General features: G+C 44.8%; 2 protein-coding genes across 3 annotated transcripts; one reads left to right on the top strand and one right to left on the bottom strand.

Annotated features, from left to right (window-relative positions):
- Window positions 1–20598: 20598 nt before the first annotated feature.
- On the bottom strand, window positions 20599–37613 carry CCNE1 (cyclin E1). 2 transcript variants are annotated; one of them, XM_048515863.1, is made up of 12 exons: window positions 37197–37613; window positions 36434–36485; window positions 34771–34861; window positions 34560–34628; window positions 30421–30554; window positions 29859–29994; window positions 28900–29046; window positions 26255–26350; window positions 25169–25303; window positions 24975–25086; window positions 23917–24074; window positions 20599–22249 (listed from the first exon to the last, which is right to left on the bottom strand). In XM_048515863.1, exons 2-12 carry the CDS (start codon window positions 36445–36447, stop codon window positions 22127–22129), a joined length of 1215 nt encoding a protein of 404 aa, XP_048371820.1. In that variant the 5' UTR covers window positions 36448–36485; window positions 37197–37613; the 3' UTR covers window positions 20599–22126. The 2 variants fall into 2 exon arrangements, with proteins under 2 accessions (XP_048371820.1, XP_048371821.1); XM_048515864.1 differs by having other exon boundaries at window positions 37313–37613.
- Window positions 37400–61222, top strand: LOC125443628 (uncharacterized protein F13E9.13, mitochondrial-like). The gene is made up of 7 exons (XM_048515865.1): window positions 37400–37595; window positions 38227–38302; window positions 38505–38587; window positions 48941–49121; window positions 56018–56168; window positions 57557–57684; window positions 60272–61222. Exons 2-7 carry the CDS (start codon window positions 38230–38232, stop codon window positions 60469–60471), a joined length of 816 nt encoding a protein of 271 aa, XP_048371822.1. The 5' UTR covers window positions 37400–37595; window positions 38227–38229; the 3' UTR covers window positions 60472–61222.
- Window positions 61223–71331: the final 10109 nt, after the last annotated feature.

Here is a 71331-nt window from a genome sequence, read left to right as displayed (position 1 = left end):
AGTATTGTGCTCTAATGTTAGTTCATAGTTTATTTGAGTGTAACAGCCCATAGGCCATTCACCCATTTTTAAAAACTTTGACAGCAAACTGCAAAACAAAGTTTCGCTACATCTACTACAAAGTTTTGATTTAAAACATTAAGAAGCAACCTTCATTTCATGACATCAGGAAAGAGGGCAACTTTAGCTATCCATTCAGTCAGAAACTTTCTAATGATAGTTTAAGCATCCCTGCAAAGAAAATGTCTGGAGACTTACAGACTCCACAACTGTGAAAATACACAGCGACAGCAGATGTTCTGAAAAAACAAGCTCAAACTGATTCCAATGCTTGTGGATTGACTCTCGAAAAACATCTAGAGTAAGTTGAGCATGGGGGAAAGGCTGTATTCTCTTCGCAATATTTATTTGCAAATATACATACCACTGCAACAATTTCAAACCGTTGCAAACTGCTTTTCTTTCAAAGGTATTCTGAGTGAACAGTCCATTTTTGTGCCTTATGCTATACTGTGAAACACGGACAGATGTTCCATTCCCATAAAATATCCATCCATCTGATGCTCTCTCTCCTCCGTCCCTTCTTTTGAATTTGCATTTGTCTCACTGTCGAATCAGCATGGAGTAATCAACTGTTACCCACAGGCAGAGAATAATTTTTCCGAAACTCAAATTGGCTCTGGATCAGCTCAACCTAGCTTTGCCCAGAACTGATTTCACATTTAGTAAATTCACAGTAGGGCAGAACTTGGGTGATGGTAGGCATGTATTGCTGATCATTCTGAAAAGATATGGAAAGATCTACCATCTATCCAAACCATTTTACATGTAGCAACAAAACTGTATCCCTGTTAGCACCCTACTTTGAGACACGAGGTGCAAATTTGGATTAAAATCCTTTGGAAAAAAGAGTGAGTTTTTATACCCTGCATAACATGCTGAGTAGCTGGGAGGGAGCGCATTGATGTCAGCTCCTCCATTGACTCTGCCCCTGCTGCACCAGTGGTGGCAGGGGTGCTGGGATGCTGGTGCCGCATTTGGCGCTGCGTCTCAATGCCAGGCAGAGGCGAATCTAGGGAAAATGTAGCCTTGGTGCAAAATCTGAGTTTTCTGCCCACCCCCCCACCCCCGTATGGGCGGCCGCCCTCCCCCACCACGACCAAACAACTTTTTTTGCACCATGTCTTGAAGTCAGTGTATGGATCTGGGGGGAGGAGAAGGGGTGGGGGTGATTTTCTGCTCCCCAGGTGACTAAATGGCCACAGCCCAGGGACATTTGACCCCATATGTCACCCTGGGTGGTACACCTCGGTGTCAGGGACAGCTGGCAATTTCATCCTTTTACTGGAGTAAGTGCTCCAGGGATGGCAAATCTGCCGGTGCTGCCACTCGCCACTTTTACTGGCAGATTCAGCCCCCTTGCGTGGGGCGCTGAGTTTAACACTTTGTTCTTATACCTATAACCTTTATTGTTTGTAGTTACCCAAGTCCTGGGTTTTTATAATCCAAAAGAGTCTTCCATCTTCTTCCATACTCTGTCACTTGTAAAATAAATTTTGCTACTTTTTCCAAGAGCATGGCCTCTGTGTTATTTAACAAAAGCTCCACAACAGAGTTGTCAGAGGGGCTTTCCCCACTCACCTTCTGCTGTGCGCCGCTCTCGCGCCCCCGCAGCTCGTGTCATTCCTGGCGCGCTCTCAGGGTTCCCCACGACCCTGCGCTCCGCGTGGGGTCATCAAAAGGTGCTGTTTCTTCAGCGCCAGGAATGACACGCGCTGAGGTGGTGCAAGAGCGGCAGCATTGGGGCGGCTGCGTGGTTGCCGCCCTTGCAAGTGGGGAGCGCCGGTGGACCCCGCGCTACTTTCCCGGAGTAGCGCGCAGCAGAAGGTAAGTGGGGAAAGCCCCAGAGTCTCTTTCAGATTTGTCTAAGACCTGCCCAGGAGAGAAATTCCTAATACCCACATATCTCGGACAGTCAAGTATAATGTGAGCAAGAGTCTCCACTTGGTTTTTACAGTGTGGACAGAGCTGATCCTGGAGAGGGATAGATAGGTAGCAACCCTTTGTAATGGCCGATGGAAAAGTATTGCATCTGGCCCTTGTAATAATCCATCTCTGTTGGGGTTCAGTTAATAGTTCAAGATATTTGGCTATGTGCCCCTGTTCTGGTACTATTCCGACAGAAAGGGGTGAGCATGATTTATTTGCTTGGCCCAACAAGATATGGTATTCCTGTTCTAGAAGTCTGCTTTTTAAGGTTTTCTGCTTTTTAAGGTTTAAGTCTTCCATTCTCTATGGAGGGTCTGTGTACAAAAAAATGTCAACTTTGCCATTGTTGGATATTCTGTGAGTTTATCCATCCATTCCTTAAGATCTGGTGGTAATTTGATTTCAGGATTCTAGATAAGTGTCAAGCCCCCCCCCCTCCGCCCCCCAGCCTGTTCACAGGTTTATAGGAAGGCACAGAGGGAAGAAAACCCTCTCGTGTACAATTACAGGATATTTAAACGACATAAGATTATTTTGCACATACAACTCAATGATAGATCGGGTAAGATTTCCAGTTGATTTCAATCTTAACTGTGAGTATCCAGCACTTTGAAAAGCCGGGGCCTCTAATGACTTGCGCTAGCTGTGTATACCTGCGACAGATAGCAACTAATTGCTCATGGATAATGATGTAATAGGCTTTCCATCCAACATTAATATGAAGCTATATTAATATATCACAACCTGGTAATGTGGTATGACTAGGATCTATATCAAATGATTATGTCAATGGACCATTAAGCAAATAGTATATTAAACCCCGAGTACAGCATGAGCCTATGAATATAAGTGTACGTTGAGAACTTAAGTGAGACACTAAAAACATAGGAATTAACATGCAGATGGAGAATAGCCACATGATTGGGTTAGCAAGTTTCACAGAGAATTAAATCTGTGTTCTATCTTCATCCCTTCCAGATTTTTGAAACATAGTTGGGGGTGGGGGTTGAAAAGGGCCCTGCTGGAACCTCATTCTACTTGGGGGAGGGGAAGGAGTTTACTTAGCTGGTCTAGGTCTCAAGCCCATAGATTTTGATAAGGAGTTTACCTCTCCAGCTTTATTCACATCTGCCCACAATGCAAATAAATATTCCTCTTTGCTGCTATAGCTCCAGGTTAAAGGTATGGCAACTAACCTGCAATGCTATTTCTGTGTATTGTCAAAGGCTTTCACAGCCAGAATTATCTGGCTATTATGGGTTTCCTAGGCTGCATGGCCATGGCCTGGCAATTTTTGCTTCTAACGTTTCACCTGCATCTATGGCTGGTAGCTGCAGAGACATGCCACCATGACATGCCCCTGGGAGGCTACTCATAGATGCAGGCAAAATGTTAGGAACAAAAACTACCAGACCACGGCCATACAGCCTGGAAAACCCACAACAATAAATCCAATTTCTGCTCCTTAAGAATTAATAAACCACCATGGAGGTAGGGGAAGGCCTGGAAATATCTATGGGTGTTCAAATGCCTGCTAGTTTGATCCATGTTCTGCTTGCAGGTTGTGCCCAAGAAGTTGATTTTTTCATTGAACAGTTCAACTGTTCACTAGCAATTCCACCTGTTCGTTAGTTTACTTCTCACACACGCAAACAGTATGGTACATAGCAAAAGGCCATATTTCACACATGCACATTTTCACACTGTATGAAAGTAATCCGTTCTTCTTCCCTCCTCCATGGACCTGTCGCCACTAAATGCCACTCAGCAACCAATCATGTAAACAAACCAATCAGTCAGCCAATGATCCTAAGCAAACTGCAGATACTCCAATTCTGGAATTCATTTTAAAAAGTCTCCTTGTTAAGAGTCAGGAGACACGGAGCGAAGCAAAGGCCAATGTTGTGGAACAACACAGGAATGCTATGGGGAAGATCTCCTCAATCCTATCTCAAACAGTGTAACTTGTTACCAAGTAAACCCATTTAGGTCCAGGCATCCCTGTGTAATTTCAACGTGATCCACCACTTCTCCATTATCAGTCCGAGGCTCAATTGTCCTGGTCAAATGTGACTGAGATGCCACAAAGGCAGAGGGTTTTGCTTCATCTGGATGTTTTCTAATATATCGCTAGGAGTTATTACTGTAATAAGGACAGTGATACGACTGGAACGGGAATACCTCACTACTCATTCCTGCTCAAAGTAGCTGTCATAATAAGAAGTACTAATTGTTTTGCAAGGCCACATCCCGTACCAGCATAGTTCAAATCTATTGCCTTTCAGGAAGGAAAAAAAAAGATACATGAACGAAGGCTGAAGCAGCAGGTCCAGATGGTTTGACCAACTGTACTTGCTTCATAAACTGGAGGAAAAAATGTGTTAATTAGCAAGCTATTCAGGCCTGGATTTGCAAAACTTTCCTTTAAAAATAGTGGGCTTGAAGTGAGGCTCAGCTTGGAAACTGTTTTCATGTGCGGGTGTCAGGGGGATTGTATCTAGGTGATTGTACCTCATTGTAACTGCTTAATACTGCAAAACTCTGCTGCTGAAAGATATATGTAACCACCCTGCTATATGTTATCACTGCCAACTGGGGCATCCTTTCCTTGATCTTTACTTTATGGCTTCACATGCTTTTTAGATAACTTGGCTTTCCCCTGACACCCTGGTCCCATGGGAAACGGAGCCACGTCCATTATCTTGTGGGGCAGGAAGCCACGTGGCTTTCTCTTACTATCTGCCACCGACCTTGGGGCACCTCAGCTCCGGGGACTGTTTTTCACTCTTTCTTTGGAATTCGGGAGGAAGGATCTGTAGGGAATAAAGGGGATGGCAAAAGCCAGGCTTGTCAGAACTGATTTTGTCAAGCTTTGGTGCTCTGACACTTATCAATAAACACTACCGACTGACAACACAGAGTCCATTTATTGCCTTAAGGTACAGTGGTCCGTATTCTGCCACAAGTGAGTAACATTGAGTAAAAAGAGCCACTAAGCAGGATGCTAAGAGTTGATTCACGCTTTCATATCGCACATGCCAGGATCTCCAGCAGAGTCACTGGCCAGACCTTTTGTGGGAGTTTCGTGCTTGGAACTTAGTTCCCAGATACACGTGGGCCTGGTTTGGATCAGGACTGCAGTGCTGGCGGACAGGATACCAATTTGAAATTGCCCCAGAGATCCACTATTGGTAAGCTTATGTGCGCCGATGGACTGCAGTAATTTTCCCCAATAGGAGAAATAGTGGCCCACTGGGCTCATTTCAAGTTAAGAAACTGAACAGGGGGGGGGGGAATTTATGTCCCCTCCCTGCACATGGTACAGTCCCAATCTGAATCATGCTGTACCTGGGAATTAAGTTTCAAACATAGAACTCTGAGGATGGCTGTCAACAGGACACGAAGACTTTGCAATATGTGAATGGGAGCTCAGGACAGCCCTGTGTCACATATGCACTTATTTAGAGGCTAGACAGACAGACCTTCGCAAGAAACAGAGCCTTTTTAGTAACTGCCCCACAGCTGGTCACGTGTTCTTCTCTTTGCCAGTGTTCCATAGAAAGCTAAACATCTTTGTGCTGCATTTACCTTTTGGCAGTTAGTGCTTCTCTCTCAATAGCTGAATCTTCACTGGATAATTCTTTATTTTTGTTGGCTTTTTATTCCCATGTTAAAAATCACTTTAAGAGTTTTGTTATTTTATTTCTAAAGTGAGCTGCTTTTGTGGTTGATGTACGTTACTTTGGAAAGAAAACAGCATTTTATAAAATCCATAAATAAAGTTGCTACTGAGTGTACACAAGCTTGCGAATGTGCCTCAAGTAGCTGCGTGGATCCCAGCCAGAGTTAATATTCCTAGAAAAAGATTGTCATAAAACTGAAAGAAAAGAGAGAGAGAGAGAGAGAAAGAAAGAGAGAGAGAGAGAGAGAGAGAGAGAGAGAGAGAGAGAGAGAGAGACTATATTACAAAGGGTGCCATTAAAAAAAGAACATAACTTACTCTTTAACAATAGGCAGGTTTTCTCCTATACGCTGATCACAATCACAAATACATGTTATCTAGGAATCTTTTTGAAGCTTAAAAGATGTTGGAGAGAGAGGACTGCAAACTTTGCCTTGCAATTTTCTTGGTGACAACAAAATTTATGGCTGAATTTGGACCGCTTGGGACACACCATCTGGCTCAGTGGCCCACCACAATGCTTCATTTCTAGCATTCCCCCCACCCATGGAATAAAAGCTCAGATCTCAAGCCATGAACTGCAGGGAGTTGCTATGAAGCCTGTATCCACTATATAAAGGTGATAGCCAGTGCAGGAACTGTAAAAGTTAGAGGAGGCCACTCTTTGGCACTGCCACCAGTCAGAGGTCCCACACTGGGTTGTGTCCCACGCTGGGTTGTATCCCCCCTCTCTACCTAGAGCAGTAGATGGAGAACCTTTTCAAGACTGAGTGCCCTAACTGCAACCCAAAACCCACTTATTTATCGCAAAGTGCCAACATGGCAATTTAACCTGAATACTGAGGTTTTAGTTTAGTAAAAATGGTTGGCTTCGAGGTGTGCGATACTCAGGAATAAGTTTGGTGGTAGTTTGGTGGCTTTGCTTTGAAGCAACTGTGCAACTCTTCCAACGGGTGAATCATGACCCTAGGAGGGTTTACTCAGAAGCAAGCCCCATTGCCAGCAACTAAGCTTACTCACAGCTAAAGGATCGCACTTTAGTTCTTCGCATGAAAATCAGTGGGGTTTAACAGCGCTTAACAGGGTTACCTACACGGCTTTCCCAAAACTAGGTCTTAGTTTTAATGCTAATACCCAGCGGCCCAGGCCAGCCTAGATGTGTGTGTGTGAGGGGGGTGCGATTTCCCCCCCACGTGACGAACTCTGTTTGCGTGTGCCCACAGAGAGGGCTCTGAGTGCCACCTCTGGCACCCGTGCCATAGGTTCGCCACCACTGCCCTAGAGGGATACCTGCAAGGGAAGGTCAGAGATCCATGAAACTGGGAAAAGGAGCGAGAAGATCCAAAGGAAGGACAATCTGGCCTCGGGTCCCAGCCACACCCCTCCAGTTATCTATGACTAGGTCCTCAGAGTCATGGAAACCTGGCAGACCAGTGGTAGGGAGAACATCAGCCACGTCTGGATTTCCAATATAGAAGGAAGAAAAATATTATATCAACAATGATGATGAATAGCCAATAAATTGTCTTGTTAAACATGTAAAAATAAATAAAGGCACCAAACTATCGTCAGGAGACTGACAGCCTCTTGGACAACTGAGTGGATAATTAAAAACCCAACGTTAGGAACAGAATACCGAATAACATTTGGGACCGGGAGCTGCAGTTCAGTAGGTTTCAAACTGGGCAGGAAGGGATCCAAGACAGTGAGCAGGGCATGCGTTCCTTATGATGTATTCATGAGGGAAATTCCAGTTTTCAAAATCCAAAAGCAGACTCTTGAAGGTTCAAGCTTACTGAAGTGTTTTGTGCCATTTATGGACCATTTCTGCATGTAATACAGGAAATTAGGCCCATAAAACTGACTTATGTCCCAAATTAGCCTGTTTTCATACTCACAAATTCCCCGAGTAGCTGTATTTAACTTTGACCCAAGCATTCACCTCGGGGTGATTTGCTCAGAGGAGTAGGAGTCAGATGGAAAAGCACTCACCGTTTTAGGGAAAGCATTTTACACAGTCTCCCCAAACCATATTTCTTTTCTTCCAAAAATATAGATCCCCTCTGTGGTGGTCAGTGACCCCTGAAGTCTGCAAGAACAAGCTCGAGTCCCAAATACCCTCCGTTTCATTCTATTACAAAAGCAGATTCTTTCACACTTCTTCAATGCCTCTGGTAAAACCCATGTCATGTATAACATTTTTCCTTTCTCCCTCCAAGCTTTAGCGGCTTCATTGACAGCGGTATTTCTCTCACTTGCTCACATACTTCGTAAGCTCTACACACACGCAGTTCAGATCATAACATTATACTTCCAATTCTGTGACACTACCAAAGAAAACTCTCACCTTTGTGACCGTAGACTCTTTAGGCCAGGAGACTCCAACATGGTGCCCATGGGCTCCATGACACCCAGCAACACTCTTCCTGGTGTTTGTGTTCTTGGGAAGTGAGTGGGGCCAGGTGGGGCTCCTGCTTATTCATCAGTTCTGGTTTTTTTTAATTTTGGGGAGTCAAATCTACGAAGCATCGATTGCACGAGCTATGGCGAATCGCAGCACAAAACATGGAAACACCAAAGCATCAAACCTACGAAGAATGTTTACAAAACCAGATAAATCACAGCATGGCAGCCAGGAACTGTTTTGAGGGAGGTGAGTGCTGATAAATGGTTGGGGGGATTGAACACTCTTGTTTGCATATTTTGCAAACGTTTTCAGGCGCTTGAGTGGAAAAAGCCTTTTTTGTGCCGCAGAGGACCATAAGAACTCTCTTTCGCGGAACTTCATCTCTTAAAAAAATATACAATACCATCTCACAATCTGCACCTCTCTTACATACTAGCTATTCATGTTGCATTACAGGAAGTAGCACAAGACTGTCTGTAGTGCATTGTGGGGCCCAGCTGAGCAATAAAATTTGCAGAGCTAAGTGGGGAGATGTTAATGGCTTAATACAGCCTTCGCTACTTCATCCTCTTCTGTGTTATATTGAGGTCAACGCAGCTCGATACTTTACCGGATGATTTTGTGCACTGGGGGCGGGGGGAGGGATTGGGAAAGATCGGGAGGAGAACGGGATTTTCCTAAAGCAAAGCAAGCAAGGACCTGTTTGCCAATCAATTCACTAAACCCAGCAGAGATCAAATTGCTCCAGTCTGATCTCCGGTCAAGAAGACCTGAACATAATAGCGAGATACCGCCATGGCTAATTCCAGACCAAAGGGGAAAAGGGATAAGAGGAAATTTATGTGTCAGCTCTTGAAGTAATGAGACAAAAGTAATGTTGATTGGCCTCATTTATTGCAGTTCAAAATCTGGTGAAGTAGCAAAGGCTCAACCGGGGGGTCATTTGTATCGCAGGGAAATTGGAGCTGCCTCCGCAAGATGAACCGCAGCGATGAGGAGACCATACAGCAATACTTAACTTACGTTGACTTGAGTCCTACTGAAACTCATGGGTTAGGCTGAAGTGATCCTGCATAGGATTGCTCTGCGTGTCACTTCAGATGTCTAGCAGCGACATTCTGAGCGGTGTTACACCGCTTCTAAATCCATTGACTTCAAAAGATTTCAAAGGTTGTCACTCTTTTTAGGATTCTACAGCGAGGGCTGAATCGCTAGCCCTTGTGGTCTTGAGGACACTAGCCTGGGACAATCAACCCCCCCTCCTGATCACACTCAACAATGAAACAGACATCCTTGAGAAATAAGGATGCCGTTGGTGTAGAGCTCCTAGTTGACTGGAGGAGTGGGAAGAGAAGGCTTAGAAAAGAGGGTGGTTCCTGGGATGCTGGCAGTGGAATAGAAACAGTGGCTTGGATCTAGCAACGTGAAAGCATAAATATAAAAACACTGAGTGTTTTTGCTTCTGCAAGATCTTGGGCAACGCCAAGGGCTTTTCTCCTTATATAATATGGTGGTTGGTAGAAAGTGCCATCATATCTCAACCGGCTTATAGTGACCTCATAGGATTTGCAAGGCAGGAGAAATATGGAGGTGGTTTGCCATTGCCTGGCTCTGTACAGCAACCCTGGACTTGCTTGATGGCCCTGCAAGATCTGATGAGGTCCAGCCTGCCTTGGCCATCCACTTCAGACTGTTTCCCGCAACAGCTTTGGGCAACGTGGCTCTGATCCATCTGACCACTTTCTCCAGTAAAGATCTCTCACTCTCTCTATAATAGTAATTTTCTGCACTGTCAGTTTATGCCAAAGCTGCACTGATCTTGTTCATTATAGCTTCCATACTGTGAAAAACAGAACAATTCATTCTTAGTAACCCCTCTGACCTGTGTTGCAATTCTAAGACTCAGCCCGGGTCTCAGCCCCATTAATTAAAGTGGACATGGTTCAATGTAGACCTGGTCATTACTGCTCCCTGTCTGTCTCCTACATTTCATAGAATCATGGAATCATTGAGTTGGAAGAGACCCCAAGGGCCATCAAGTCCATGCAGGAACACACAATCAAAGCACTCCTGACAGATTGCCATCGAGCCTCTCTTTAAAAACCTCCAAAGAAGGTGACTCCACCACATTCTGAGGTAGTGTATTCCACTGTTGAACAGCCCTTATTGTCAGGAAGTTTTCCCTGCTATTTAGGTGGAATCTCTTTTCCTTCACCTTGAACCCGTTACTGATGGTCCTAGTCTCTGGAGCAGCAGAAAACAAGCTTGATCCCTCACCAACATGACATCCTGTCAAATATCTAAACATGGCTATCATGTCACCTCTTAACCTTCTCTTCACCAAACTAAACATACCCAGCTCTCTAAGTCTCACCTCATAGGGCATGGATTCCAGACCTTTTGCCATTTCGGTTGCCCTCCTCTGGACCAGTTCCAGCTTGTCAATATCCTTCTTGAATTGCGGTGCCCAGAACTGTACACAGTATTCCAGGTGTGATCTAAACCATTTCTACCCATCCACCCACCATCTTTCCTCTAAGCAAGTCAGGACTGCATACATAATTCCCTTCGGCTTCCATTTTATTGACACAACAACTTTGTGAGGAAGATCAGCTTGAGAAAGGGGCTGGTTGCCTAGGGAACTTCCCAGCTGAGCAGGGATTTCAGATCTGGGGATTTGGCTAGACAGAGAGTTAGGCCTCACCAGCCAGATCAACCCTGTAAATTAATGGGGTGACAGATGTTGCAACCAGAGCACCCTCACTGGGGCTGAGAGAGTTCTGAAAGAACTGTGATTAGCCTAACATCACCCAGCAGGACTGTAGGAGTGCGGAAACACATCTGGTTCACCAGATAAACTTCTGCTGCTCAGGTAGAGGAGTGGGGAATCAAACCCGGTTCTCCAGATTAGAATCCACCTGCCCTTAACCACTACACCACTCTGGCTCTCAAACAGAAACATAGGCCGTGAATTTTTTCATATTATTTCTCTGCACTGTGTAGCAGCAGCATTCACAGTCTTACTCTGGGCTGGTGATTAACTTCTTGTATAACCCATCTGTCATATTTTTAAACCTAAATTAAAAACTGGCATATCCAGCCTAATGGCTTGACCTGTTGCCCTCTGACTCACAGCTGAAATCACCAAATTTATATTCTTGACCACAAGATGGCGGTAGAATCTTTGAAATATCCCATTTGAGTGCTAAGTGGGCAACTTGCTGTTAAAAGATGGATGGTCCTACAGTTTTTCATTCTAGAAGAACGTTTTTTTTCTTCAGATTGCAAGAAGGTTTATGCCTGCAAACATATTTGGTTCATTTTCTGTGCTTTTAAAAATACTTAAAACATTCACCAAATAATCCCCTTTTTAAGGAGCTGTGTTTAGTTCTAAGTATTGTAACTCATATGCCTGCTTCCAAAGGATTCCCATGTGATCTAGAAACCATCTGACAAAAGTTTGAGTCCCCTTGACTTTCAGTGGGTTGAGTTTAGCCTCCACTAGCCATTTGACAACGTTCTAATCTTATTACCTTTGTGGGGTAGGGATTAAAATGCTGAATCAGAATCTGGGTAAACCAGGTTGGATTCCCCACTCTGCTGTGTAGAAGCGCCCTCAATGGCCTTGGGCCAGACACTTTCTCTCAGAGCAACCTACCTCACAGGGTTGTGGTTGCGTCCAACATCAGTGCTGCTTTGTTGCTAATTTTATGAGTCGTTAATGTGACTAGATCTTGTAAGTCCTATCTATTGCAACAATGACATTGAGTCTTCAGCTGAAAGACAGTACTGTTTGGTGGTATGGTGGAATGATCAGAGTGCTGGACTAGAGTAGGGAAGGCTTCAGTTCAAATCCCACCACTACCATGGACCTTTGCAGGGGTCGTGTCCCAAGTCTGGCCAACAATCAGACTCAGTTGATAATGAAATCTATTTATTGAAAGACAGGCTTCAGTATGTTATGTGGTGAGAATCTTTTGACAAGACTACATTTGGCACCTACATTCCCCAAGAGATACAGCTCCATTTCCCCCACCCATTGTTAAGCAATCTAGCCCCTTTAGCCAAAGTTTCCCAGATAGGCCATCCCCCTTATCTATCTGTTTGGGAATCTTTGTTCTTTGAAGCTTGCATGCAAGAAAGGCAGTGATTCAGCAGAAAGCAGAAGTAACCAGAGAAGAGCAGTTGAGAGCATCACAGTCTAAAGATATACCTGCCTCATCCCACCTGGGAGACATGGCAAGAACCAACAGGAATGGCTGGATAAGACGTGGTCCTCTGTATGAGGCGGATAAACTGACACATCCAATTAAATAATAAAATGGAGATGAATTTAAGAAGATCTGGTCTCCATTCCTGGAATATATGTTGAAACAACTTCAAATTAAAATCGATTAAAATAGAATAGTAGGAATTAGCATTTAGGATTAAACTAATTACTTGAGCAATAATTTACATCACTGTTCCACTTTCGTTCTTCTCTTCCCTTTATTCCTTTTGTAAGTAATACTGTTTAGTGAAAGATATTCAGCTCAAGTTTAATGGATCTCGTTGGAAAACAATGCCTCGATTTAGAGGATGCTGTAGGATTTCATAGACGAGAAAGAGGGAAGTCGCTGTCTTTCCTTTTGAAAATGCTGTTAAGAAATGATTTATTGTGTTTCTCTTTTAACATTTTTGTCAGATTTTGAAACTGGAAGTTTGTAACCATGATTTTAATGTTGAAACTTAATAAGAATGCATTTAAATGGAGACAGGGCAAGAACTGACCGAGGCTTGACAGTAAATGCCCTTGGGAGCGTCACAGTCTTTTAACCTAATCTACCTTGCAGGGAAGTGCGAAATGAAGAGCTGTGTATACTGCTCTGAGGTCCTTGGCAGAAGGCTGGAATAAAAATATGCTGGATAGGTGATTCATGTTTCTCTCATTTATGTGTCACCCGTCACCCAAGGAGGTCAGAGCCCCATCCGTGGCTCTCCTCTTCATTTTATCCTCACCACAACCCTGTGAAGTAGGCTAGATTTCTTAAGCTAAATTTCTTTCCTCTCTGCTAATGGGTCCCAAAATATGTAGTAGTAGTAGTAGTAGTAGTAAATTTATTATAAGCCATCACAATAAGTCAAAAGAGAAATTCAAAATATAACAAAAATAGTTAAATATACAAAATGTAAATCACATACATTGTATAAAATATCCAAAGAAACCATATAATAAAACACACGAACACATAGTAAATAGTGTTCCGTTAGTGAAAATTTTATACTCTAGTTGGAGTTTTTAGAGGCATAATTGTAACTGTAATTTTCTAGCAACCAGGGCAAAAACTATGAAATGCAATCAAGAAGAGTAGTAGTAGTAGTTAGGATTTAACCCCCTTTCTCTCTGTAGGAAAGAGGCTTACAATCTCCTGTCCTCCCCCCCCCACCCCACCCCCAAACACCCTGTGAGGTGGGTGGGACTGAGAGAGCTCTGTAGAGCTGTGACTAGCCCAAAGTCACCCAGCTGGCGTGTGTTGGAGTGCACAGGCTAATCTAGTTCCCCAGATAAGCCTCCACAGCTCAAGTGGCCGAGCAGGCAGTGGTGCGAACCTGCTGAATCCCACCACCGAGAGCGGAGAATCAAACCCAGTTCTCCAGATTAGAATGCACCTGCTCTTATCCACTATGCCACTGCTGCTCACAAACCTCAATCTCTTGAGATCAGAATGAACATTTAGATTTGTACTATGCCAGTAAGAAATTTGGTTCTGGGTTGTCCCAATATGGGGAAAAAGGAGTGACTTCTTAATCTGCATCAGTATTTGCTGGCTGGGTCTAGAAAACAGGAACTGTTCTTCCCGAGAGATTGCATTGAAGTATAAAGGGGGCGGTCTGCGATACCAGTGAACTGGTAAATTGGCATCAGTGCTTCTGTCTCCAAATGAATATGCAGACAAGCGGGTGCCATCGCGTTCAGCATGGAGTCCAAGATGCTCTGCCGATGTATTGACTTTTAATTATTTAAAAGTAAATGACTGCTACTCAGCGTGGCATGCCCGTCAAGAGTTTACACTAGTTTCCCTTTAAATATTTACTCTGCTATTCAATAAAGAACGAAGTTGCCCAAACAAAAAACCCCGAGAACTTCGCATGTCACATGCCCCTCTGCCGCTGTCGCCTGCATGGGCTGAGCTTCCCAGAAAAATAATGATGAAAACAGAAACAGGGCGTGGACTTTATATAGGGCTGGCTCCCAGGTGACAGTTGTCCCAGGAGGAGGAGAGTTCTGTTGGAAAAGGGAGGAGCGGCCATTTTTGTTGATCTTCCCCTCCTGTTGTTGAACTTCACACTGGGAGATTTGGGGGTGGAGCCTGAGGAGGGCGGGGTTTGGGGAGGGGCATCAGTGTGGTATAATGCCACCAAGTTCACCCTCCAAAGCAGCCATTTTCTCCAAAGGAAATGATCTCTGGGCAGCTTACCTTTCCATGGGCTTTTGTTTTTTATTGTACACTTATTTTAGTGGCTTCCGAAGCCCTAGGAGAGAGCCAGCATGGTGTAGTGGTTAAGAGCAGGTGGATTCTAAATCTGGAGAACCGGGTTTGATTCCCCACTCCTCCACCTGAGTGGCAGAGGCTTGTCTGGTGAACCAGATGTGTTTCCGCACTCTTACATTCCTGCTGGGCGACCTTGGGCTAGTCACAGTTCTCTCTTGAACTCTCTCAGCCCCACCTACCTCACAAGGTGTCTGTTGTGGGGAGAGGAAGGGAAAGGAGCTTGTAAGCCGCCTTGAGTCTCCTTACAGGAGGGAAAGGTGGGGTATAAATCCAAACTCCTCCTCCTGCTCCTCCCCTCCCCCTCCTTCATCACAGAAGCTCCACAGCTCCTGAAACCTGTTAAAAGCATGACTTCTCTGCCCATTCCGCTTCTCCTACAGAGGAACTCGGGAGCATTATTATTGCTTCAGGTTTCCCGGCTCCTCTGCTGCCTTCCCCGGCTCGTGCAAACAGCTTTTCCGGCCAGAATGAAAGAGCTACTTTTGCTATTTTGTCATGAAAACGCCATGGCCTATTGCATTTGTGATAGACAGCACCTGGCGTTCCTTAAAGAAGGTGGCAGGCAGCCTCCTCAGAGGGAGGTTACTCAGAAAGGGGACCGAAGGATGCAGGCAGCCAAAGCAGTGGATCAGATCAGTGTGGCAGGGAAACTGCTCTGCGCAGACTTCCCTTTCCACAAATGAAGATGCGGGGAAACACCAACACGATGTACACAGGTGAGCACGCCAAGGGCCTCCGTCACCTCTATTTGTAATATTTAATTAACTTTATGACTGTGTTAACTATGCATGTGCACCGCTCTGAGCTTGGCCCTGGCTGGGAAAGGGTGGGATACCAAATCTAGAAGAATAAGAAGAAGAGTTTGGATTTATATCCCCCCTTTCTCTCCTGCAGGAGACTCAAAGGGGCTGACAATCTCCTTGCCCTTCCCCCCTCACAACAAACACCCTGTGAGGTGGGTGGGGATGAGAGAGCTCCGAGAAGCTGTGACTAGCCCAAGGTCACCCAGCTGGCGTGTGTGGGAGTGTACAGGCTAATCTGAATTCCCCAGAGAAGCCTCCACATCTCCAGTGGCAGAGCTGGGAATCAAACCCGGTTCCTCCAGATTAGATACATGAGCTCTTAACCTCCTACGCCACTGCTCAGAGAATCCTAATAAAACAAAACTGGGAAACTCCTCCAGTCCCCACCTGGACATTCAATAATGACTACTCCACACCTATAGCTTTAGATCACGAAGTACCAAATGATCTTTACAGTACTCATGGAACACCAGTCGTCAACCAAGATAAACAACAATTCAAGCTCCAATATGTGTGCTTGCGGGCGTGCTTTGCTTTCCCTCGAGGGCAGTTGTGTAGCTTCAGAGTGACCGGCAGAGTCACAGGCCTGGTGTGAGAAGCTACGACTGTGGGATTCTCTGACGACGTACTAAGCCTCCTAATCATGAATGTTATATGACATTTTGGAGTCTAGGTAAACGGTGTGTAAGCTTCAACTAGCCGGGAAGGCATGGAAGCACGGAGAGCACACACGTTGGAGCTTGATTTAGTAAGTTACTCTTGGCTCCTTGTCAGATTGAAGCAAACTAAGCGTGGGATCGTAGCTACGAAGCAAAGTCTCGTTTGGATTCTCCGTTTCATCTTTTGTTTTATATAGACAGATTTGGAAGAAGCGTCAAAGACATTAAAACCTAACTGTAGGTTTAATTGCCCACTAAAGAATAGCTTGGAATGTATGAGGAAAGTATGGAAAAGAATCGTTGACGTACACATTGTGTAGCTGGAGTCACTTATATTTATTTGGACATGCGCTGCGTTCATTCTTTTCTTTTTCCAGAACTCATCTTGCTACAACAATCCCAAACCAACTGGCTAGAGATGAAGCCGCCGTTCCAAAGGAGGGGAAGGAGAAAAGAAAGAACGGCGACCAGCAGATTTTTTTTTTTTGCATTATGCATAGAAGCGGTGTCGGGATGGCTCTGATGGCATTTAATTAAATATTTGGCAGTGTTTAATTAATTAAATATTTAAACATTAAATACTAAATAGGATGTGATGTCTGCTGTGAGGACATTATGTCTCAATCGCCATTAGTCATTTAATAGAAGTCAAATCGGTGCTCGAAGGCTCCCCTCCGCTAAGTGAAGTCTAAAGTGTGGGCACTTTGCAGCTTCATTAATAAGTAACCAAAGCTGGATTCAGACTCTGTAGCGGCACGGAGAGCCCTATTAACTGAAATGTTAATGTTCCTCCGGCCGAGGGAGAGCGCCCCTCCTCGCCAGACGGTGGAGAACATACGCAGCGTGAATTGATGCGCCTTGTCACTTTCGAAAGTTATTTAGGATGAGGCAAACTTTCATTTTCTGTGGAGGCTTAAAGAACGAGTCAGAAAGAAATTCATAAACAGGAACCTGCCAGCTCCTGAATAATAAAAAAGTTGGGATCCTCAGAAGAAGTTGGGATCCTCAGAAGTTGGGATCCTCAGAAGAAGTTGCGTCTGAGCATGTTGTTTTTCTATCACATTTGTGGTTTAGAAAAAGTCCCATCTTTAGTCCAGAGTGTTCTGCTTTTGGGGGGCCTCACAACAGCCCTGTGAGGTAGGTTACGCTGCAAGTGACCGGCTTGAGGTTACCAAGCATGTTTTGTGGTTGTTTCTGATTGGCAACTCTACTACTGACTCGCCATACAGCATCCTCAGGTGGTGCCTAATTCTGCTGAACTTTGATCACTGAAGTAAACCAGGATGCATAAAGCCAGCTGTGAGATTGCCAATTTCTAGGTATCCCCATCAATTATGTCCACGCATGAAGGGATTCACACAAATGTAACAAATTAAATATGGCAGTTGGTGATAATTCCCGTTACTGCCGGAGCTGCAGTAGTTGGTGTAGGAGGAATAACTGTTAGAAGAAGAGTTTGGATTTATACCTCTTTTTCTACTGTAAGGAGACTCAAGGTGGCTTACAAGCTCCTTTCCCTTCCTCTCCCCACAACAGACACCTTGTGAGGTAGGTGGGGTTTGAGAGAGTTCAGAGAGAACTGTTGTCACCCAGCAGGAATATAAGAGTATCTGATTCACCAGGTAAGCATCCACCACTCAGGTGGAGGAGTGGGGAATCAAACCCTGTTCTCCAGATTAGAATCCACCTGCTCTTAACCACCATGTCACGCTGGTTCTCATCTCATCTAGTTAGCCATCTAGTAGGGTGATGTTTCAGATGTGAAGCTTTCTCAAGCAAGTCCACCTTCAAGAAAGTTTGGGATTTCTTCAGCAACCAAATAAACAAAGTTGTATTAAGACTGCTTCATGCCTATACGTTTGTAATTCAGTAGCTACATTAGGAGATGGCTTGCATGTGCGAAAGAGCCAGTGCTGATCCAACCCCACTGATGGACATTTAATAAGAACGGGCAGCGTTGGGTCAGTCTGGAACTCCTTTAGTCTGTACGAGTGTCCAAGGAAGATCTCAAGCTGGAAGATCTCTCAGGCAAAAGCTGGAAGCCCCTTTCCTGCCAGCCAATCCTTTTCAATGGTACTCTAGTTATTCTGCTGCCAGTCTGTTTGCAATTATTACAATGAAAAACATAAACAAGCAGATCTATTAGAGCACCTCCAGTTCTCTTCCACAGGTTCTTGCTCGATGCCAAGCAGGTCCATCTCTTCCCTGAAGGATATTTTTAAGGGAGATTAATTAATAGGGGGGGAAATTTACTTGGTTGAACAAAAAACCCCACTTTGCTGGGATATTTTAAGCTGACAAATTCAAGCATATGGTCTATCAAGAACAGAGAGTGCTGTGCATATGTATTCCTTCACAGAGAGAACATCAAAAGAGGATCGTAAGTATTTTACGAAGGCTGCATAATTGTGCATATGTGGCAGAAATAAGCGGAAGTGAACTTCACACATAAGGAGGGATGGGGTGGGGAATAAAATCACACAGATTTATTTTCATCTCTCAGGCAGTCTGCCTCATAGCAACCGTGAAAGCTTGGGAGATGTAAACTTGAGAAAACAAGAAATATTTTAGTAAAAGCATCTTGAATGTATGGCAAGTAGCTAAAGTTTATGGTAGCTTTCGGATCTGGAGGATGAAGGAAGAGGATCAAGCAGGGGCCACATATGCCACTCAGTTTTTGGAACCTGCTTCTGCCCTTCCGAAGCAAAGAAACAAGTCTGGAAAGGCAGAAGCTGGTGGTAAAAAGTGCAGTCAAGTTGTAGCTTGACTCATAGTGACTTTCATAGGGTGTCCAAAGCAAGAAGAAGAGTTTGGATTTATGCCTCACCTTTCTCTCCTATAAGGAGACTCAAGGTAGCCTACAAGCTCCTTTCCCTTCCCCCACCCCCCAATAACAGACACTTTATGAGGTAGGTGGGGCTGAGAGAGTTCCGAAGAGCTGTGACTAGCCCAAGGTCACCCAGCAGGCATGTAGGGGTATGGAAACACATCTGGTTCACCAGATAAGCCTCAGCCACTCAGCCAGGTGGAGGAGTGGGGAATCAAAACCGGTTCTCCAGATTAGAATCCACCTGCTCTTAACCACTACACCACATTGGTGGTTTGCTTTTGTCTGCCTTGATGTAGCAACTCTGGACTTTTTGGATGGTCTGCCATCCAGGTATTAACCAGAGCCAAGCAGAAAGAGAAGTCAAGTCGCAACTTGAATCACAGTGATCATTACAGGGTTTTCAAGACAAGAAGTTTTATATTTATATGGGACCCAAGGTTTTAAATGTGTAATCTCTGATCAGCTTGTGTACAACATAACCACTTTTACTGGTCTTTAGCTTAGGGGCAAGGAGCTGAAGGACTAAAACTTGGCAGGTTTTAATTGGTTGAAGGATAAAAGGCCAGCGTCAGAGTAGTCAAAGGGAATACAAGAAGACAGAGTTGGCGAGATATTCAGGGAGGTAGTGGATGCTGGCCGAGAAACAGAAAGAGCTGAAGAAAAACGCCACACAAAAAGATGCCTGAAGGATCCCAAGTTACCCAGCTGATGAACAGTCGGAATATTTCAGGCGCTTTGCCTTGGTATCCTAATTCAGCATCGTCAGGGACTAGTCCCGACTCAAGGTAAAATAACCGGTTTCCCACAAATGCCACTTATCTTCATAACCGAGTTTGAAGACAGACTAAAGAGCAACACAAGCAAAGCTGAGAGGATGCTGGCTCAGAGGCCGTTTCTGCACGGCCCATGTATGACGACCTGGGGGCGCCAAAAAAGGCGCCCCCAGGCCGTCGTTCGCACAGACCTGACTTTTCTTCCCTCCCCCCAGGGCGGCGTCAAGCCGCCCTAAACAACAACCTTTAAAGGGTTGTTGTTAGAGGGAGCTGCCTTCGGCGGCGCTGGGCATCCGGCCGAAGACGCTGTCTCTCGTCGCCTACCATTGCCGCTTGCGGTAGCCTGCGAGGGCATCCCAGCCCATACACTGTCCTCCCACCTCCAGGGGTCGGAGGGCAGCTGGGCGTAATAAAGTACCGCAGGCTAATTTGCAGGAGACACCACCGGGTGGTGGGTGTGGGAGCATATGCCCGCGCGAGTCAGCCTGCCACCTGTCGTGTTCGCTGCCGCGGCGCGAGCCCGGCCTCACCACACCGCAGAACTCCTGCCGGGCGCAGCGCCTCTACCGCAGAAACGGCCAGAGTGAAGAATATAGGGGGAAAGTGCCTATTTCCATATACTAAAGTAGTGCAAGAGCAAACAGAAGGTGTGTACCAAATGTTTTCATATGCTTTTAAAACATCTGGTTCTTCAACAAAATACTTATCCCTTGGTAAATAGTATGTGTAGCACAGATAGTAGCAATGGAAAACAAGATAATATCCTGTTGTATTTAAGAGGACAGGATAAGTACCCCCTCCCCACAACCATTTGCCACTTTGGGAGAGGCTGAAACCAAATGTAATGGAAGGGGGTACCGAATGAAAATGAACTGGGGTTCAATAAGGCACACTGAAGCAGAAAAGGACACCAATAAAAATGCAAAAGAAAGGTAGACCTTTATTGACTAACATAACCTTCAGTTGAGTAGACAAGATTCAAGCAGACACTGAAACAGTGATACTCAGTAGCTTAGAGCCAGCTGCAGCTCTTTTGAATACCATTCCCCAGTGACTACCATTCCCTAAGTTCCAGGAGGGTGGGCTGGTTCCCATCCTGAAACTGCTGCCAGAGACTGGAGGAGAGGAATTTTGTGAGCCTCCCTGGGCTGTGGGCTTCGTGTCAGGGATAAAAGTGAAAGGCCCATTCTCTGCAACAATCCTGCACCTTCAACCACAGATTCCATGCTCTCACCCAGCACCTGGTTGGCCGTCAAGAGAGCAAGCTGGCTGTAAAGAAATGGCCATCTCATGGGAAAAGGAAAGCTGGCTAGGGTGGATGGGGACCTTTCGCTCCTCTTTCTTCACAAAAGACTTCCGCTTCTTCGGGCTCCTCAGCCATCTCACCTTCTCCCTTGAGACACAGCTAGCAGCTTCCTCTGTGTGGTCAGGTAAGGCAATTCTGCTGCAGTAGGAATGCGAGCGATCCAATCACACCTGATGCAGGTGATTATCCATCCTCAACAGAAACCAGCTGAAAGATGGTGTGGCCGGAGCGGTGCATAAGGCAGAAATGCAGCAGCAGCAGCACCGCCGCCTCTTTTGTCTGGGTGCTTTTAGGATTGAATTAATCCCATTACAGTTTCCATACAAATTCTGCTTCATGAAGCACAGCAGTAGCAAGGGTGATACGGAGACTGTTCCAGAGTCTATAGAAGCGTCTTTTTTTAAAAAAAAGGTTCCAAAATGGGAAGGATGAAGGAGAGTTTGGATCAAGCACAGCTATGCAAGACAGCCCAGTATATTGCACTACCAGTTTCCATTGCTGGAAGTTAGCTGTTCCAAAGGCAATCTGTAAATCTTGGAAACACGACAACGCGTGTACTTCTTCTCTTAGCTGTTCTCAGAGGAACCTAGCCACTGCTCTTTCTTCTACCTTTGAATTTTTTAAAACACCAAACACTTCATCTTTGCATAAGACCCAGCAGACAGCATTTTATTTAAAAATCAAGACGCATCATATAACTTACACAAAGTGTTCTTTTAAAAAATGTACCAACCTGTAAACTCAAGGTCAGAAGAGATGCTTGCTTTCCCCAGCTAGTTCAAACAAAACGCATCTCACTTTCAGAACCTTGAAAGCAGCAGAGGGCAGAGCCCCTCTTCTCTCAACCCACGACGACATCAAGTATCACCTTCCTTAGCAGCAATTCAAGCAAACGCCTGTTTTTGGGCGGCTGGTGAACTCGATCAGTTCATTTTCAAGACGGGTTCAATAAAAAAACAGTTCACGTAATGCAAATTCCTTCCATCACCCTCCAAAATGAAAGAAATGTTTAAAAGTTTCCTTTTTAGGAATTCTTAACACTTTTCAGTCATTGGACGCCTCCCTTGCAGAGGAGAACCGAGAATTGGCAGAGAAAGAGAGGCGCTTTGGCCAAAAGGATCCTTGTCTGGACAGCTTGCAATGGTCACAGCTGCTGAGATGTAAAAGACAGTTTCTTATTGCTCTGGGGTGGGGTGAGGACACCAATGGGTAGAGGAGATGCCTGGTTTTTCACAGCCAGCGCGGCCCGCTTAGCTTCAGCTTTATCCTAGAAGAGAATTGTCAGATGTTCTTGACAGCACAGATACAGGTTGCTCAATGGCACAGAAGGTTTTGTGTTTTCTTATGTTTCAGGAGAAACCCTGTTATATACAAAATACACAAACACTGCATCAAAGGTGCAATGCTTACATATACATGCATTATAGTATTATAATGTATTATTATAACTGTATTATTTAAAGTTTTATGCTGTTTATGTTTTTTCTCCGATTGCTGCTGTTTGTAATGTTTTATTGTTGTTGCTTGCTGCCCTGAGCCCTGCAGGGAAGGGCGGTTGATAAATCGAAAAATAATAATAATAATAATGCACCATGTATGTGTGCTTTTTTAAACTTGGCACATGCCATTTTAATTACGAGACTCTGAACCCAACCCTGTTCTTTAATGCCTGTGTGCTATGAGGACAGCCAAACACACATTTAAAGAACATGCATTCAAAATACACACGCCTTCCCAGCTTTGGGGTGCTGTGTGGTTTCCGGGCTGTATGGCCGTGTTCTAGCAGCATTCTCTCCTGACGTTTCGCCTGCATCTGTGGCTGGCATCTTCAGAGGATCTGAAGAGGTTCATCTTCAGAGGTTCAGAGGCTCTGAAGATGCCAGCCACAGATGCAGGTGAAATGTCAGGAGAGAATGCTGCTAGAACACGGCCATACAGTCCGGAAACCACACAGCGCCCCAGTGATTCCGGCCGTGAAAGCCTTCGACAATACCTCCCAGCTTTTGTTTCTTGAACATATGAAACTACCTTTTACTGTGCTTGGCCACAGTTCACCGAGTTCTTTACAGCACTGCACACTCTGCTTGGCAACAGCTCTCCAGGATCAACATTATTTCTTAGCATCTACAGAGCTGAGTTTAGATTTGAAAATGGTCATCTGTATTCAAGTCCCAATAAGTCTGTGTGGCTTAGGGAACACAGACCAAATCAGAGATCAATCGTCACTTTATTTACATTCTTTCTCTCCCCCTTCCTCTAGTGCAGGGGTAGGGAACCTGTGGCTCTCCAGATGTTCAGGAACTACAATTCCCATCAGCCCCTACCAGCATGGCCAATTGGCCATGCTGACAGAGGCTGATGGGAATTGTAGTTCCTGAACATCTGGAGAGCCGCAGGTTCCCTACCCCTGCTCTAGTGGAACCAGAGGCGGAGCACTCACGGGGATATGTGGGGGTCATATGTCCCCAGGTACACGCCAACTGGTCATGGGGGGGGGCAGAGAATCACCCCTCCCCTTGGCCCAGCCACGCTAGGCTGCTCCTTTGGCCAGCAGAGGAGCAGCCTAGTGTGGCCAGGCTGAGGGATAGCCCGTGGCAGGCTCCCGCCAATGAAGGGTAAGTGGGGCTCCCCCGGGTCTTGGGTTGATGGCTTTCAAATAACAACGACCTGGTCCTTTTAGCTAGAGATGCTGGGGATTTAACCTGGGACCTTCTATATGCCAAGCAAAGGTTCTTCCACTGAGTTATTACTCTTCCCCACAGTGGCTCTTGGTAGCTTTTACCAGTAGCTCTGGAAGATACCTGCTGTTCTAAACAGCTCACATCTTGCAAGGTTGAACGCATGTACACACAATGCAATTCACCGGTTGGCACATGTTTCTGAACTCCACAAGGTCATTTTTGCTTCTGGCATGCTGCACATTGGGAGACTTACCAACAAATCAAAGGTGTTTATGTGCGTTTGTATGTTGTGCAAATCTTCTTCAGGAATGCCTCTGAAATGTTTGCGCGCTGAGCTCCCCATCTCCCGTATGGCCAATGCAAAAGGAACCATCCATTTCACACACTCTTCTATGTCACACAATTTATAACCTAGGAAGTTAAGAACATAAGAACAAGCCAGCTGGATCAGACCAGAGTCCATCTAGTCCAACTCTCTGCTACTCGCAGTGGCCCACCAGGTGCCTTTGGGAGCTCACATGCAGGATGTGAAAGCAATGGCCTTCTGCGGCTGTTGCTCCCGAGCACCTGGACTGTTAAGGCATTTGCAATCTCAGATCAAAGAGGATCAAGATTGGTAGCCATAAATCGACTTCTCCTCCATAAATCTGTCCAAGCCCCCTTTAAAGCTATCCAGGTGAGTGGCCATAACCACCTCCTGTGGCAGCATATTCCAAACACCAATCACACGTGTTTCCTTTTATTAGTCCTAATTCTTCCCCCCAGCATTTTCAATGTATGCTAGTTCTAGTATTGTGAGAAAGAGAGAAAAATTTCTCTCTGTCAACATTTTCTACCCCATGCATAATTTTTAAGACTTCAATCATATCCCCCCTCAGACGTCTCCTCTCCAAACTAAAGAGTCCCAAACGCTGCAGCCTCTCCTCATAAGGAAGGTGCTCCAGTCCCTCAATCATCCTCGTTGCCCTTCTCTGCACTTTTTCAATCTCTTCAATATCCTTTTTGAGATGTGGTGACCAGAACTGGACACAGTACTCCAAGTGCGGTCGCACCACTGCTTTATATAAGGGCATGACAATCTTTGCAGTTTTATTCTCAATTCCTTTCCTAATTATCCCCAGCATAGAGTTTGCCTTTTTCACAGCTGCCATGCATTGAGTTGACATTCCCAGGGAACTACCAACTAAGACGCCCAAATCCCTTTCCTGGTCTGTGACTGATAGCACTGTTAAGAAAGGAGTTAGGAAAGGAGACCTTCAGATTCAACTCCAGCATGTTAGAGTTGTCAAATTGGGGAAAAGGGCAACTTACCTGAAACCCTCTGCATCAGCTCACAAGAAGAGAAGTGATACAAGGCAGAAGCAGCTAGAATGCCATATGTATATCCCAGACAGCCAATGTCCAGAATACAAAGATCCAACAGCTGCAAAGAAAGGGAAAAGTAGGTAGAAGGCAATTCTTAAGCATTTCCTATAGCCTTAAGAAGAGACCTCACTCTTTCTCACCTCTGCTATTTGCACAAATATTGTTTTGGGATATTGTGGTAGCAGCATTTCAGAAATATCACTTGGGTAGGCGACCTGCATGTATATGTTTAGCCAGGATACAACTGTCATGGGACTCAGATTCCATTTAAGTGCCTGGGAAAAAATGCACAGAAATCAGAGCACTCGTTTTAGAAGATACACGCCGACCCTGAATGAAAGGTTCTCAGGGCTTACAAAATAAAAGCATCAATGGAATTCTTCAGGACCTAAAGCCAGCACGGGTGACCTTTTCTGCAGATGTGATCGAGAACAGCCAATGAGTCTGACAAATGGAACCGAGAGCTTTCATACAAAAACCCTCCTATAGCCTGTGGTGGCAAGCTCTCATCTTGTGCAACTTTTACAGTGGTGTTAAACGAAGAAGAAGAAGAAGAAGAAGAAGAAGAAGAAGAAGAAGAAGAAGAAGGAGGAGGAGTTTGGATTTATATCCCCCCTTTCTCTCCAGCAGGAGACTCAAAGGGGCTTACAATCTCCTTGCCCTTCCCCCCTCACAACAAACACCCTGTGAGGTGGGTGGGGCTGAGAGAGCTCCGAGAAGCTGTGACTAGCCCAAGGTCACCCAGCTGGCGTGTGTGGGAGTGCACAGGCTAATCTGGATTCCCCAGATAAGCCTCCACAGCTCAGGCGGCAGAGCGGGGAATCAAACCCGGTTCCTCCAGATTAGATACACGTGCTCTTAACCTCCTACGCCACTGGTGCTCCTAAAGTCATGCATCCTTTGCATCCTAAAGTCATGTTCATGCATTTATAAACATGTCTCAGACTCACTCTCCTAAGCCCAGCCAACAGCAGAGCCTGGGAAAGTGGAATTGTTTGTAAAAACAAAAATGAACAAAAGAAAACCTTTTTGTTCATCTAGAACCTATTTCCAAGCCCGGAATAGCTTGCTCCCCTTCCTACCTAACTGGTACGCTTTCAGCAACATTTGAACTGAATGGCTCGGGAAAGGCTTTGAATAGGGTCATAGAACAGAAAAAAGACTTTTTTCCCTACAGTTACTTCCTTTCCGTCCTGACTAAAAGCGTTGTGAGGAGCCAAGCCTACCTTCATAACGATGAGTTCCATGCTAAGGATTTCATCTTCTGTACAAGCACCATCTGTAACGTATGCAAACTGATGCAGCTTGGGAGGATAGATTTCCTGAAATGTGGAGAATACATCAATATGTTGTCAGTGGCACTCAGAATCACAGCCATGGCAAAGCCAGATGGTTCTAGACAAATGACAACTATCACAGGCTACATTTTGGGTAACAAGACTATTTTGATTGCTTCGAGCTCTAGAATCCCCCCACTGTACGTCAGTCAGTTGTGAGTATCACACGACAGCAGCTTCACGTGTCAGAGATAGGGATCGGTCACTAAGGATTGTGCCCCGTTGTGTCAAAACTGCCAAAAAGGCAAGCAACAGCAAGTATCGCTGAAAACTGAGTGTAAAAACACATCTTCGTGCCCAGTTTCCAAGCCTGTATTTATTCGCTTCTGCTGCGTTCACAGAACCAACAACCTTTATACTGCTGACTAAGCGTCTCTGTCCCCATCCAGCTGGAACAGGATTCAGCTGACCCTTCTCCTCTCATTGCAGGCAGGACTGTAAGCTTTGCTGTCAGTTTGGTGCTAGAAACGGCTGCAGGAACAACTGGTTTTTGGCTACTTGTGAATGTAATGGAGAGGACAAATGAAACGACAAAAATACAGGGGTGTGTGTGTGTGGGGGGGGGAGACCTTACAGTAATATGATAACATTAGGTAGTAAGAAGAAGAAGAGTTTGGATTTATATCCCCCCTTTCTCTCCTGCAGGAGACTCAAAGGGGCTTACAATCTCCTTGCCCTTCTCCCCTCACAACAAACACCCTGTGAGGTGGGTGGGGCTGAGAGAGCTCCGAGAAGCTGTGACTAGCCCAAGGTCACCCAGCTGGCGTGTGTGGGAGTGTACAGGCTAATCTGAATTCCCCAGATAAGCCTCCACAGCTCAGGCGGCAGAGCTGGGAATCAAAACCGGTTCCTCCAGATTAGATGCACGAGCTCTTAACCTCCTACGCCACTGCTGCTCTTATGCATTAAATAGTTTATCGATTCATCTCTGCCAGTGGGCCAACACTAATAGGGGACTTTTGTTGATTCAGCGAAGAGGTTGGATCTCTGAGGAGCCTAGCATTTTGCACTGGGATCAATTTCAGAACCAACAATTCGGTTGGAGCCTACCGCCTTTGCCACTGGTTTGAGTGAGAAGGAAAGTCCCTTCTGGTCCCTGAAAGGATGTGCCTGGGATTGCTGCATCTATGTGCCCAAAAATACGCCAAAAGAAGTGAGATGGAGAATCTGGCAAAAATCTGCTCTTTTGGCCTTTTTTGCCTGTGGAAAAGTTTAGTGGAGTCAACTTACTGTTCTTTCCACACCTATCAATATTGCCTGTGCCGATTTCAAGGCAGCTCCCAAGTAAATGTGTGTGTAGCTCCACACATGCGCCCCCCCCCACCCAAGAAATCAAGAAAGCTTTATACAATTTTTTTTATCATCTAAAGCAGGGGTCTGCAACCTGCGGCTCTCCAGATGTTCATGGACTACAAATCCCATCAGCCCCTGCCAGCCAATTGGCCATGGTGGAGGGGCTGATGGGAATTGTAGTCCATGAATATCTGGAGAGCCGCAGGTTGCAGACCCCCGATCTAAAGAAAACTTTAGCTAGAAATATGAACTTAACTGGAAGACTTACCTATTCAAATGTGGCCCACCCAAAACTGGATCATTTCATAGAGACCTCAAAGAGGTTAGAAGTTACAATTACATTATGCTTAGGTGTCGAACTCGCAGCCCTCATGCTGGCAGGGGATGATGGGAACTGTAGTCCATAACATCTGGAGGGCTGCAAGTTTGACACCTTAGTGTATGACTAAAAGAAGAAGAAGAGTTTGGATTTATATCCCCCCTTTCTCTCCTGCAGGAGACTCAAAGGGGTTTACAATCTCCTTGCCCTTCCCCCCTCACAACAAAAACCCTGTGAGGTGGGTGGGGCTGAGAGAGCTCTGTAGAGCTGTGACTAGCCCAAGGTCACCCAGCTGGCGTGTGTGGGAGTGTACAGGCTAATCTGAATTCCCCAGATAAGCCTCCACAACTCAAGCGGCAGAGCTGGGAATCAAACCCGGTTCCTCCAGATCAGAGTGCAACTGCTCTTGGCCACTGCTCTTAGCCACTAAGCCATTGCTGCTTTTTTTAATTTTCCAAGAAATTATTTTCAATAATGTTAGGATTAAATGAGACAAAAGGTTGGGAATTCTGGTTTTTGTTTTTTGGTTAACAGCAGCCTCCGCCACAGCCCCCACCCCCCAATTTGGATTCCAGTAACGGCATAATTTGAAAGGGTCTAGGTTACCTGTCTTGAAAATGAACTGATCTAGAAAGAGGAGTCTATGGAAGAATTAACAGCCCATGGGAAATTAATTCATTATCTTCTAGAGCTGCAAATTATAGAAGCTTATTAAGGAAACCATTTTGTGTAGTGAATGACAAGGAACAAAGTCGACAGGATTTGCTGCAATGCCGTATGTAAACTAAATGTGACCTGCATGCAAGATATTTATTTTGTAATGGCCTTTGGCCACAGGCAATAAACATGTATTACAATTACAAAGTATTCACTAGGTATTCTTCAGCTTTTAAAATAAACTTTAACACCAAAATCACTTCACCTCAAGCTTTGCAGCAATAAATAAAGATGAAATCCCAATAAGTTGAAGAAGTGTCTTCACAACGTTGTGTTGTGTTGCCATGAACCGGTCAAAGAAGTCTTGTGCCAAATAAAATGTCTCTCTGTGAAGTTTGTAGACCTCACAAACCTGCAGACACAAAAACATTAGTCTGCCACTCTGTATCAACCCGTGACTGTTTAAATTTTGCAGGACTGCATTCTCAGAAGACAAATATTTGTAGTCATTTGGTTGGCAACCTAGCTAAATTTTGCTATTCCAATAAATATTTTTATCCCTTGCTGTACAAAATAACACTCCTGAGCTGCTCAGTGAAGGCTCCAAGTATTTGTCCTGATTAACCACTCAGTCGTCAGAATCCTGAGTATTTTAAACCCTTGCTTTAGAGGAGTTCAATTGCTCCTAGCAGAACCAATCCCTACATAAGGGGGAGGAAAAACAACCAGTACAAACCAACTTTAAAGAAAACAAATAAGAACTTGATCATTCAAAGCATCCATAGAACAATCATCTTGAGCAGCCAAAGTCTTGTCTACAGCGCCCTAATCCTATAATTTTATAACATTCTAAAGAGTGTGTGGTACGCATCCTACAACTACAATTCTTATCCTCTTAAAACTCTCCCATACGGCACAGGGAAAGGGAAGTCAAATGACCTTCCTTCTCCCTTCTGCTATACTGTTCAGGTTTGATTTTCCAAAGGACAGTTTTCTTTTCTCAGTCTCAGCAACTGTCACTACAAGACTTTTTGCACCAGATGGCCGAGGACAAAGTGTAAATAATTAGTAGCACCCCACTCTATCCTCAGATAGTAGATGTTCTAACTGTTCTTGGAAGGTAAGAATCAGTTGGTTGTGATGTGCATTCCACCCAGATTACTTGTGGAGCCAGTTTACTGCCAAAATAACTTGGCCCAAGCATCAGCAAGGGGTGAAACTTACCTCCATTAACCAGTCAAGGAGAATGACCCGCATTTTAGGCTGTAAGAGGGGGTGCCTTTGCATATATCGCTTATCGCTCACATACGTCTGTTCTTTGTTGACCATGTTTTTCCATACGTCATCCCCAGTTGCCCAGCTAAAGAGAGAAAGGAATATTCATTAAACCCAACTTCTAACCGAGACCACCACCATCACATTAGACCAGCCATTCTCAACCAGGGTTCCGTGGTACCCTGAGGTGCCGTGAGCATGTCCCAGGGGTACTGCGGCAACACTACTGCCCCCCCCCCTCATTTTTGTGGTGTCTCCCACCAGTGCCAGCAAGGACATGGAGCTGGCCCATGGGACAGGGCCTGCCACAAGGTCAGCAGCCACCACCACCCCCAGTGCTTCTCTTCACCCTGGGAGGGGAAGGTGGGGGTGTGTGGCAAGCAGGGGCAATGGGAGGGGAAGGTGGAGGGTGGCGGCAGGGGTACCGTGAGATAGGAAGAGTGAGGTCAAGGGTACCCTGACCTTGAAAAGGTTGGGAAACACTGCATTAGACTATGAAATGAAGGCTTACCCCAACACAGGCAATGGTGAAGCTCTAGCTGAAACAAGCCTTTGATGCATGAAAGAGGAGAAGTTTGGACTTCCAAGCTCATCATCTTTGTCTGGTGTGGGGATCAACATATGTGCATCAATCCTGGAGGATGGCTATTGAAGGAAAAAGGAAGAGGAAGGATGTTAAGGACCACCATGCTGAACTATATACTCACTTACCTCCCACACTACTTTCTGAATAGCAGTGATCACTATTATTTAAGATGGGAGGGAGTTAGAAGAGGTTCACAGATGGGTGGGAAGGTGTGAAGCAAAATGGGTAAGTTGAAGACATTGGGGCTACCAGTAGTTCAGAAATAATGTGAGGAGGGGGATACAGATAAAAGTAGGTTGGCTGGTGGGCAGGAAGGAGAGAAGGGAAAAAAGGGGGCTTTCAGCAAAGGGAAAGAGAAAATAGGAGGGGGAAATGACATGCCCCTGCAAGTCCTTGCAGATGCTTGTCGATTCTAACGTACAAGCTGCATTTTACAACTTAAACATGAAGAGCGATAGCAGAAAACATGGCAAGAATTTTAGCTACACCGTAACTGTCTTGAGAGTCAGACAGGCACTGGCTGAAACACTCTGCTTCCACCAGCTGGGTGCTATAACCACCCTTTTCATCACATAACTGCCTCACAGAAGATTCATCCGTATGTTACATTGAAGCCACTAGTGATGAGTAAGCATGGGCTATGTGAAGTTGAGATTTCGCTGTCTATCTGCTGTACAGAAAAGGACACTCATCAGGTAATCCATTCAGTGGAAGGGTTTTGCGTGTTTGTGGTCTTTTTTTTTCTTCACACGCTAGCGTAACTTGTACTACTTTTACGCCTGTTACTTTTTCTAGGCAAGTTGCTGTAAAATAAGACCCATTCTTATTAAGGGTCGATATATGTTTGTATCAGAGCAGGTTACAAACTGCTGTGCTATAGATTACGAACTTCTATTCAGCTATCAAAATGTTGGCAACACTGACCCACAAAATAACTAGTACAATATGCTATGGAGTGACCACTTTCACTGCATACCGTGTTTGCCCGAATATAAGACAGTGTCTTATATTAATTTTTGACCCCCAAAGATGCGCTATGTCTTATTTTCAGGGGATGTCTTATTTTTCCTGTGTTCTGTTCATTGGGCATGCTTCCAAACAAAAACTTTGCTATGTCATACTTTCGGGGGATGCCTTATATTTCGAACTTCAGCAAAACCTCTACTACGTCTTATTTTCCGGGGATGTCTTATATTAGGGGAAACAGGGTAGCAACAGATGTTGTGGTACTGAGTTTTTTTCTGAATATGAACTGTACAGCAAATGCATTTTATGCAACTGAGACTGTGGCCATTTATGCACGCTGTGCTTACCCTGTGACTATTTGCTTCGCAGTGGCATTTTCCTGCTTTTTTTTTTTTGCTTTGTTCGTTAGTTTCACAGGGATTCTCCTTCTGCAAAGAGTCTCTAGCTGAGCTGATCTGCCATTTTGCTGCCCCCCCTCCGCCCACTTCCTTACTGCTTCCATGCAACCTCCCTCTGGGAAGCTTGCCTGCTGCCTTGCCTTCTTTGCTAGACAGTGTCAATTTCACAGCAGTAGACTTCCAGCATTAGAATTAAACTGTTTGTTTTCAAATGGTGGCCCAAAGAATGAGAGGAACTGCTGTGCTGTGAGCGGGGGGGAGGTGGGGAGGAATAACAAAACCCAAGGAAAGCTTAATGCATGGCGTTCACTTTCCCTGCGAAGGGAGAGGAAAAGTGGCACTTTAACAGCGTTCGAAAACTGTGGGGATTCTCTGATCTGAGATTACAGTAAATTCCAAAGAGGAAAAAACCTGTGTGATACCAAGAATCAAGGCCAAAAAGAATGTATGCTCAATGCAAAGGAGACCACAAGTGCATTAGTGGCCTTGGTGTTGGGAACCTAACCATGCAGCTGTCTGAGTTCATACACTAGGGGTGGTATTCTGATAACAACTGGAAACACTAAGCAAGGATCTAACACAAAATAGTGATTCTACATAAGTCTAAACAACACCTGTAAGCATGGCACCTCTAAGCTGACCACCATCTCTCTCCTTCTCCCCTTCCTTCACACTCACACATGATTGCTTGCTTGTTATATGCTTCAGTGGCGTAGGAGGTTAAGAGCTCGTGTATCTAATCTGGAGGAACCAGGTTTGATTCCCAGCTCTGCCGCCTGAGCTGTGGAGGCTTATCTGGGGAATTCAGATTAGCCTATGCACTCCCACACACGCCAGCTGGGTGACCTTGGGCTAGTCACAGCTTCTCGGAGCTCTCTCAGCCCCACCTACCTCACAGGGTGTTTGTTGTGAGGGGGGAAGGGCAAGGAGATTGTAAGCCCCTTTGAGTCTCCTGCAGGAGAGAAAGGGGGGATATAAATCCAAACTCTTCTTCTTCATGCCTACTGACTGCACTCTCTTATACCCTGCAATCTGCCTTGAGCAAAGCGGGCTACAAAGTAAATAATACACAACAGTAACCATAACACCTGCTGCCACGAAGTATCTTGATGAACAAATGGCAACCTGTCTCTCTGCCTAGGATACAAATGACAACCAGTCTCATTCTACGGTAGGGAAACAACTACGGGGTATTATACTTGCAAAATACATTTTGCCTGACACACTTTATTCTCTTGTAGGAATACACCCACTAAAAATACAATGTATGAAAACTCTCAACACGAGTCAGATGAAGGAAGGAAAATATCAGCATGAAAGCCAGGTAGCCCTCCTTGTCAAAACTGAGAAATTAATTTCAAGTAAGAGGACAATCTGGAAGGAAATGCCGTCCCTGTGAAGTGTGCGTGCTTAAGAAGTTTACAAGTTGACTAACAACTGAAACGGCAATTTACAACAAGCGGAGTCCACAAAGAGAGTCCCCAGCTGCTATGATAGTAGTCATGGGCAGAATTGGGGACACATATGAAGCTGTCGTAGGCCCCTTCCGCACATGCAGAACAATGCACTTTCAATCCACATTCACAATTGTTTGCAAGTGGATTCTGCTATTCCGCACAGCTGCAAAGTGCACTGAAAGTGGATTGAAAGTGCATTATTCTGCATGTGCGGAAGAGGCCTTTTACTGAACCACATTTTTGGTTCACCAAGGTCAACGTTGTCTACTCAGACCGGCGTCGGCTCTCCAAGGGCTCAGGGAGAGGTCTCTCACATCACCTGCCACCTGCTCCTTTCAACTGGAAATCGAATCTGGGTCCTTCTGCATGCCAATGGCTTTTGCAGTGCGCCACAGCCCCTCCTCTGACCCACAACATTCTGGATTAGTCCCAGCATTTAAAACCCTCCTTGCATTTCCTAATCAATTTCTTCTGCAGTTAAAACTAGTGTCTGGAACACTATTATGCATGGAACGCTATTATGCCTGGGGTAGAAAATGTTGACAGAGAGAAATTTTTCTCTCTTTCTCACAATACTAGAACCAGGGGGGCATTCATTGAAAATGCTGGGGGGAAGAATTAGGACTAATCAAAGGAAACACTTCTTCACGCAACGTGTGATTGGTGTTTGGAATATGCTGCCACGGGAGGTGGTGATGGCCACTCACCTGGATAGCTTTAAAAAGGGCTTGGACAGATTTATGGAGGAGAAGTCGATCTATGGCTACCAGTCTTGATCCTCCTTGATCTCAGATTGCAAATGCCTTAGCAGATTAGGTGCTCGGGAGCAGCGGGAGCAGCAGCAGCAGGCCATTGCTTTCACCTCCTGCAATCTAAGCTCCCAAAGGCACCTGGTGCGAGTAGCAGAGTGCTGGACTAGATGGACTCTGGTCTGATCCAGCAGGCTAGTTCTTATGTTCTTACTCTTCCATGAATGAAACTGACATGTGGTTATTGACAAGATCAAGAAGTCATTCTTATCTTTTTTTAAAATATGGTAGTTGACAAGGCATCCTTTGAACCTCCTGGTTAGTAAGGAGAGGGTGGCTTGACTGAAGCCACCTGTTAAGTACATGGTAGAGGCAACAAGGAGCTCCTAGGTACAAGCTCAAAATGTTAAGTATTACATTCCATCCGCTAAGACTCAAAGAAACAATGTCATTGGAACGTTGTTAGGTACTGATCAAATGGCCAAAGCACCTACCTGTCTTTCACTCTGTTTCTTCTTGGACACTTCCACTGCAGAAATTTCTTCATCGGGATCCTGTAAAAACTGCATCAAAAAAACCAACACCACAATCAATTCAATGCTAAAATCGGCAGTAAATTAAACAAAGGCAGAAGAGCCACTCCAGATGGACACCCCCTCCTCAAGTGTTTCTGTGCTATCAACGACCCAACAACGTTGCACTTACAATTGCGACATCAGCTTTCCTTTTGCGAGTTCGAGTGCCCAAGTCAGCACCACCCTCATCCTCCGTGGGAGTTTTCTTGTCCTTGTGGTCACTGTGAAAGAGATTTAAAAAACCAAGGATCTATCATCAGATAGTAAATCTAGAAATGCACGATGCAACCTTCACCCTTCATTTTTAAGAAAAACAAATTAAGTGGAAGGGAAACATATTTCCATCCAAATTGCTAGTAATTAGTGTGTAGGAGTCAGAAAACTAACAGAGGCCTACCTCAGACATCTATACTGTATTTAGCACTGCCCTCCAGATTATTCCAATGCCCAATTCAAACCAGTAGTTAGAAATGTTCAAAGCCCCAAGTGGCTTGAGACAGTATTTGTAGACCAGCTCTACCCATATTAATTTGTGTGACTCCTAAGATCACCCTGGAAGGGCTTCTTGAGATAACCCAGTCTTTCAGAAACACAAGTGAGGAACTTTTGGAAGGCCTTCCCAGCTGAGCCCCCCTAAACTGCACTGAAGGTATAATTAACATCATCTCTACAGGTTTTCTTGGCTTCCTTGGTAAACCTACTCACTGTGGAAGGCCTTTTACAGCCGTTAGCTTTTTGTTTTAAACAGGTGATAAGCAGTGGTGGGATTCAGCAGGTCTGTGCCACTTCGGAAGAACCGGTTGTTAAAATGCCTCTTGTAAACAACTGCTTGTTAAATTATTTAAATTCTACCACCAGAACCGGTTGTTAAATTATTTGAATCCCACCACTGGTTATAAGCTGTTTTGAGTTGGAAAGAGAGCCCAGAGATGCATTACATTGTGAGTCCAACCTTTTTGAGCCTGTTCGAAATTCTGACACAGGGTGGAGGAGCAGTCATAAAATGGCTGCTGCAGCAGACAGAGCCAATCACAAAATGTCAGGGGCTGATGCTGTGCATAACTCTTGATAGCAACTCTTAACATTTCAGCCAGAAGCCTTGTTTAACTCTGTGCCTTGTTAAATGGACATACCGTTTAACGAGGGTTTCTTGCATCCACACAATGTAAGTATATTGTATGTATGTGTTCATACGTGTGTATATAATTATATTTAGATGTGTGTACCTATTTGTATACATATTGAAATAGCTAAGAAGCAGTGTGGTATAGCGGTTCAAAACAGCAGACTCTAATCTGGAGAACCAAATCTGATTCACCACTCTTCCAAATGAAGCCTGCTGGGTGACCTTGGGCCATGCACAGTCCTCTCAGAACTCTGTCAGCCCCACCTACCTCACAAGGTGTCTGTTGTGGGGAGAAGAAGGCAAGGAGTTTGTAAGCTGCTGTGAGACTCCTTACAGTTGAGAACAGCAGGGTACAAACCAAACGCTTCTCATTTTGCAGGCATCTAGTCTGGTCTTACATGAGCTGGGAAAAACCCCACCTGGACCCTCCCATTTTCTAGAAACATTTGGTGGGCACCACAAACGGTGTTGGCATCCTCATGCATTATAGTGGGGACCTCTGCACTACTCAAACAAACAAGGTCCTTTAATACCATTAATCTACATTAAGCACACTTGGAAGATATAGCCTCCCCAGAGGCTTCTTTGAGATTTGCCAAAAGCAGCCCCAGAGGCCTACAGGCTCCTCCTGCATAAGGCCTTGATAAGGGAGAGACATGAAACTCACCTCTTGCTGGGCATGATAGCCTGGAGAGCTCAGGATAAAGCAGGCTCGGTCCCTGGAAGAAAAAAAGTTGTAAGGATGAATGGTAAACAATCCCAGACCCGGGGTAGCCAATTCAGCAGTGAGAAGGACGTGAAATGTCCATTCCTAGGAAAAGAAGATCCAAATTTAGGAATGGCCAAAACTTGAGACTGCTAGAAAAAGAGGAAAGCATTGACATACATAGAAAGGTTATTAGTGTGTTTCAGGGAATAAATATTCAGAGAGACTATACTTCTAAATAAATAAGCACGCCTTACAGAAGGGGGGAAATGTGTAGATAGAACTGGGGAGCTAGTGCATGGATGTGTGTATACATTAAAAAATACATGCCATACTCACCTAAAAAATATAAACCCACATTTTGAAGATTTTCACACACAAGCTGGACCCCAAATTGGGAAGGAACGCAACACACATACCCACACCATACACAGTATTTCACAGTACCCATTCTGCCCTCCCCACACCCCAACCAACCCCCCCCCCATCTGAAAGCAAGCACCCACAAGCACAACAGTCCTTTTGAGCTCCCCCCCAAGCCTTAAAGTAAAGGGTCCCGACCCTATCCCATAGCCTAACTTAAAAAAAAACCACTGGAAAACCACAAGGAACAACCCAGGGGGGCACATCCTTGCTCCCCCTCCCTTGGGAAAGAAGACCCTCCCCCCAATCCCTGCCCCCCTCCCTTGGGAAAGAAGACCCCACCCATACTTTTATGATATACCTATAAGGGTGGGGGGGATGGTCAAGCACAGCCCCCCATAAGCCTCACCCCACAAGAGACAGCAGGTATCAATGAGAGAGGGGAGGGGAGAAAAAGTCGCCCCCTGCGACCCTCACCCCGTGGCGAGGACCTTCCCCGAGGCAGGCGGGCGGGCGGGCGGGCTGGCAGGCGCGGGAGTGTGTCTGTGGCGCGGGCGGGCGGGACTCAGGAAGGCGGGCTCGGCGCCTCCGCACAGCACAGCGCGCCGGATCCGGGCCCTGCCAGGCCGGCCTTCCCTGCTTGTGGCTGGTGGGCCCGCGGGCGGCCGCCAGCAGGCCCATTTAAGCCTCTCCCGGGGCAGCCCCCGCCTCGCAGCCCGCCGCCGCCCCCCGCGGGCCCCGGAGACCCCCATCCGCCCAGGTGAGCGCCCCGCACCGGGCCAGGCCGCGCCGAGGGGAGGGGCTTACGGAGGGGCGGGGCTTGAGGGTGCGGCGGGGCTGAGCGGGAAGGACCTGCCGCTTCTCCCCTGCCCCGCTCCGGCCCCCCCCCCCCCGAGGCGGTGCACCTCCTCATTTCTCCCTTCCCAAATGTTGGGGTGTATTCATTTAACATACATGATACACGCATGCATGCATGTATACATATATACATACATAAATACATACACGCATGCATACATGCATACACACATGCATGTATACGTATAAACACACACATACCATGTTTCCCCGAATATAAGACAGTGTCTTATACTAATTTTTGCTCCCAAAGATGCGCTATGTCTTATTTTCAGGGGATGTCTTGTTTTTCTGTGTTCTGTTCGTCGGGCGTGCTTCCAAACAAAAACTTTGCTACGTCTTACTTTCGGGGGATGCCTTATATTTTGCACTTCATTTTTCGGGGATGTCTTATATTAGGGGAAACAGGGTATACACTTATGTATCTATGTGTACATATGTGTTATATATGTGTGTGTATGTGTGCAAGTACATATACATGTTCTCATTTGCCTGAAATCTTTCTCTCTCTCTGATGCTCCCTGCTCCAATAGATCATGAAGTTTTTGCAGCTTTTTGGGCGGCTGAAACCAGTCATCATTGGGATGGTCCATGTAAAAGCACTGCCAGGTAAATGTCTTTTTCTTTTTCTTTCTTGAAGAGCAACAACCCTGTGAGGCAGTTTAAGCTGAGAGAGAAAGAGACCAGCTTTAGGCAACCCAGTGTCGTTCCATGGCGCTGCTGAGATTTGAACCTGGATCTCCCAAATCCTAGGCAAGAACTCTGACTTCTGCACCATGCCCTATGTTGACCCGCATCTTTGTTTTTCCAGGAACACCTGGGAATACTTTGCCAGTGGCTCAGATCGCAGAAGAAGCCTGTCAGGAAGCTGAAATTTACAGAGCTGCAGGAGTTGTAAGAATTTGAAAACTCACATGCTCTCTTGTTCTCTCATGCGTTTTTTTTACTGTTGATATTTTATGTAGTTAAGAGCTCCATCCAAAGGGGGGGAGGAATCCACCTGTGGGAGTGGTATGGCATTTGCCCTCCCGGGGTTCTTACCCTGGCAGAGGGGCAATTTTGCCAACGTGTGCCCAGTTCTGCCCTCCCCAGCACCGGGGCACCACACCCTCGCCAGCATCCCAGCCCCCCTGACACTGCCACTAGCAGAGTGGGGCCAGGCTGGGGGTCGTGGCTAGGGAGAAGCCGACATTGGTTGGCTTCCTCCTGGCCGTTAGCCTCATTATGCCAGTTGCCAGGGCTTTAGGTTTACACCAACAAGGTGGCATTTAGTCTATTTAGCCCAGTGGGGGCTTCCTGGCAGTGGGGAGGCTTTGTCACTTTTCAAGTCTCCCCATGCCGCTGAGAAGCCTCTATGGGAGTGGTGGCGTAGCGCTACAACCAGCCCCCTGGACCCTTGTGGAAAATCCTGCATCTATACAGGATGTGATGATGGCTTGCCAGAAGCTTTGATGCATGTCTATATTTTGCAAATACTCATCTGGAACAGAAAGCAGTCAACCTGTTCCAAACTGAAAACAACCTTCTGGAAGCCTGGCGTGATCCCGAGGGCTGCATCAAGTTGGTTCACAGGGCTGCATGCTTTCAGAGGTTGTATTGGGCTTCTTTCCGGGTATTCCATATACTTGAAACTTCTATGGATATGGGTTTTATAAACTGGAAGACATATGAGCATTGTGCAGTATTGTGCAGCCCATCTTTTTTACCTTCCTGACCTCTTCTAGGTATTGAACTTTGAGCACAAAGCACATTAAAATCGTATTGTCGAAGGCTTTCACGGCCGGAATCACTGGGGTGCTGTGTGGTTTCCAGGCTGTATGGCCGTGTTCTAGCAGCATTCTCTCCTGACATTTCACCTGCATCTGTGGCTGGCATCTTCATGAAGATGCCAGCCCCAGATGCAGGCGAAATGTCAGGAGAGAATGCTGCTAGAACACGGCCACACAGCCCGGAAACCACATCACCCCACATTAAAATCCTTGCAGGTTTTGTACCCTCCCCCAACTTCAAAGGTAGCCTGCCAATTGCAGCAAGAATGGATATGTACTAGCAAACAGCTTAATGAAATAATTCAGATAGGTCAAGCAAGTGATCCATGCTTCAATTGCGGGCCGTGCAACTTCTGCCTTCTCTCTCACAGATGACTGCCCTCGGTGGGAAATTCCCTTTTCTCATAATGTCTTGTTAGTGTAGCTGAGTGCTTTGTTTTGAGGGTTCAGAAGAGATGTGGAGAAACAATTCTACCCTTCTGGTAGAACGTCAGCTTTTATGTGTACAAGGCTCTGTGTTCAGTCGCTGGTCCCCCTGATTTAATAGACCTACAGTGGGAATCGGGAAATGCTTTTCTTTGCCCGAGACAACAGTCCTGCCTTTCAGAATAAATAAAACGGGCCGGTGATCTGACCATGAAAGAAAGCAACTTCACATGTTTATAAAGAACACATTAGGGCTGATTCCGCATGGGCCAAAAACAGTGGCGTGAAAACGGTGTGAAAACAGTATAAACCCTTTTACACCATTTTAAACCCTTTTACACCATTTTCACACCGTTTTCACACTGCTGTTTTTGGCCCATGCGGAATCAGCCTAGGTTTGTTTGTGGTGTGATGTTAAGAATTTGCAGGATAGTTTCGGGCATGTCCGACTCAAAAGCTACCTGTTCAAGGTGCAGCATGCACCTGTGTCTTCAGGTTCCCAGTGACAGCTTTCGCGGATGTGTCTTTCAACAGCAAGCACTCTTTTGCCGTGCAAAGATAAAAGGCAAGACCTGAAAGGCCACTGTCAGCCAGAGGCAACAACAGTCAGGTACCCAGCAACTTGAATTTCCAGTGGCTCTCGGCCGTTGCAGTAATTTTCGTAGGTCGGCAGATTTTTTAACAAGGTGCATGTCCTTTTAAAAGGTCAGGATACATTTTACACGTTCCGTTGCCCCCATATCCTTGCATTACCACACGTTTTCCTCTTCCACCTGCCTGCAGTGGGTAATGTAAATTGCTGGCACGGCAGCGAGGCGATGCTGTAGTAACCAGCCTTCCGGTTGGACTGAAACGGACCGGCAGTTTCTGCTGCTGGTATTATCTTGTGGCTGGTTTTTATAGGAGCAGATTATTTTTGTCGTGAGACGTTCCGCAGAGGTTCGTGAATTCACGCTGCTTTACAACTGGAATCGGGTTGAATCAAAGGTCTAACTTTAAAGCTGGCGAAGAGACAAAGTTCATCTAAAGGGGGGGGTGTGGAGAGAAGAACCGGTGAACTCCGAAAGGTTCTTGGGGGAGATGGCTGTAATGAAATGGAAGGGTGATAAGAATCAAGAATAAACTCTGAACTGGAAGCGGGATAGATTTGCATGTGGCCGTGCAGTAGAGATGAAGAAAGGAAGAGGCATGTTTAGGCCTTCGATTTTGTGGTGGTGGTGGTGGTTTCCTTGTCATTCCTCCTGGCAATTAAGGAAGGCATACAGTTCCTAGGAATTTTGCCGCCCAGGCATTGCTTGGTGCTCGAGTTCCCTCAGCTTCAACATTAACACAATTCATGTGCCACTAGTCCACACTCACTTAGGCCCCTTCCGCACACACAAAATAATGCGTTTTCAAACCACTTTCACAACTGTTTGCAAGTGGATTTTGCCATTCCGCACAGCTTCAAAGAGCACTGAAAGCAGTTTGAAAGTGCATTATTCTGCATGTGTGGAATGAGCCTTAGCTTCTATCAGGATTTTATGGAACTGGCAGCTTGACTCAGTAACACCCCCCCCCCCCTTGTATACATTTCATAATGGCTTCCTCCAGCTATTGTGCAAACTATTGGTGACGTTTAAAAATAATGGTCAGATGTGATCCTAGTATAAACTGCAAAAGACATTACTTTGGAGAGAGAATGCCTTTTATAGATAGATACTGTGACCCTAAAGAATTGATTTTTAAACATTCAAAACATGTATGTGCCACCTTTCCACCCAAATAGGGTCTACAGCGTGGCACAGAAATGTCCTTACTATGGTATGTCTGCTGACATCATTAATTCCATCAGAGGTTTGTGGGATGTTGTACCTTGGTTTGTGTGATGTTGCAGGAGGGTTTGAAAGCTGGAAAGGCAAACATTTGAGGCAGGTAAAGATTGCCTACCTGAATAGTATAATATTATTTGAAATATTGATTGGAGATGGCAGATAGACATGGTAGGAAGGGCACCTGGCACAGAGACCAGAAAGGAGACCACACATTACGGAAGATCTACATATTGGCCAGAGGAATCCAATAGAAAACCAGCTTTTTGGTGGAAAACACTCATATACTTCCTGATATTTTTTTCAATGTAACCTGAGGATCATAGAGGTCTAGAAGGCATCTGGAATCCTAGCCCCTTTCAGGTTTTTTTTGCCTGAAACTGTGAAGTAGCATAGAAAGGATTACAGATATGTCTTCCCATCTCAAAAGTGGTATGCAGACATGACTGATGAAAGCAGATCTTCAGGGGTTTTTTTAAAGAAGGCGGCTTGTCTGATGCATTACTGGGTTTCTTTAAAAGAAAGAAACATAATAAATATGGAAGATTTATAATGCTGGAGCATATTAATGAAAACAAGTGAATGCTCAGACATGATGCCATCTGTGCTGAAAAACTGTAGTTGCTATATGCTTTTTTTTTGCCAAACACAATCAAATTGCCATGACAAGATTATATGCAGCGACAGATTCAGAGAGATAAGAACCCTCTCAATTTTACGATGTTCTGCTTTTGTTTTTATTAAGGGGAAATATAGCAGCAGTTATGCTTTCGTGCAGGTACTGAATTTTTGTTCCATATTTGCTCTTGCATAAAACATTTGCAGCTAAGCGTCAGTTTCACCAGGGAGCAGTGGTGGTCTTTCTCCCTTAAGTGGTCCTCATTGTCTCCTAATTTTTTCCCCATTTAAAATAATGATTGATGTGGGAAGGGGAAAACTTTTCTTTCTCACACTACTGGAACTCTGTGTTGCTCAACAAAATTGATTGACAATAGGCCCAAGACTGTCAAAAGGAAGAGATCTTTCACATAAGACACAATTTAATTTAAGGACTGCACTGCCACAAGGTTACTAGCTAAGATGGCTAATTTTTCTAAAAGGATCAGACGACATCATGGAAAATAAACCAATCAATGAGAATGCACTATGTTAGAGAGCCAGCGTGGTATAGTGGTTAAGAGCAGGTGGGTTCTAATCTGGAGAACTGGGTTGGATTCCCCACTCCTCCAGGCTTGTCTGGTGAACCAGACGTATTTCTGCAGTCCTACATTCCTGCTGGGTGACCTTGGGTTAGTCACAGTTCTCTCCGAACTCTCTTAGCCCCACCTACCTCACAAGGTGTCTGTTGTGGGGAGAGGAAGGAAAAGGAGTTTGTAAGCCACCTTGAGTCTCCTTACAGGAGAGAAAGGTGGGGGTATCAATCCAAAACTCTTCTCTTCTTCTGTCTTAGTTACCTGGAAATCCATATATGGCACAATTTACAGTATCTTATGCTGTGGCCAGTGATTGGTCACCACCTTCACACCCACCTGGGGAGACCTCTGTCTAGCTAGCCTTTGGTAGAACCAGAATATTGGCCACCATGATCTGTTCCACACTGCCTAAATAAGATGACCTGGGGTCACTAAAAAGGTGTCCTGGAAAGGTACTGTGCACAACTTTCTCCCCAAGATTTCCTCAGGATGCCAAATTTTAGCTCAAGACATCTTTTTGGGAGAAGTGTACCTTTTGGGGAGAAGTGCACCTTTTCCCCCCTAAGGCAAAACATCTCCTGCCTGGCTGTGCAGAATGCAGAGCACAGGAGGTGTCTTATTTTTCCTACCTGGCATTTTGCTCTCTGGTCAATTTCACCCTTAGCTTGTGCCTGACATTTTGTGTGCAGCTGAAGGGATTCTCCCTATTGCCATTTGCTGAAAGTTGCCCCGGGATGTTTGCTCTGCAGGCTCCTGAGTGTCCTTTTCAGTCCCGAAAGTACGAAGCTGTATTATAGTTTTATATTATAGTTTTCCTAATTTCAAAAAATTCCAATGAGCTATCTCCATAGCTACGCAGACACAAATATGAGAATCTTAGCCACTTGGAGGGCTCCAATTGAAAAGCATTGGGACTGTGGAGGACAGGTCTAAGGCCCATTGAGAAGCATTGGCCAACCAGTTTTCCTGGAGGGGTACAGTTAGGGTTGCTTCCTTTCCCCAGGCCCCACCCACAGATCCCCAAGATTTTCTGAATCCAGAGTTGGCACCCCTCAACCCACTTCCCCAATATTAAGAGTTGGGTTGCCTCTAAGATTTGCAATGATTTGCACACTTTTGCAATAATTTGCACACTTTTTAGCAAGGACAAAGGTGGTGAAATGAAAGGGAGGGGCGGAAGTGTAGGGAGAAAGAACAGAGGGAAACAGTCTGTGTTTATTCAGGGAATCTCACTTCCTCAGTTCTTAGAAACTTTTCCCAGTTTCACACTGGTTTTTGAGTCTTAACCAGATGCTGTCTACGTGTTCCAAAGTTTTTCTTCTCCCCCAATTCATTGCTAATAGTTTGTAGCTAATGTTAGGTATAGTTGAAGCGAATGAGATTAGTTTAGATTAGTTACAAGCTTTTGTTTATTATACTGACACAGCATTGGTAAATGTTTATTCCTAGGTCATGTGTGTAGTTTAGTCACAGAGGGAAGTCGCCATCTATATTTGCTGTCATGATTGCTGATGTTCTGTTATTTGATATCTGGGATTTATGATGTTGCTGATCGTTGTTTGAAATGTTATGATATGTCAATCATGCTTTGAATGGTTTGCCATTTGATATTATGATTATTGCTGTTGTTATACTACGTTTGATGTATATTATGTTGTTCACCGCCCTGAGCCTTTCGGGGAAGGACAGTATATAAATTAAAGTACCAATATGAGTATAAATATGGAAAATGGAGTCATTATTTTAAATAATGCGCTAAGTTAAGAGTAAATAAGAACAATCCTAGTCATGCCTACTTAGAATCTCACTCTGTTTATTCCAGTGGTGGCAAACCTTTGGCACTCCAGATGTTATGGACTTCAATTCCCATCAGCCCCTGCCAGCATGGCCAATTGGCCATGCTGGCAGGGGCTGATGGGAATTGTAGTCCATAACATCTGGAGTGCCAAAGGTTCGCCACCACAGGTTTATTCAGTAGGGTTTACTGCCAGGAAAATGGGATTGCAGGCAACAAACAGGGAAATACTACCTCGAGATGAGGAACCCCCTCCCTCATAAACACATACACAAACTACTAGTATCTCTTTGTGAGACAGATTCGGGTATTTTTGGATTAGATGGAGGTTGCAACAATCTTTTGTTTTTTTCGGGACAATCTTTTGTTGAACTAGAGTAGAGTGAGACGGGACTATTCTAAAGTATTAAAAACAACATACAATTAAATATTTGAGCGTAGGGACTTTTGTGGGCAAACTCATTCATTTTCTGATGAGGCTCATGTGGTCTAGGATCTTTCTACTGATGGAAGACTGCTACAGCAATAAACTGCAAAATCCTATTGATTTCCTAATGGGTCTATAAATAGTACACGCAATTGGCCGTACTCAAAATGGTAATGTCAGAGGTTTTCATTTTCAATTTTTTAATGGATAAGAAGCATTTGTATATTTTTCACCTAAGTGCTGCCAGAAGAATTTAAACATATTGTGAAAACAGTGATGGTTTGCTGTTTGGGCTTGCAGCTGTAAAAAGTATGTCTGTAGTCTAAATCATTCAGGACTTATGGAAGTCCAAAAAAAGACATAGAATGTCTATTATGAAATCCTGAATCCAAATCGGAATGTTGTCCGTATCTTGGGCTCACCATCAACACATGGAAATGGTGAGGCAACGTGGCTTAGCAGACACTACTGGATTTGAGCCTGGAGGCTGAAATCAAATGTCAGTTCAACAGCAAGGCCAACATAAGAAGAACATAAGAACAAGCCAGCTGGATCAGACCAGAGTCCATCTAGTCCAGCTCTCTGCTACTCGCAGTGGCCCACCAGGTGCCATTGGGAGCTCACATGCAGGATGTGAAAGCAATGGCCTTCTGCGGCTGCTGCTCCCGCGCACCTGGTCTGCTAAGGCATTTGCAATCTCAGATCAAAGAGGATCAAGATTGGTAGCCATAAATCGACTTCTCCATAAATCTGTCCAAGCCCCTTTTAAAGCTATCCAGGTTAGTGGCCATCACCACCTCCTGTGGCAGCATATTCCAAACACCAATCACATGTTGCGTGAAGAAGTGTTTCCTTTTATTAGTCCTAATTCTTCCCCCCAGCATTTTCAATGTATGCCCGCTGGTTCTAGTATTGTGAGAACCAGGGGGCATAGCCCTGATAAAGTTCTGCCTCAGTCTTTAAGAAACGTGGTGACCTGACCTGCCTCACAGTTTGGGTGAGAAGACAACTGAGTTAATCATAAATCTGGGTTAATGGTTATAAATAACTACTGCCATTTTATCCACTTCTGGTATTTAGTAACAGCAACAACAACAAAAAAGTCCCCAAGATAATGAAACCATTTATGATATTTTAAAAGAACAAAACAGGAAAATGCTATTTTCAATGCTTCAAAACAACAGGTGGAGAAAAATGGCTACTAGAAGAGCATCTCACTACAGGAGAAGAGGCAGCCAGGTGCGTACCGCCCAGGGGGACATCTGGGGTCAAATGTCCCTGGGCTGCGGCCATTTAAAATACCAAAGCACTGTCCAGGAAAGCATCACTGTATAGTTCAGCCTCCATGTCTCCAAGGCGTCGGTGTGTGTATGCTGCCAAGTCGTAGCTGACTTATGGCAACCTCGTAGGGTTTCAAAGCAGGAGACATTCTGAGGTGGCTTGCCATTGCTTGCCTCCGCGTCACAACCCTGGTATTCCTCTAGGTCTCTCATCCACATTCTAACCAGGGCCAGCCCTCCTTAGCTTCTGAGATATGATGATAGCTTGGAGCTATCCAGTTCAGGGCAAGAGATTATTAACAGTGGAGAAGCCTCACTGCTGCAGCTGGTGAATCAGCGAAAACTGGAAAAAGCACCCTGGACCATGACTGTTGCCTGAAAACAGGGCAATACTCTTGGCTTTGGATTTCTTTTGGTGGAATGCAGGCGGGAAAACAAAATTCCAGCTCTTTCAAATCAGCATCTCCTGTCCTGATCCACATTTAATTTTCTTTTAAGTCTCTTCAAACTGAAGCCCATGCTCCATTTTCCATTGAGATAATTAAGGTTTGACTTGATGGCACGTACTTGAAAATGAAGGTTACAAATTAACGTGTTTCCTTGCTCTTTACATTTTATTCAAAATTAGTATAATTGAACTCAGGCTTAATACTTTATATGATTGCTTTACAAAAGTCACGGTTCTGATCAGAAGGGTTTTTTTTTTAAAAAAAACAAATGGGTATTTGTACTAACACACTCTCGGTAATAAATTTTGCTAGTGAGGAAAAAGTAGTTTTGGCTCACGTGTGTTTAATACCATTATTATCCTTTGTCTTAAATATGTTAAGTCCATTCCATGCATATAACTTGTCAGCATGCTTGGACTGTGGTCCAAATCCCTATAATCAGGTCCAAATCCCTATAATGCAGAAACACACAATCAAAGCACTCCTGTCAGATGGCCATTGAGCCTCTCCTTAAAAACCTCCAAAGAAGGAGACTCCACCACCCTCCGAGGTAGTGCATTCCACTGTCAAACAGCCCTTACTGTCAGGAAGTTTTTCCTGACATTTAGGTGGAATCTCTTTTCCTTCACCTTGAACCCATCACTCCTGGTCCTAGTCTCTGGAGCAGCAGAAAACAAGCTTGCTCATCACCATCCTGACATCCCTTCAAATATCTAAACATGGCTATCATGTCATCTCTTAACCTTCTCTTCACCAAACTAAACAAACCCAGCTCCCTAAGTCTCTCCCTAAGTAGGGCATGGATTCCAGACCTTCTACCATTTTGGTTGCCCTCCCCTGGACCCATACCAGCTTGTCAATAATATGTCACAATACTTAAAGAAGGGTCCTCAGCATGGTGCCCGTGGGCAAGATGGTGCTAACCGCAATCTTTCCTGTCAAGGGTTTTCAGAAAGTGGGTGGGGCTAATTAGGGGTCCTGGCTGGCAGAGCTTCTGATTGGCCAATGAATACTGGATTGTGCAGATTAAAATATCGGATTATGCAGATTAAAATAATGCTGTTTCACTGGCAGCTGCTACTACAGTGTTGATTTTATTCTCTTTCACTCCTCTTTCCCAATGTAGTTTTAGAAATTGCTCCTGTTGGCCTCCGCACTTGGGTTTCCTCTCTGTGTGGGGGGAGTTGTAGTTGCAGTAGGTTCAAATAAAAAGAAAGTTCCACCAACCAAATAAGCTGTTGAAAGTTCCACCATTACAGTCGGTACAGCCTGGAGCCCTGAGCTGCATAGCCCAGGCAAGCCTCTTCTTGTCACATTTCAGAAGCTAAGCAGGGTTGACCCTTCCAATTATTTGGATGGGAAACCTCCAAGGAATAACACAGAAGTGACACGAAGAAGGCAGGCAATGGCAGACTGCCTCTCTTGCATTTAAACCCTATGGGGTCTCCATGAGTCAACTGTGATGGCCAAAAAAGGAACAAAGCAAACAGAAACAAAAGAAACCTACTTCAGAGGAAATGAATTAAGACCAGGATGAGGGTAGATAAAGCATCTTCATTTCTGCTGAGAAAGTTTTGCTACATGAATTCAGTGGAATTCTGATGTTAGTGTACTATCAGCTGTATTTTTATTACCCATCACAGGCAGAGTTGATTTATTATTAAGTGAAATAACCGTGGAAAGCTTCGTTTAAAAAAAGAAAAGAAAATCTGTAGGTGAAGGAGCCAGAGAAGGAAATGTTTTCTTCTTTCATCCTTCTCCCCCATTCCTGATAAATCCCACTGAGTTATCTTGGAGAGAGATCCGGTGATTTTATTTGTGAAAGCTAGAAGTTAAGCAACCCAGCCTTTAATCAAGCGCACTTGTGACCTTTTGGTTTTTTTTAAACTGTTGTTTTTTGGCTATTGTTTTCTGACTAATGAAAACTGAGACGTCTTCGCCGGATATGGTATAAAAGTTCAGATTCTGTGCTGAGCTACTTCATTACAATGGAAATGTTTAAAGCTTTATCTACAGATCAGTCCTCTGTGTGCGTAGCTCTCTATTTGTTTTTGCGCAGCTAATTTTAATAGGCTTTCTGTATTTGAATTCCCGCAGGACGGCTTGATTGTCGAAAATATGCATGATCGGCCATATACCGTTTGCATTGGTGCAGAAATTACCGCAGCCATGACGTTCGTTTGTGCCACTGTGAAACGGGCATGCCCTTCTCTCCCGTTGGGCATTCAAATTCTGTGTGCTGCAAACCAGCAAGCTTTAGCTGTTGCTCTTGCCACAGGTGAGTGAACCAGACAGAGGATTGTCCACGCTTTCAGTCTTGCGGTTTCATCCAGGATGAGCAGTAAGGGAAATCTTGCGTACAGATCTTTCCTGTATCACCACTGTGAATTTTACATCCCCATCTAACTTTTTCAACATGTGTGAAGGTTGCTAGCTCTGCATTGGAAAATACCTCGAGATTTTGGGGGGTGGAGCCTGGAGAAGGCGGGGCTTAGGAAGGGGAGGGACTTCAGCAGTGTACAATGCCATAGACTCCACCCTCCGAAGCCATCGTTTTCCCCAGAGGAACTGAACTGTAGTCTGGAAATCAATTATAAAAGTGGGAGATGCCCAGGCCCCATCTGCAGGTTGGCAACCCTAGATTAATTACAGTTAGTCTTTCATAGAAGGGAAGTGAAGGGAATGTTGTCATGGTTTCCTGTGTGGTTATTTTGTACCCTGGTTGTACTTGTGGTAGAATTCAGAGAAAACTGTTCTAGTACTTTTCCCTCTCTTGACCTTGTCACCTGTCCAGCATTTAACAATGCCCCCAAAGTACAGATACTTACAACTTACAGTTTACTTTCTTAAAAACGAGACACCAGGTAACATTCATTTTTGCATTGGGTATACTCTTACTTAAGAAGTCAAATGGTAACCACAAACAAACCAACCTCTGGGGCATTTTTTACCCTAGGTTCCCAGGGAATTCAATTCATTCTTTATTATTTTATTATCAGGATCAACCTAGATACCCTGAGAATTTGGTTTTTGATGGACATATATCTCAGATTCAGTATGTGTAAGTTTTTTTTCAGAGGAAGGTTTGAGTTTAAAATCCAGAAGGAGGGGATAGAGTCTTCCTTTAACCGATTACAAAATCTTGCCAGTTCACTAACTTACAAAATCTTGCCGGTTCACTAACCACTCTTTCCTTTCTTAATGTAATTGCATTCCCTCCTCCTTTCCTTTTAGAAGCTAACCATGCTGCAGTGTCATGTATGTGCCTATTTGAATGCTAACCAGGGTTTGACCAGGGTTTGTAAAGGAGCTTTACCTTGGATGCAGATTCTAGTTTGAAACTAACCATGGTTTAACACTGATGAAATTGCAAAATGAAAGGGGGAGAGGAGAGGAGCAGAGAGCACATTGGTTTATGGCACACTCTCAGTCTCTTAATCATAGTTAGAAGAAAACAGTTTTGTTTAGGAAATGCCACTTGATTTTATTATTAGGCATCTTATGTTTTGAAGAGGAATGCAAGCTATAAGTCTTGGTTCCATCTTGAGATTAGCTCCCGTCCCATGATATTAACAACTGATTTACCCCTCTTAATTATAAATACCCATTTGTGGCTCTTCCCCCCCCCCGCCCCCCCACTTTGTTTAATGTAATGATACTAGGGATTAATTTAACTCATTCTGACTGCCGATCTAATTCCAGTTATACCTCAGGATATCACTACAATGTACTGTAATGAACTATTATATCTCCGTCAAATTAATGAAATCATTTCAGAATAAATTAAATCACATGAATAATGAGAACTACTGTGATCGATCGGATAGTATGTCCAGCTTAGATTTGGGTTCAGATGTGACTTCATATAAGTAGCTATTGGGGGACCCCAACAGTGGGTTTTGTGTGTTCCTTGTCTGTAAAATGGGAATAACAGTGGCCCTTTTATAGGATTGCTACGAAGACCATAGAAATACATGCTGCTAAGCAAATCAATTAGATTCTGGTTATTTATGTGCATGAAACTCTTTATGGGCCTGAAAAATAACACTTCACTTTATTACAAACAAGACATACTGAAAACAAAAATGTTGACTTACCTTACAGCTTGAAAGCATCAATAATACGAAATGTGACAGGCACGGCTTTGTTTTAGTCTGCTGAAATGCTGCTTGAAAAAGTTTTAGTGTTTCATTTATAGCGTGTCCAATTTAAGAAAGATAGGTAATTAATACTGAAAACAATACATTATTTTTATACAACCCCCTTAATGCATCTTGATGCAAACTGTGACAGATGAATTGTCTATTATTTCTAACATCTATTTCCCTAGATTTGGCATTATTTTTTCATATTATATTTTATTTTCAGACAACTGCGACACTTCCCCCCCTTCCCCCCCATCTTTTACTGTTGCAGATGAATGCTTTCATTTACTTAAACTACCAGGCTCATCCGCCAATGAGCAGAATGATTAGACAGCAGATCTGTCTTTATATGAAGGAGCACGCTATAATTTTAGCAGTATTTACTCTTCTTTCACTTTAACATTCTTCCTATAGTTTTTGAAAAGACTCTTTGAATGATTTTATCTTTTCTTCTTCCCTGGGACAGCATTCTATGCTGCATTTACTTTGAATTGATTTGGCCTCTGAATGGCATCTTGGCATCAGTGCAGTTTCTCATAACTTGGATTTATATTTAAATTTCTAGCAATCTGTTGTGACCCTTCTTCTGTTAGCCAGGGAAACCACGCCCGGTACGCATCCTGTTGTCTCCTAGAGCTGTTGTTCTCTGCAGCAATCAGATAAGTGAGCCTTGAAAAAGCAAAGAAATTTCAGAGTGAGGGAATCTAGTGATTATACTGAATCTCTGTGCCAAAAGTCAAACCACAATCCACAGTTATGGCTCCCATGCATTTGCACAACTGAAAATTCTATTTTGCTAACCCAACAGGTTTGTAGATATAGTTCTTCCCAAATTATGGCTGCAGATCAACTAGAGCAGCAGTGGCATAGGAGGTTAAGAGCTCATATATCTAATCTGGAGGAACCGGGTTTGATTCCCTGCTCTGCCGCCTGAGCTGTGGAGGCTTATCTGGGGAATTCAGATTAGCCTGTACACTCCCACACACGCCAGCTGGGTGACCTTGGGCTAGTCACGGCTCTTCTGAGCTCTCTCAGCCCCACCCACCTCACAGGGTGTTTGTTGTGAGGGGGGAAGGGCAAGGAGATTGTAAGCCCCTTTGAGTCTCCTGCAGGAGAGAAAGGGGGGATATAAATCCAAACTCCTCCTCCTCCTCCTCCTCCTCCTCCTCCTCCTCCTCCTTCTTCTTCTTCTTCTTCTTCTTCTTCCTGTGTATCATCTCAGGTTCACTCTTGCTAAAGAGAGGTGACCCATGAATAAATACATACATGGAGAGATCTGACTGGATGTGTCAAATAGATCTGGGGAAAAGGAGAGTCCCGTTTTCCTTCACTTCATTCAAAACCTACAGTGCTGGTAAACAGCCTCAACACAGGCCAACAAATACCAATTCTGTCATTGCTTCTAGAGCGTACAAACCTGTAACCTTAAACCTTCCAAATGCTGGACCAGCCCTCTCCTTCAGTGATGGGGTTGCCAACCTCCAGGTAGTAGCTGCAAATCTCCTGGAATTACAACTGGTCTCCAGGGACAGGGGGTCTGGGAAGGGGGTCTGGCATCTGGGCATGGCCCCCCACCTTAGCAGAGGGAGTGGGAGGGGAGGGAGGGGTGGCATGGAAAGGAGGGGAGGGAAGGGGCCCCGGCATCTGGGCATGGGGAGGGAGTGGGAGGGGTGGCATGCAAGGGAGGGGAGGGAAGGAGGGGTGGGAAGGGGAAAAAAACCTGGAGAAAATTCCTGCTTTGGAGGGTGATAATATCATACCCCACAAGGATCCCTCCCCAAACCTGGTCTTCCCCAAGCTCAACCCCCACCCCCAAATTTCCAAGAGTTTCACAATCCATAACTGGCAGCCCCAAACCCAGAGGGGTCACATCTCCCTAGGCATACTCCAGCTGGTCACGTGGGAGGTGGAGAATCACACCCCTCCCCTCGACCCAGCCCTGCCAGGCTGCTCCTTCAGCCAGTGGACCCTCCGCCAGCCAAAGGAGCAGCCTGGTGGGGCTGCCTCCGGGGCCCCTCGGCGTGGCCCCATTTGGCTGCTCCTTCGGCCAGTGGAGTCTGCCAGCTGAAGGAACAGCCTGGCAGGTTGGGGCTGAGGGGCGCCCAGTGACGACCCAGCCAGGTAAGTGGGGCGCAGGGAGGGAGTGGAGGGGGTGCCCAGAGCAGGTTTTGCCCCGGGAGCCACTCCCCCTTTACGCCTCTGCCCAGACCCATCGTTTTGTGCCATAAATGGCCATTATCCTGCATTCTCCACCTCCTCCTCTTCCTGTTTTATCACCTCTTAAAACAGAGATGGTGGGTCTGGTATAACTAGCTGTGTGTGTAAATGAGAAAGAGGGCTGTTGTTCTCTAAATACGAATTAAGCTGTGCACAGCTGCGTTCCTATATTATTCCTAACTCTGAACGAATTGCTACAAAATACAGATTTTTTTTAAAAAATGTTCCTTTTAACAGAAACTTGTGCAAACTTGTCTCATGAGAGAATTACTCTTACTTTCAGGAGTGCCAACTCAAATTGGGTCTTAAAATCCTTTTTTTTTTCTCCCCTGTCCTTAAAGAGGAGAATTTTGTTTTAACAAATCTTTATTGAACTATGATTTGTTTTCAGGGTTCTAAAATGCAGAATTGCCTCTTTAAAGACTATCCTGATGTCTGGTTAACTGGCAAGCAAAGCCGGCTTTCATTGCTGCAGTAAAGCCTCAATGTAAAACTATTACCGTTGTAAAAATCTACTGTGGAAAAAAAAAATCTAGTTTTCTTGTAGGTATCCAAGTACCACTTAAGCTGCTTTAGATGTTTACAAAATGTCAGCCTTAATTGATGCTGCCTGTTTCTAAGAGCCTGGGGAACGTTTTGCACCATTCTTTTCAGTCGCCTTCAGAAGTGTAGCTGGGCAGGAGTGCGTCCATGTTTTCTGCCCCCCCTGCAGCCCCTCCCACTCCCCCTGTGGCCCCCCCTCCACTTACCTTTTCCAGCCAGCAGAAAACAGTTTTCTGCCAGCTGAAAATGGGCCAGGCTGGTGGGGTGGGGCCAGGCCTGGCGAGGCGAGGCGAGGCTGTTTGGGGCAAAAGGGGGTTAGGGGGTGATTTTCATGTCCCCCAAGCACGCACCCGGTGCATTGCATGCCCCCCTGTCCCCTTGTAGCTCCGCCACTGGTCGCATTTGCTTCTTTTTGTTAGATGGGCTCTCAGTTCAAATCCAACATGGCTGTGACTGGTTTTCTGCTCTTTCTAGTGGTCCCAGATCACACGCACATCCTATTTCTGCCCTGATTAGACTAGGGATCCCCAGCCTTTTTTGGACCTGTGGGCACCTTTGAACTTCTAACTCAGCGCAAAATGGCTGCTGCAGGAGGCGGGGACAGCCACAAAATGACTGCTGCAGCTTAGCTTTAGCCACACAGTGAACGTCCTTGGGCTGTGTTAGAAACTGCTGCCAGGCAACATTTTAAAAATCTGCATAACCAATCACCTCTCCAATGGCCAGCCAGAAACTCTTCAAGGCAAGAGACATGCAGAGGTAGTTTGCCATTGCCTGCCTCCTCATGGGCTGAGGGAGGTTTGAGAGAACTGTGACTGGCTCAAGGTCACCCAGCAGGCTTCAGGTGAAGGAGTGGGGACTTGAACATGGTTTTCCAGATTGGAGTCCACTTCTCTTTAAGGACTACACGAACAAGCTCTCTTTACCTATTTGGAAATCAGCAAGAACGTTGAGAGGCCGCTGTTGCACATTCTTGATTTCAGAGAAAGCTTTACAGCAGAACTTTTTTTCTTTCTTTTTTTGCTTTTCGAACGGCAAAGGAAGTAATTTATGTAATTTCTCTTGGCTTGAGCCAGATGCCATCTTGATTCTTCCTTGTCTCTCTGGGTAAGAACGGCAGCGTTCTCTCTTGTCTGAAACAGTTTGCCAAGGTTTGTTCACAACTGCTTTCATTATTAACAGGTGTACTGCGCGTTCTTTAGTAGTGCATAATTTCCTGTGCATAGATCCTGATTTAATTAACTACATCTGTTCGAGGCTGCGCTGAATGATGCATATTACTGACATTCTGGAACATTTATAGAGGTGATAAAGATACAAATGTGGGTGCTTTTTACACCGCAGCTATCACTTGGTTATCTTCTTGGTAGCATTCAGGAGTGCTCTATCGACAGCTACAATATCTGAGTGACTTTTTGAAAAGAATGTCTTCATGGTAAAGAAGAGGAAGAAGAAGAGGAAGAGTTTGAATTTATATCCCCCCTTCCTCTTCTGCAGGGGTCTTCAAACTATGGCCCTCCAGATGTGCATGGACTACAATTCCCATTAGCCCCTGCCAGCATGGCCAAGTGGTAGGGCTCATGGGAATTGTAGTCTATGAACATCTGGAGAACCATAGTTTGAAGACCCCTGCTCTTCTGTAAGGAGACTCAAAAGGGCTTACAATCTCCTTTCCCTTCCGCCCCCACCCCCCACAACAAACACCCTCTGAGGTGGGTGGGGCTGAGAGAGCTCCAAAGAACTGTGACTAGCCTAAGGTCACCCAGCTGGTATGTGTTGGAGTGCACAAGCTAACATGGTTCACCATATAAGCCTCCATAGATCAAGTGGCAGAGCAGGGAATCAAAGCCAGTTCTCCAGATTAGAGTGCACCTGCTCTTAACCACTACATCATGCTGTCTTAGGAAGGAAGATGGGTAGTAGGTCAGTCAACAGACACCATGGCTGAGCAGTCATGGCTGAGCAGTCATTTAAGTATACACCCAGCATACCAAAGCACTGCTAACTTTTCATAAAATATCCTTTCCTGTTTTGAGGGATCATCTTGTAGCTAACCATGGCTCATTCCGCACATGCAGAATAATGCACTTTCAAACTGCTTTCAGTGCTCTTTGAAGCTGTGCGGAATAGCAAAATCCACTTGCAAACAGTTGTGAAAGTGTTTTGAAAACGCATTATTTTGCGTGTGCGGAAGGGGCCCATGATTAACTGATTCTCCCTAGCCTTCACCAATGTTGTCGCTGTAATCTTGGCTTATTGTCATTTATAGGTCTTGACTTTATTCGAGCTGAAGGTTTTGTTTTCTCTCACGTGGCGGATGAAGGGATTCTAGATGCCTGCGCTGGAGACCTGTTAAGATACCGAAAGCAAATAGGAGCAGAACATGTTCAAATTTTTGCTGATGTTAAGAAGAAACACAGGTAAATATGAGCTGTTCTGAAATGTGTTGTTGAATACATAGTGTGTCGGCAGTGTGGGCTATGATAAAAGCTCACTTGAGAGATAATGATCCAGCTTTTTCTCTGTCTCTGTGTGTGAGAGAGAATGAAGCGTGAGAGCCAGCGTGGTGTGGTGGTTCAGAGCAGGTACACTCTAATCTGGAGGACTGGGTTGGATCCCTGGCTCTACCACTTGAGCTGTGGAGGCTTATCCGGTGAACCAGATTAGCTTCTGCACTCCAACACATTCCAGCTGGGTGACTTTGGGCTAGTCACAGTTCTTTGGCACTCTCTCAGCCCCACCCACATCACAGGGTGTTTGTTGTGAGTGGGGAAGGGAAAGGAGATTGTAAGCCCCTTTGAGTCTCTTACAGGAGAGAAAGGGGGGATATAAATCCAAACTCCTCCTCCCAGAAAGGAACTTTCAAGTCAAATGAGAAGCTGAGGTGGTTTGCCATTGCCTTCCTCTGCAAAGTTTTCCTTGGTCTCCCATCCAAGTACAGATTCTTCATTTCCAAGATCCAACAAGATCCAGTGATACTGTACCATTCCACATCCCAGCTTTTCTTAACCCAAAACATTTTCTGTATGAACATCAAATGGACACCAGCTCACATGTGATAAAAAGTAACTCCCTCACTAAGGCTCCATCCACATTTCATTGGCTATTGTAGGGCCTTTCCCCACTCCCGTCGTTCCCCTCTATGCCCCGCGCTGCTCTCAGCGCGCAGCATCCCAGGCGCGTGCGCGGCCGTCCCCACGACCCCGTGCTCTGTGCAGGGTCGTCAAAAGGCGCCGTTGAGAAGAGCGCCTGGGATGCTGCGCGCTGAGGGGCGCGACAGCAGCAGCTTCGGGGCGGCTGCGCTGTCACCGCCCCTCTCAGTGGGGAGTGCCGCGGGACCCCGCGCTACTCTCCTCGAGTAGCGCGGGGCTTAAGGAAAGTGGGGAAAGGCCCGTAGTCATGTGCAACTGGATTGATTTGTCCACACAGGAAAATCCAATTGCAAATTACTGCATTAGCAGAATAATAGCTCAGTAACCAAGGATTATGTGGGTGCAGTCCAAGCATTTCTTCCAACAAGTTTCATTATTCCAGGCAACAATTGCTCAATCTGACCTTTCAAAGTAACAGAAAGTTGGTGTGCAGTGCTTTCTAGGATACCCTCTGGGAATGTCCAAGGAGGAATTTTCTTACTGTCAAACCACCACGTATTTTTTTTTGCTAGGCACTAGGTCACTGGCTTAATGGACATGTATCCCCAAAGCGCTGCGACAGAGCCACCTGGCTGCTCAGCAAGTGATGTACATCCCAATGGAAGACTACAGGCACGAATGCCAAAAATCACAAATTGTGTCCCCTCTGTTTACAGTTCTCACGCTCTGACAGCTGATGTCAGTGTAGCAGAGACTGCTAAGGCTGCTGAGTTCTTCCTGGCTGATGGAGTCGTGTTGACAGGAACGGCAACCGGATTGGAGGCAGATCCCAAAGAATTGGAAGGTGAGAGTTTTGGAGCTCACAGATACATTTTCACTAGTTTGGGTTACGAGCTCTGATACCAAACCTACCGCTGTTATCCATGGCTCAAAGTTCTGTTTGGATGTTCACTGACCTCCTGTGTTTTGCGAGAGGTTTCCTTTCGATCCTCACTGGAAGAGCTGCTGTGTGGGCAAGGGAAGGTGGGAAGGAGCTGGAGAACCCGAACGAAGCATAACATATTCCAGTGGTGGCGAACCTTTGGCACTCCAGATGTTATGGACTACAACTCCCATCAGCCCCTACAATTGGCCATGCTTGCAGTGGCTGATGGGAATTGTAGTCCATAACATCTGGAGTGCCAAAGGTTCGCCACCACGGATACCTGCCCTGTAGAGGGAAGGAAAAGTCGCACTTTGCCCAGTTTTGGAAACCACAGGGCTGCTCTGATCTAAGAGCGCAGTGACTCCCAAAGCGGGCAAAATCGAGAATCCAAACTAAAGGGAATGTTTTCTCTCTCGTTTTTTCTTACCACAAGTGCATTAAAGGCCAGAGGTGGCTTGCCATGGCCTGACTCTGTCGAGAAACTCTGGTCTTTCTCCCAAATACTAACCAGGGCTGACCCTATTAAACTTTCAAGATCTGATGAGATCCAACTAGCTGGGGCCATCCAGGTCAGTGCTGCCATCTCTTACTGTCTGGTATAAGTAGCTGTCATAGGAAGGCAGATAATTGTGTAAGTGGACATGTGTGATATTTCTCATTTTGACATCTTGTTTCCTGGGGTTTTTTTTTAATTTAAAAAATGGAAAGGCTTCATTTTTGTATAGCTGTAGCTCATGAATGATGACATTCTTCCTAACCTTTTTTAAAGGTTATTACTAATGAAGGTAAATTAAAAACATAACTCTTAATAAGGGAGGGAGGGAGATATTTAGCTTGTGAATTGCTACATTCCTGCTGGAAAACATTTGCAGAAGTGAAGGGCAACCAATAAAGGCTGGACACCAGCGAGAGTCCCAGTTTGCTAGTTCTATTACAGGTACTTTGAGTTACTTTGAGTGTGTATATTTTTTAGCTCAGAGTTGTTGGATTAATAGCGTAAGATGCCATCCTTGAAGTGTTTTTCTTGGAATTCAACGAGTTCAATCAAGTGTATTTCTTTTAATTATCCTTGAGAATCTATTACAATTCTTTAACGTTGTTTTATTTTATTTTTATATAAAAATATAAACATTCCGCCACTTAGGTGGAGGAATCAGGAGGGGAATCAAACCTGATTTTCAGATTAGAATCCACCTGCTCTTAACCACTACGCCATGCTGGCTCCCAGGTGGTCCCCTTTACTCACCATGGCTATTAGCCATTAATAGACCTTCCCTCCATGAATCTGTCTAACCCCCTTTCCCTGGAGAAGACAATTCTCCTGCCTCAGAAGACTGGACAAAACCAATAGCTTCTCCAATATATTCTTCAGGGCCACTAATAACACAAACAAACAAACAGACAAACAAAGAACCTTTATTGGCATAACAACATTATATACACAGATCCACTTAACCAAGTAGAGGGAAGCTAAAATAAATTGACAGGTAGAGAAGGCTGATGTTCAGGATTTGCTCCTAAAGCACTGTTTTATATACAGATCCAAAAATTTGGTGACTGCATCGTTTACATCACTACTGGAGCTGTCCAACAGAAAGGTGATCTTTTGTAAGTCAGATGCATACTCTTTTTTGAGTAGCAGAGGTGACAGGTGTTTGACTCTGGGTCCTGTGTAAAGTGGACAATAAAGTAGAATATGATCTATAGAGTCTACACAGTTCCCATTGCATATGCATAGCCTTAGGTGGTAAGAGGTTTTAGTGAATCTCCCTGTCGATACAGCTGATGGAAGGGCATTGCAACGGGCCAACATCATTGCTCTACGGAGCCTGGGCACGGTTATCTGGTGCAGGTATTGAGCCCCCTTGTTACCTGTGTAGGTGATGCCTAGAGCTAAAGGAGAGCAAGTCCTGGAAGCCTTTTCGAGTAGGATCTGATGTTCCTGGTCAAACAGCCTTCTCCTCAGAAGCTGGAAAGTCTCTTTAGATGGTAGCATGGCCAGATAATCCAAAGAATAGCCTAATTTGTTAATTTTTGTTTCTATAATGCCCCACCATTCCGAGTGACAAGAAGTCTTGAGGGCTTTATATGACAAGGAGGCTGCATCGCGGTTGAAACAGATGCGCAGCCAATATTTGAGCATGGCAAGCCATGCTCTTGTCTCTAAGAGATGTTGCCCGGTTTTGAGGCACAGGGTGGCGTAAGGCACGCAGTGAGGCATGCCCACTAATAACACTAATAACGACGGCTGCCCTCAACAATTTATTCAATTATTACTCTGTCTGAAGAGTAATACAGTTTCCTGTAAGTTATTTTAACATTTGGTGTGCGCTTGTAATGATGGCTTATAAAACCGGTTTTCTGTATCTCTGGAAAGTTTGGACCATATACTTAAAACAATTGTGGAACAGCAGCACAATGCGTTTTGTTATTCTTACAAAAATTGTGACCCTGACTTGCCTGCTTCAGAAGGTTGGTTACCAGGTTCCTATTTCACTTCCTCTAGAGGTTGGACGTGCTGTGAAGATTCCAGTATTGATCGGATCTGGAGTGACTCTGGACAATGTAGAAGACTACTTGGGTGCAAATGCCTTCATAATTGGTTCTCACTTCAAGAAAGAAGGCCACTGGGCAAATGACATTGATTCAGACTGTGTGAAGAGGTTTATGGATCATATTGGTAAACTCAGAGAGAGAAATCGCTAGCATCTTCTACCGCTCTTGTTCTTACTGGACATGCACAGCATAATCTAATCTTCCTAAATCTTCTGTCTCAGTTTTTCTCAAATTCTTGGTACTTGGACATAGGTGGGAGTCTTTCCCCCCTTCCTTCGGAAACAGATTTTTAAAAAAATTTGTTTATTAAAAAAAAAGGTATCATACTTTTCTGGTTCAGTAAGAGTTTTCAAGGTACGCTCCAAAAAGAAATAAAACAAGCATTAAAAAGCTTATTTAAAATAGCTGTAAGAACCTGATTCAAACATTAGTAACCCTGTTCACAAGTTACAGTGAACACACATATCTTCTGTGAACAGCGTACATTTGGTTTTATTTAGATAGGTAATGAATAATTCTCATGTTAGGTTCAACACATGTAACGTAAACCCCATATTTGCCCAGATTCTGGTCTCCGGTTTCATTTGGAAAGTGAATGTGTATTTCCTCTTTCTTACAAACTGATATCCATATGTACTGGCAGGATGTATGTATGTTAATACTCATGTTCAACATGAAGAAATTGCAAGTCAGCATATTTCCAGGGGCATCCGTACTGACAGGAAAAAAACCAAACAAAACATGGGCTTGCCTGTGTGTTTTCAAGCCTAGTTCAGGACACAGCTTTCAATTTAGAAAGCCCTAAACCAGGGGTAGGGAACCTTTAACACTCAAAGAGCCATTTGGACCCATTTTCCACGGGAAAAGAAAACACTTTGAGCCGCAAATAATTTTTGACATTTAAAATAAAGACTATATATATAGGGTTTTTTTTACCTTTTACTCCACTCATTCTGAGAAGCGCCTGGATGCGCCTGCCCTGCTGCCTGCAGGGCGGGCAAGGATGGGGCCAGCGGCTCGGCTCATGGAGCCACAGTGCAAGGGCAGAAGAGCCGCATGCGGCTCTCGAGCCGCAGGTTCCCTACCCCTGCCCTAAACAGTCTGGGTTTGAAATATCTTGAGGAGCACCACCTCCCCAAAGTTTAAGATATGCTACTGAAGCTCTTCACATTCTACCTCAAGGGGTCTCTAACCTAAGCAGGATTTTCTCCACTGCCATCTGGGAACTTCCATATTCTCTCCCTTGAGGAGTTTAGCCCCTTCTCTCATGGAGTTCAAAAACTGATTTTAAAGATTTGGAAGGAAGTTTTGGGGAGGAGCAGCTGAAATGAAAAAAAATGGTTGGAAACTAGGGTGTTGTGGGTTTTCTGTGTTGTATGGCCGTGTTCCAGTGCTACTGGAACACGGCCATACAACACGGAAAACCCACAACACCCTAGTGATTCCGGTCGTGAAAGCCTTTGTGAACGCATTAAAATTCAGGGATTTTAACCCATCGTTGGTGTTGTATATTACAGGCTTTTAAAACAAAAACTTATTATCAAGAAAGCTAACAAAGTGGCAACATTCAAGTTCTTTAAAACACCAAATTTCACATCCTTCTTACCTTCCTACTGCCACCAGAGGTTTTTTCTAACCACTTTGGAAGTTACTAATTCTTATCATACCGCACATTTTTCAAATGAAATCATCACAGCTTCAAAATTGCGTTGCGAGACATCCGCGCCGTTCAAACCCAGAACACTGGCTAATAAACAGTCTAATGTTTTTCAAGTGTTACAAACACAATTCTAGGAAGGCATTTAGAAAGTGCATTAGAGACGCTGATAATGACTATTCAGGGGTGATGAGAGTTGTGTTTTTACAGATGCTGACTTGCTAGGAGTCGCATTCATTCATTACCGGGAAGGTGAAACTATAATGTGTTACTGCAGTGATGCAAGTTAACAAGGGGAAAAATAAAACTGCTTGATTCTCTCCTTTATACTCATTTAACTTTATTTTTTTAAAAAATGTAATCACTGCTGGTGCCGCTGAAGTTGTGTTGAGGTAAAATGATTTCAGCAGAGCCCAGTATCCAATGGTGGGATTCAGCCAGTTTGCACCAGTTTGGTAGAACGGGTACCTAATTTTTTGTTGAATTCGGAGAACCGCCTGGCTGCTCTGAGCTGCTAAAAACCCCATCACACCGTCTCCCAGGGAAGCGAGGGGGCTTTCAGAGCAATAGCAGCAAGGCCCCGTTGCCCCCCTCCACCCCCACAAGAAGTTCCTTCACAGCAGGTAAGTGGGTGGCAGGGCGGGGACGCAGTGGAGGGGGGGCACACGGTAGGGGGGAACCGGTTGTTAACATTTTTTTCTCCCTGAATTTTTCTGTTTTTTTCCTGGGACCTCCCCTCTGTAGCAAGCGGTAATGCAAAAGCTCCCTCAGAATTCTGTATTTCACAGATGGAACTCATCCCTTGTTATTGTAGCAATTTAGGGTTGAATGAGCATGTGTGAACTTGCCCCAATGCAAGGAGGAGGAGGAGTTTGGATTTATATCCCACCTTTCTCTCCTGTAAGGAGAGTGGCTTACAAGCTCCTTTCCCTTCCTTTCCCCACAACAGAGGTGGGACTGAGAGAACTGTGACTAGCCCATGGTCACCCAGCAGGAATGTAGAAGTGTGGAAACACATCTGGTTCACCAGATAAGCCTGGTTCACTCCGGTGGAGGAGTTTGGGAATCAAACCCGGTTCTCCAGATTAGAATCCACCTTCTCTTAACCACTACACCACGCTGGCTCTTACTCTGTGAGTACTTCAGAAACGGGGCAAGAATTTACCATGCAACAGTGTGCAGGTGTCAAATGCTGTCAATGCCATCATGGCGACCCTGTGAATCAGAGTCCTCCAAATTTCCTGGAATTTCCCAGCCTCAAGATGGCAACTCTTATTGCATTGCCAGATTGCATTAATTTAAGACCAGTTCTACTTTTATGTCTTTTCCCCAAAGAATCTTACAATCTGTAGGACGTCAATAGCGCAGACCTGGCTTTTATTTATTTATTTATTTCTGAGGCTTTTATACCGCCCCATCCCCGAAGGGCTCTGGGCGGTGCACAGCAAACAAAAGCAACAGTACAAAATAGTTAAAACATTAAAAGCAGCAATAATTAATAATTATCAGGAAAATGAAAATAAGAGGGGTCCAACATCCTAATTTCAAAATTCCCTCCCCCCCCCAGAGGGAGGCATGGGGGCCTCGGTAGATGACCAGTGACCCAGATGTCAGGGTCAAACGAGGACCAAACAAGGAGCCAAACGGGGGGGGGGCACCACATCAGCGGCCGGTACCTCCAAAGGCCCGGTGGAACAGCTCCGTCTTACAGGCCCTGCGGAACTCACCAAGGTCCCGCAGGGCCTGGACAGCCGGAGGGAGAGCATTCCACCAGGCCGGGGCCAGAGCCGTAAAGGCCCTGGCCCGCGTGGAGGCCAGCCGCATCATTGGGGGACCACCAGTAAATTGGCCTCAGCCGAATGGAGCGGCCGTACAGGGACATATGGGGTGATGCGGTCTCGAAGATACGATCCTTACAGATCATCAATTCCCCACAGAGGGAGAATGGCTAAACCACTTTAAACTAGTGGGGGAGATTTGTCTATCAAAAGAGAAGAAAGAGGAGGCCTTTTGCTGTTTCAGTGCCATCCGGATGAGCGGCAGTGAAAGGGGGTGGGGAGTAGGAAACACCTGGAACAATACCCATCTCCCGAACGCGCCAGGTATTTAGAATGCACCTCGAATGCTTCACGGCATCTCTGTTCAATTTCAGCAGTTCCACGTATTGGATCGTAGCACTTCAGAAGCAGTGGAAAGGGCCATAATGTGGTCTTTAATTATGAGGTGCGCATGCACAGACAAGTAACCGTGGGATTTAGTGGGCTAGCATCAAAGGAAATCTGATTTTAAAATCCACCCGGGGAAGATTGATTGCCTCTCCTTGATCATGTTTGCCGCTGCCGGTATTTGTGTAGTTTGCGTTCAGCATCTGCTTGTCTGTCGCAAGCAGATGCTGTAAGTGGAATCTGACCTTTCTGTTTTGGAAGATTGCTTGAATGTTTAATGTTAAAATATTAAGTTATCAGAAAGGCTCATCTCTCTCTGGGAGAAGAGAATGCTCCGTTTTACACCATTGTGTGTTCTTAAAACGCTGCGGAAGGCTGAATGACTTCAGAGGAGAACAAAGGAAGCAGTGTTAATGTGGAGAAACTCTGGAAGTAAATAACAGCTGTTCAAGAAGACATCTCTTAAATATGTATTAATTAATTTTGAAGTGCATCACTTAAATATGCAGAGAGGTTTCAGCATCTTTAATTTACAGTAACACACTTCAGCGCTTGCTAGGCGTTCTATAGTATATAGTATCCTCAGCTGATCACTCCAGCCTACGCAAAAGTATTTTGTTGTGTGTTGTGTGTTGATTGCTTTCGATTTGCCCTTTATAAAATGTCAGATGACTGCCTTGTCTGGTGGGATCCGTCCTTTTTCTTGTGTGTCAGTCTTGCTTGGCTGGTGCCATTCATGTGTAACGCAGGATCCAAACAGAGGTGAAACACCTGGTAAAAGAGGTATCGGAAGGTGAAGCTTGAGTCATGAAAGTGCGCACAAAGGTCAAAGGTGTTATGTCAGTGGGTATATGGCCCGGAAAATGTGTCTGGGTGCTCTTCTTTGGGTCCACCATTGTGGATCTCAGAGGTGGTAGAAACAATAGTACACTACTACTATCAAGCAAGGCATACCAGCATGGTGTAGTGGAGGCAGCATGGCGTAGTGGTTAAGAGCAGGTGGATTGTAATCTGGAGAACCGGGTTTGATTCCCCACTCCTCCACCTGAGTGGCGGAGGCTTATTTGGTGAACCAGATGCGTTTCCACACTCCTACATTCCAGCTGGGTGACCTTGGCCTAGTCATAGTTCTTCGGAACTCTCTCAGCCCCACCTACCTCACAAGGTTACTGTTGTAGGGAGAGAAAGGGAAAGGAATTTGTAGGCCACCTTGAGTCTCCTTACAGGAGGGAAAGGTGGAATATAAATCCAAGCCTCTTCCTTCTCCTCCTGCTGCTGCTGAAGTTTTTTGGTTCTTTTAGGCAGGGCAGGCCTTCCATGGGTGTACCGTATAGAATTTCCATTGCCCGTTGTGGGATTACGCCCTCCAGCAGATGAAATCCCAAATCGGACAGGATTGGTATTTTTGCCAAATGTCAGAACTTTTTTAGTATTCTAAAATAACTGTCTTATCCTCTCAATAATGTTTTGGCCTGCTTCCTGATGGAATGTACGTATATATACTGCATCTATGTTGATGTGCAATGGAAGAGCTAGACTCAAGTCCAGTAGTCCAATGAGGATGGGGGGGAGGGGTTGTCAAAGCTCTGACAACAGAAGCTTTGGCTCTCGAAACCTCATACTCAAAAAATCACATTAGTCTCTAGGCCTTTTCTGCACATGCAGAATAATGCACTTTCAATCCAGTTTCAATCCACTTTGCAGCTGTGCGGAATAGCAACATCCACTTGCAAACAGTTGTGAAAGTGGATTGAAAGTGCATTATTCTGCATGAATGGAAGGGGCCCAAGGTGCTACTAAACTCTAATCTAGCTGTGCATGCATGGCATAGCCTGCTGGCCATTGGGGACTGAAGATGTGGAACAGGCCAGGAATTGTGGAAGACCAGGTTTTCCTGGTGGATCTGGAATGCAGAAGAGTCTGGCTGCTTGTGCTTAACATCTTCACTATGTCCCTTTTTGTAGTCGCATCCTGACCACCTCTCTCCTGATCTAAAACTGTCCTTTGGAATCCTGAGAATTGCATTTGTTCTCTGGCTTACAAAAGACATTGCAAAAGACATTGCCAGTTCATTGCTTATTTCCTTTTGTCTGAAGCAATATATGATATCTCTGGTGATACCTGACTTTACAAATTCGTAATCTATAACATTTGGTACCTGTAAAACCTCACCAGTTGCTGCTGTTCCAGGATGTTGGAAAGAAAAACTGCAGGTCTGGTAGTGGTTTGTATTTCCAGCAATTTATCAAGATTTGAGAGTACAGATTTCCTTTGGGGGAAATTAGTTCTTAAGTTTACAAAGTGCCTCAGCTGTAAATACCCATAAAAATGACAATTTGGTAGATCATATTTATTTTTAAGCGGGTCAAAGGACGTTAGCTTGTTCGACTACATAAATCTGTTGGGTACGGTGGAGAATTTTTTTCATGCCTCCGATTCACAAGAGGGCTTTGCTTCCGGATCTGTAGAAAATGCAAAAATATAGTCACCCAAGGAAAAATAGAATATGTATTGATCACTGCATGGCTACGTTTTCTCTTTTCCCACCAAGGACTGATGCACATGTTAAATCCACCCCATGGCATATTTTTGTTTTTGGCACCCCCAATCTTCTTTATGGTTGGTATACTGCTGAGTGCTTTCCTCCCCTTTATAGTGGGAAATGACATTTGCTTTGAAAATCAGTTGTTCATAGTACGGCAGATAACCTTTTAATCATAGAAGGAGGCGGCTTCACCACAAGAAACATTACTGTAGAAATTGGACCCATGAAAAAATACTTCTTCAAGTACAAAATTCAAATCCCGCCTTTCTGTCCTTGCAATAGCCACCCAGAGGGCTAATGATTTAAAACTTATATGATACAATCATATTTTGAAACCATTAAAATCAAGCCTGCCAACATGCATCAATAAAACAATTTTTAAAAATAGCTAGAGTACATACAGCCCTGCACCTTGAACCTGGTGGATACCGCCCACGTGGCAGACCCAAAAAACGGTGAATGGACACAATCAATGAAGACCTGTGGGAAAAGAACCATACCCCAGAAGACACTCAAAATCGTGACCTTTAGAGGAAGTTACAAAAAGTTCCTGCACGTGCAGGAAACCAGTTTTTTTTTGGGGGGGGGGGTGGAAGAAGAAGAAGAAGAAGAAGCAGCAGCAGCAGCAGCAGCAGCAGCTAGAGTACATACAAGGGAAGAGGTGGGTAGAAGTGGTTTGCCATTGCCTGCATCTATGTAACAACCATGGCCCTCCTAGTCTCCCATCTAAGTACTAATTAGCACCACAGGCGTATCTAGGAAAAATGTAGTCCAGTGAAAAAATCTGAGTTTTTCGCCCCACCTCCCCAAACCCCATATGGACGGTCGCCCTCCTCGACCACGACCAAAGAACTTTTTTCACCAGGTCTTGATGTCAGAGGGAAGGAGGAGGATGTGGGGGGCGATTTTCTGTCCCCCCATGTGACTAAATGACCGCAGCCTAGGGACATTTGACCCCATATGTCCCCTTGGGTGATACGCCCCTGATTAGCACCTGCTTAGCTTCCAAGATCTGATGAGATGGGGCTAGCCTGGACTATCCAGAACAGGGTATTGACACAATAGCATTTGTCTCCCCCCCCCCCTCTAATTTCACATACCAGATTCACAGAAAAGCAGGAACCCCCACCCAGCATACGCATGCAGGCAAAATAATATCCATTTGCTTTGCCATCTCTTTTATCATCTAAAATGCAAGACCCTGATGGATGCCCTAGGTAAATCAAAACAATTTCTGTCTGCCAAAAGCGGTTTTACGAAAGCTTATTTTGTGCCATTACCCCTTCTCCCTCCCCAATTTCTAGTAGTAAATCAAAAAAGTATCAAACCCATTCATCCACTTTAAAAGTAACGCCTCGCCTTCATGTAATTACCCAGGCCCAGTAGAGATCTCCACGCACAGTAAATCTGTTCCTTTAAAAGGTTTCACTTTAAGTACGGTGGTGACATAAATTGGTGGAGGGCAAATTTATTTATTTAATAGGTTTGTTCTGTTAACTGGCCTGATAACTGTTAAGACGGCTGCTGTTTCATTTGGCGGGATTCTTGCTAATGCCTCTGATTTATTTCTGTGGTGGATATTTATGTAGGAAGGTCTAACTCCATGCAAGTCTGGAAGAAATTGGTGTACGGTTATGATTTATTCTCATTCCTGGCATACACTTAAGTGGTGTTCAGAGGACATTCGGTGTCTCAACACTAGCTTCACGAGAAATCAGTAAAGCACGCTGTTGCAAGTTGCAACTGACCCATCGGGACTTCACGAAGTTCCACCTTATGGGGCTTCAAGGCCAGAAATGAGTAGAGATGGTTTGCCATGGCCTTCCTCTGCACGATTCCTGTCCTGTTAGGTGGTTTGCCATCCATAGCCAACTCTGCTTAGCTTTTGAGTGCTGATGAGATAGGGCTATTCGGGCTATTCATAAGAACAAAGATTTTCTTGATGGCATATGTGGGGAAAATCCTAGTCTTGCTTTCATGTAAAGAGACTTCTCTATTTCACTGGTCTGTGTAAGAGCTCAAATAGAAATGGAGATCAAAATTGTCTGCTCTGATGGGCCTTGGCTGTCCAAGGTCTTATTGTTATGACCCAGCCCAGCATGTCTGGGGACTCGTCATGTGAGGACTCATACACGGGAGAGAGCACAGGTTTGGCCCCCAGAGTTCCAGGTAAATTTATTAAACTGTTGAACCAGCTGCGGACTGCCCCCGACTCTGCTCAGCGAAGGCCTCTCTACGACACTTACACAGAGCTTTTTCATATCACTGACCCCCTGATCCTTGTAAGTGGAGATACTGGGCATGGAAACAGATCACTTCCTGCTTTTTCCCCTTCCTGTCATCTAGCATGCAGCGGCATTTGGCCTCTCAGTCTGGAGGTTCCATTTAGCTATGAACAAACACATGAACGCCTGTGAGACTGCTTTATACTGTATCAGACTGTTGGTTCATCAAAGTCAGAACTGTCTACTGTGGCTCTCCAGGCTCCCAAGCCAAGGTCTTTCACATCACCTCCTGGGCCATCCTTTTAACTGGAGATGCCAAGGATTGAACCCATGTCCTTCTGCGTGCCAGGCAGCTGCTATACTGCTAAGCTACAGCCCTCCCCAAGCAACTATTTCCAATAGCTGTTGGTAGCCCTTGAATTCTCTAATCTTCATCCAAAGCCTTTGGTTGTATATACATCTTGTTGCAGCGCCTTCCATAACTTAATTACTCATTGTATAAAGAAGCCCTTCCCCTTTAAAAAAAAAAAAAACCTGTCCTTTAACATGAAGTCGCTCAGTTTCTTTGCCTGGAAATGTTAAATGATAACTTTGCAAAACCAAATCAGAAACCTCCCCATAATTAGCAATTATGTTGACATCCTTCCCTTCCAATCAAACAATTAAAATGTCAGGGAAAGAAAATGAAGAACAACATTCAAAATACAGGTGTGTTCCACAAAGGAAGGGGACCTTAGACAACATTTGGGTGAAAGAGAGATTTAAAAGCATCCGTTTGTCATTCTTGCAGAAACCATTTTTTAATTAAAAAAAAACTATTTGTGACTCTCGAGAGTGTCTCTTCTAAACCAGACAGGCTCCAGCTGGTGCAAACTTGCAAGTGAAAGGCTGCATTTTTTAGCAATTCCAAAGTTATTTTTAGAAAACATCTTCAGTTTCCCCATAAATTAAGATGGAAAGTGTCTTTTTAATAAATGGAAGAGGAAGAGAATACCAGAGCCACCAATGCCACAAAGCTTTTTAAAAAATATATGGTTGGGGACATTGAGGAGAGTTAATTCTAGAGTCTACTTAATCTGACAAAAGGAATTTTGACACTCCAATGTTTATATCCTGGCAACCTTGTGTGTCTCTTAGATGCTACTGGATTGAAATCTTACTCTTCTACTGCAGATCAACATACCGGTAGCTACTTCCCTAAAACTGCTTCATCTTTGACAGACGTCATCTGCGTTTTAATCTTTTAGCGTAGACAGTCCATAAATTTCTGCACTTTTCACCAAAAGTATGTGGACGAGCATTTTTAACTAAGTGTGTGTAGACATACATATGCATGCACACACAGATACAATCTGTCGTATGACATGGGCAAAGTCATATAATTTTATATGGAAAATCCCACATTAGGTATTGGATTTTTGCTTCTGGATATTGTTCCTTTGTGGATTTCTAGACCCGATAATTATACTTATTACTTGTTCCATATTAAAATAGCACTCAAGGGGATCTGTGCCAAACAGATTTTGGGAGGGGAGGCCTATAGTTCCTCCTGGGTGGAATGGATTTTTCATATTCAGCATTCTTTCTGTCAGCTGTAATGGTTCATGTGACCTAGGAGGCATGTGTTAGTAGTTAGTTAATATGGTTTGTTCATATTTGTGAAGGATTCAGCAAATAGTATTGATTGATTGACTTTGTAGTCTGCCTTTCCTCCAGAGACTCAAGGAGGATTTCAAGCTTAGGGGGGAAAACAGTAGCAGAAAGATAATATATGCAATCAACTACAAACCTGTCCCCTTTGCAAAAATGCAGATTGTTTTGCTTTGTGGCCTGCACAGGGCTTTTAATTTGCATTGTGTTTGTCGCCACAGAACATCATTATCTTTGCATGGTGAGTGAGTGATGAAATGATGCCATAACCATATCCACACTATCTGTGCTATGCACATGCCCAACGGTGCATTTGGTTGTGTGAACGCTATTTTCCCCATTCTGTGCTTCAAGACCATATAACATGCCAATACTATTGGCTCTCCTGATTAGCCTGGGAATTTTTCGGTTTAAAAAAAACACCCTGAAAAAAAACCCTTGTTGGTTTTTTTCAGGGGGTTTGATTATTCGGCTTTTACCGAATCACTACCCCTAGTCTGGTTGGTACGATTTCAGACTGCAAGCAGGAGTATATATGATCATAACAAATCCCCTGCTCTGAGAAAGCTAGCTGTCAAGAGAACAGTTTTAGCCTAGCCTTTTCCCTGATGTCCCTAGGGATATGGCCCACGTACAGGTTTATCGCCTCAGTGTGAATCAGGCTCCATCAGCATTTTTCCTCCTTCACTTTGCCTACCTGCCCAATGGCGATAAAAGCAGTCTGTGTTACAGGTCTGTTTGTAAAGATTCAAAATGCTATGGATTTGA

The sequence above is a fragment of the Sphaerodactylus townsendi genome, linkage group LG14 (assembly GCF_021028975.2).
Source record: "Sphaerodactylus townsendi isolate TG3544 linkage group LG14, MPM_Stown_v2.3, whole genome shotgun sequence".
Classification (NCBI taxonomy): domain Eukaryota; kingdom Metazoa; phylum Chordata; class Lepidosauria; order Squamata; family Sphaerodactylidae; genus Sphaerodactylus; species Sphaerodactylus townsendi.
The sequence above is the reverse complement of the archived record's forward strand: the minus strand, read 5'-3'. Positions and strand labels throughout refer to the sequence as shown.

Bases quoted from the DNA above. Each gene is read 5' to 3' on its own strand.
- CCNE1 (XM_048515863.1), bottom strand. The intron at 34,629-34,770 runs GTAAGTGCAACG...TTTTTGATGCAG, and splicing joins GGAAAGCTGATGTCGCAATT to TTTTTACAGGATCCCGATGA. The intron at 29,047-29,858 runs GTAAGTTTCACC...TTGTGTCTGCAG, and splicing joins TCCTTGACTGGTTAATGGAG to GTTTGTGAGGTCTACAAACT.
- LOC125443628 (XM_048515865.1), top strand. From the start codon at position 38,230: ATGAAGTTTTTGCAGCTTTTTGGGCGGCTGAAACCAGTCATCATTGGG. The intron at 38,303-38,504 runs GTAAATGTCTTT...TTGTTTTTCCAG, and splicing joins CCATGTAAAAGCACTGCCAG to GAACACCTGGGAATACTTTG. The intron at 38,588-48,940 runs GTAAGAATTTGA...GAATTCCCGCAG, and splicing joins TTTACAGAGCTGCAGGAGTT to GACGGCTTGATTGTCGAAAA.